General features: G+C 43.5%; 7 protein-coding genes across 7 annotated transcripts in view; 3 read left to right on the top strand and 4 right to left on the bottom strand.

The window, feature by feature from the left end:
* Positions 1-5,641, bottom strand: part of LOC123424472 (receptor-like serine/threonine-protein kinase SD1-8) — a 12,090-nt gene extending 6,449 nt beyond the window's left edge. The window contains exon 1 of the mRNA XM_045108091.1: positions 4,315-5,641. Within this exon, the coding sequence (XP_044964026.1) occupies positions 4,315-5,602 (1,288 nt within the window). The 5' untranslated portion in view covers positions 5,603-5,641. The remainder of the gene's footprint in view (positions 1-4,314) is intronic.
* Positions 5,642-14,280: 8,639 nt separating this feature from the next.
* On the bottom strand, positions 14,281-17,591 carry LOC123424474 (putative receptor-like protein kinase At4g00960). The gene is made up of 6 exons (XM_045108093.1): positions 17,464-17,591; positions 17,244-17,371; positions 15,645-15,858; positions 15,301-15,547; positions 15,057-15,189; positions 14,281-14,914 (listed from the first exon to the last, which is right to left on the bottom strand). The coding sequence occupies exons 2-6, from the start codon at positions 17,364-17,366 to the stop codon at positions 14,603-14,605; spliced, it is 1,029 nt and encodes a 342-aa protein (XP_044964028.1). The 5' UTR covers positions 17,367-17,371; positions 17,464-17,591; the 3' UTR covers positions 14,281-14,602.
* Positions 17,592-27,143: 9,552 nt separating this feature from the next.
* Positions 27,144-28,564, bottom strand: LOC123424473 (receptor-like serine/threonine-protein kinase SD1-8). Its single transcript, XM_045108092.1, has one exon. The coding sequence runs from the start codon at positions 28,504-28,506 to the stop codon at positions 27,166-27,168; it is 1,341 nt and encodes a 446-aa protein (XP_044964027.1). The 5' UTR covers positions 28,507-28,564; the 3' UTR covers positions 27,144-27,165.
* A 6,315-nt stretch (positions 28,565-34,879) lies between these two features.
* LOC123429205 (receptor-like serine/threonine-protein kinase SD1-8) lies at positions 34,880-40,876 on the top strand. Its single transcript, XM_045113259.1, has 7 exons — positions 34,880-36,321; positions 38,649-38,768; positions 38,848-38,975; positions 39,376-39,589; positions 39,668-39,917; positions 40,025-40,157; positions 40,360-40,876. The coding sequence occupies exons 1-7, from the start codon at positions 35,037-35,039 to the stop codon at positions 40,666-40,668; spliced, it is 2,439 nt and encodes an 812-aa protein (XP_044969194.1). The 5' UTR covers positions 34,880-35,036; the 3' UTR covers positions 40,669-40,876.
* A 2,587-nt stretch (positions 40,877-43,463) lies between these two features.
* Positions 43,464-44,369, bottom strand: LOC123429206 (dirigent protein 5-like). The gene has a single exon (XM_045113260.1). It carries the CDS (start codon positions 44,260-44,262, stop codon positions 43,663-43,665), a length of 600 nt encoding a protein of 199 aa, XP_044969195.1. The 5' UTR covers positions 44,263-44,369; the 3' UTR covers positions 43,464-43,662.
* Positions 44,370-48,358: 3,989 nt separating this feature from the next.
* LOC123424993 lies at positions 48,359-50,595 on the top strand. Its single transcript, XM_045108671.1, has 3 exons — positions 48,359-48,539; positions 48,844-49,360; positions 50,049-50,595. Exons 1-3 carry the CDS (start codon positions 48,359-48,361, stop codon positions 50,593-50,595), a joined length of 1,245 nt encoding a protein of 414 aa, XP_044964606.1.
* A 4,732-nt stretch (positions 50,596-55,327) lies between these two features.
* LOC123429207 (amino acid transporter AVT1C-like) lies at positions 55,328-60,565 on the top strand. The gene is made up of 11 exons (XM_045113261.1): positions 55,328-55,686; positions 56,555-56,904; positions 58,032-58,246; positions 58,366-58,389; positions 58,625-58,805; positions 58,889-59,111; positions 59,195-59,330; positions 59,567-59,729; positions 59,843-59,886; positions 60,021-60,083; positions 60,159-60,565. Exons 1-11 carry the CDS (start codon positions 55,493-55,495, stop codon positions 60,252-60,254), a joined length of 1,689 nt encoding a protein of 562 aa, XP_044969196.1. The 5' UTR covers positions 55,328-55,492; the 3' UTR covers positions 60,255-60,565.
* Positions 60,566-63,939: the final 3,374 nt, after the last annotated feature.

Raw genomic sequence — 63,939 nt, forward strand, 5'->3', positions numbered from 1 at the left:
CCATGGGAGGTGGTCGCGAGGTGCAGAGGTGGGAGACAGTGGAGGAGGGGAGTGTGGGCGCCATTGGAAGGGGGAGTCGGGGAGATTGGGGATCCTGTGGGGCTCTCTCCCCTAGCGGCGCGAGGTGGAGGAGAGGAGGGGGGGAGGGGGGGGCTAGGGATCGGGCTAGGTTAGGGGATTTAGGAGTGTGTAAGGCTGGGCCTTGACACGCCTAATGGACTGTGCACTACTACTCTCTCTCTTTCCTTTAATTTTTTTCTCTAAATTCTTTAATTAAAAATGTGTGGTACATGGATACTATCAGACATTGATCCTTTTAAACAACTGAGCGAGAGAGGCTGCGTTACATCGCTACTATCACCTAGTTGAGAAGTTGCATGCTTTTCTTTGGATGCGCATGTCGACCGGGTGAGTCATGGACCTGAAAATTCCAGGTCTTCCATATGTCTTTTTCCCCTTACGAATACAAAAAAGGATGTAGACACTAGTGGTCACATCACACGATAAACAAATCAAGACCAGGAATAAATTCATGAATAGCCACATTAATATTCTTTTTGAGGGAATAGTCACACTATTTTGTTTTTAGGGAATAGCCACACTGAATTCTCAGTGTGCTTAATAAGCTGCATATTTCCATGTCGGGATTGATTGGAAGGGATAAGAAACAAAGTCAAACAAGAGCATCGAACAAGACTAGTACTTCAATTCTTGTCTACTTTAATTAATATGACACTACGCATATAGACAGAGAAAAATAGAATGTACGCTGTGACGTCGTCGACCAAATTTATTTGGGAAAATTCCTATTACTTGGTCAAACTGATTTGGTTCAATTCATATTTACTGTTTAAAACAATCTTAACTTTGTCGAGTCCTAAAGTTATCCTTGTTATTTACTTTGTGTGGTTTAATTTTATGTCATATGCAAGTCGTAGAATGTTTTATGTACGTTCGGCATTTTGAGTTGTACCTGTGTGCGTCTATTCTAGAGAAATATGTGTTTCTCAAAAAATAATGTCCATTGCAATGTCTTAGACAAATTTGAATGGAGTTAGACTTGGGGCCGGACGAAAAGCTACGAGCATAATGAGTGCTCGGTTGTTCGGCTCGTTTCGGCCCGTGCTCGTTAGTTAATGAACTAAGCTGACCAAGGTTTTTTGCTCGTTAAGATTAACAAGCTTAATGATCGAGCAAACGAGTTTCGTGAGCTAACTCGTTTAGCTCAATAATTTCCAATAGTTTTACTTTTTTCTTTCTTTTAGTAAATCGAATAGTTTTTTACTTAAGCCTCCTTTAGAGCAACTTTAATGAAGCAACTCATTTTGTCCGTTGGGTTGGCGCGGACACAAAAGGCAGCCCAACGCGTCGATCCAACGGACGCGCGTTCGCTTGGCGACCCATTCCCGGCCCAATTTTGGACCGGATTTGCGTCGCCACGGATACGAGACGGACGCGCGCGCGCCTACTCCTTTCCTCGGGCCCGCCGATCGGTGACATCCACCACCATCCCCCCCCCCCCCCCATTTCGCCCCAAAAACCCTCCCGCCCGTGCGCGCTCCCGCCCCACGCCCGCCATGGACGACGACCTCGACCTTGACGCCGGCGGCGGCCTCGCCTCGTCCGACAAAGGCAAGCCTCGCGCCTCCCGAAAGGCCGTCGTGCCGAAGCCGAAGAAGGTGCTGACGCCCGAACAGCGAGCAAAGGAGTCGGCCAAGAGGAAGGACCGGAGCCACGCGATGGGCGCGAGAGATGAAGCCATCGCGGCGGCCGCCGCGCAGCAGCAGGTCACCAACGCCCGCATCGCGACGACAACGAGGGAGGCGCTCTGCACGTTGGGGTTAAACCCTAGCCAGCACGGCCTCGTCAACGCCGTCGTGGCCGCCGCGGTCAGCACAGGCTCATCCGCCTTCCCTCGGACGCTGCTGCCCGACTCGCCCGACACGTCGGCTTGCAACCCGGTGCCCGGCTTACATGTCTACCCGCAGGCCTCCCGCCTCTCGGGGGAGTGCTCGCCCGAGGTGAGCGTGGTCGTGCCTTCCACGCCCGCGCTCGCGACCATCGACCTCAATGCCACACCGGTGGCCGCTGGCTCGTCAGCCGGAGGCGCGAGGAAACACGCGCGGCAGACGCCAGCCGACCAGCTGCTGGGCGCGCAACCTGTTCGATGGAATGCCGACCGCGGGCGACGACGACTACATGCAGAACATGATCTTCGAGGGTGGTGCACAGGCCGCTGTCTTCGATCCCGACGAGACACAAAGCCAGGATGGCCGAGGCTACAATGAAGATCAGGCCGCCTTCATGCGTGATCAGGTCGGCCTGGACCTGGACGACTTCCTTCTCGACCATGAGTTCCCGGAGGACTACGGGCTAGAGAAAGAGGACGAGTGCGACATCGAAGCAGAGCCTTTGTTTGACGAGGAGTGATCCATGGCGGCGAGCGCCATCTTTTTGGGATGTCGGCAGGTGTGCTGCATTGACCACGGAGGCCGCGATGGCGTGGTCGAACTCAAGTCCCACCCTTTTTGTGTGCCGGCATGTATGCTAGACGGCTGATGAGTGCGCCAGCATGAACTGTGGTGCTATTTTTACAAGTCGGCATTGTATGCCGACGCTGGCATGGTGTGAACATGAAACATGACCGCTGACATGATCGACCGCGAGCCTTTTTTTTAGATGTTGACTGTGGACATGAAATGGATCGGCGCGTTGAGGGCATTGCCGTTCCAAACTTAAAACTGGACGGACGGTCGACCCAAACGAACAAAGAACGAACAAATTCATCATCTGTTTGGATCCGTCCATTGAAGTTGTTCATAGTGGCTAGTTCAGCCGACAAAATAATCGTGGTGTCTAGGGTCCAGGCGCCCAGCACCCCAGCCCACAAAATAATCGTGGTGTCTAGGGCCTAGGCTAGCACTGGAGCCACCAACCGCCAGGAGACCTAGAGTCAACCATGAGCCAGGCTCCAGCAGCCGCCAGGAACCAATCGAAACGAGGAGGTCAGGAGGGATTTGGCAACCTGTGACGACGACGGCCGGCCGGCGACCATCCCATACGTCCGGCGTCCGGGAATCCGAGGTATCCCCGCCCCCGTTCACCTCTCACCGTCGATATCTAAAATCCCCAATCTCGACCTCCTGCCTACTACTCAAGTGGGACCCAACTACTAGTCTCAATCGGGACCATACTTGTGTATTGCTGCTGCTGCGTACTAGACCACTAGTGTTGTTACATGTTCTATTTGAATTTGAATGTAATTGTTCAATTTTTGACATTATCATTTTTTTATGGGATCATGTCATTCTTGTGTGTATTGTGTGGATTATTACCTTACCGTACTTGTTTAATTGATGTCAATGTGAATATTTTATGGGATCATGGGATTCTTTTGTGTAATATATGGCATCGTGAAATTTTTAATGGGATCATGGGATTTTTCTATGCTGCTTATTACCTTAACGAGCACTCGTGAACTCTCCCGAACATAACGAGCTCTTAATGAACCAGAGCCGAACAAAGGTTTTATGGACGCACTTACACTTGTCATACTAACGAGCTTAATGATAATGAGCCGAGCAGCTCTTTAATCCAGCCCTAGTCAGACTAATAAGGGTCTACTAGGTGATGTATATGGTGCACTAATGTTTGAAAAAAATCCAAAAACAATTTATTGCATTAATTGACAAAATATCAATGTATGTTGGCATAAAAATTCAAATCAGCATCCCGACAAGTGGCCTGGTTGGGGCCTCGGGTCTTAGATGTCCGGACTATCAGCATCTCTTCATCAGATGGATAGGAGTAGCGACAGTTATCGCCTAGACGGTGGCTTTAGACTTTTGTTATATTTCTTTGTAAGGTCTTTTATAAATAATTAATAAAATGGCTGCATGCATCATCCAGATGCAAAGGCAAGGGCGATCCTCCTTTTCTGAAAAATAAAAATTCAAAAACATTGCTCGAGATACAAAAATGATAAATTTGACACTGAATAGTAAATAAAGCAAGTTGGGCTTGCATTTTGGCCCATTATATTGGCACATCGATGTTAAATTTGTCATTTTTGTAACTTGAACAATGTTATAAATTTTGATTTTAATTTATGAGAACATATATAGATATTGTGTCAATGCATTAATTTTTGTCGAACATTTTTGAACGTGCAAACCAATTATCATGTGTTCCAACTAACAAGCAACAATCATTGGAGTTTCAAAAAACAAAAAACAAGCAACAACCATTGATTTACTGAAAATCAACACTTGGAGAAGGAGAAGCGGAGAGGAGCACAAGGAGTCAAGGATTTACCTAGGTCGGACATTGCCAGCCGGACGAAGAGATCCTGCCCGCCGTTGAGGAACCGCGTGTCCATCAGCTCGCCGAACCACTGAATGCACCCGCTCCCTCCACCACGGATGTCCGACGCGGCGTACGCCGTGCAGGAGCAGTTGGCCAGGCACCGCCGGCGGCACTCCTCGAGCGAGGTGCCGTTGTCCACGCTGCTCCCGTGCGTCTCTGGCAGCTTCACGCCGCGCAGGGCGTAGAAACCGTCCTCGCCGCCGCGCTCGCACTGCAGCGGCGTGCTGCGGACGCACCCGCCGGAGGGGTTCCGCATGCGCCACTCCGCCGGCGACCTCTGCCGGAACCCCCTGATGCAGTCGCACACCACGGCGTCCACCACGTTGCAGACGCCGAACGCGCCGCACATGCCGTAGGTGTCGCACTGGTCCCTAGGCCCCGACCAGAAGACGCTCCACTTGCCCAGCGTGCGGTCCCAGACCATGCGATGTACCACGCCGGACTCGTCCAGGACCACGCGGGATGGCGGCGAGCCGGGGTAGGCGTGGTACATGTAGGAGACCTCGTGGGCGGTGTCGGTGAACTGGAACTCGAACATGCCCTTGTAGGTTCCCATCTCCGGTATGCCGCTGAACCGCACCCCGTTCCACGGCCCCGTTCGGTACGTCTTGCGTCCCTGCTTCCTACTCCAGGCGTGGAACTCCGGCGAGCCCTGCGTGTCCATTACGAAGCGGAAGTCGCCAGCTGACGGATCGTCGCCGTCGCGCCACGAGGAGAGGGACCACTCGTCCCCGGTCTTGATGCTCTTGCCGATCCGCATATCGGGGACGAACGTGTTGGTCGGATGCTCGAAGCTTTGCCACAGCACGGAGCCGGCATCATCCGCGAGGACGAGGTTACCGGTGTCGTCGAGCTGCGCGACCGCCGTGGCCGAGGAAGAGGAGTTGGATGACCAGACTGTTTCGTTGTTGCTGGCCGCGTCGAGGAGGACGAGGTCTCCTTGGCCGCTGAGCGAGAGAAAGCCGGAGGACGAGGCGTTCAGCGGGCGGTCGCGGTTGGCGACCCAGATGACGGCTTCCGTGGAGACGGTGAACCATATGCCGAGGAACCACTTGGTGTTGTTGGCGACGGAGAAGAGACCGAGCTGAAAGATGTTCCCCGGCGAGACCAGCGTCTGGTCGCCGCCGATTGCACTCCGCCGCTTCAACGTGTTGTTTGCGGCGACGGCCGAGGCTGTGAGAAGCAGCATGGCCACGGATGGCAAGGCGAGGAAGAGATGGTGGCGGCTCTGGCTCATGATCTCCCTCTTGAATGAGTAGTGTGACCAGAGCTTCACCAAGAGTCGTCAGTGCATTTATTCCCACCTCTCGGTCCCATAATCCTACTAGACCACGGAATTCCAAGAATTTTCCGACAGATGAGACGAATCAATTACCAAGTTATTCCAGATGCAGCAATCAGGAAGATTTGGTCAGAGAACTCTTGCTGACTCAACACGTGGTTCATTTGAACTATCTACAACTTGCTGAATGTATTATTATTTATCTCTATTATTAAAAGAGAGTTCAAATAAAACCTTACCAAATAAACCAAATCAAATGAAATTTCACCAAAATATCAACAAAATCTAAATCTGACGTCTTCCCCTGCCCATACCGGAATCAAATAAAACCTTACCAAAACCTCAACTGAATCAATTCCTTGCCTTCCTATACCCATACCCAAACCAAATTAAATCTTACCAAAATCTAGAATATGGTGGGTTAAAGTATATGTCGGACAAGATTAATGCTAGAATATGTTTTTCCAGTTGCAACACACATGCAATTAGCTAGTAAGTGTCAATTGTCACTATCAACCCATGTGGCTTGATTTGAACCTATTGTGGAGAACTCTTGTTGACTGACACATGATTAATTTGACCATTCTACACTAGCTACAACTTGCTGAAATTATTATTATTTATGTAACTAGCAAACTGGCCCTCTCAAATGGATGGCTAGCATTTAACAAAACTAAGTTACAAAGGTAATATATTAGCCTTTCCTCATGGGAACATATTACTTGATTTGTAAAAGGAGAACTTGTAAAAAAAGTGGTAACCATTATTTTGCATGCGTAATATATGTAGTATGTATGTTATGATGTGTACCTCCATTGTATGCATAGATGGACTTACAACACTCTTGAAAAGATTGGGCAATTGTTTGAGTAAAGTTTTCTTACGCAATGGGAAAAGTCAGCAAGCCAGGCAGCTCGACACGTTGTCTTCATCCTTCATAACAACACCCAGGATTTCAACGTCGTATTTCCTTCTAGTTGCAAGACCTTCCTTTTATTTTTTCCGGTCTCTCTTCGTTGTTTACTTTATTTGGATTTTTCAATGTTTAGATCTTACTGTCTTTTTAGTTCAAACTTGTTCTTATGTTAGCCACCATATTTCGGTTTGAGGAAATTTATTATAGAAAAACAATTTTTTGCATATTATTTTTACGTTAATGATTACCTAATGTATCTAGAGATGGTAAGAATTACTGAACTATTAGACATTTCCATCTTGGAAAATATAACCAATGTAATGTAACTAATGTATTGCGTGATAGTCACAAAGGTTTATTTTTTATGCCCCTCCAGTTTGGGCTTGGTACCAACATTGGGTGTCTTAGCCCCCTACCTCCATTCATGTCCTGAAAAAATAAGAAATGGTAATTATATTTGTGTTTGGATTTAATTTTAATATTCCCAAAAGGAAAATCCAAAGTTTATTAGTTGAATAGGAAAAAAGTCTGACTGCATTCTACGTATAGTACTTAATGATGTGCAAATGCTCCAACTACCGGTCTGTACTAGATAATAAACATCAAATATGAGATAATATATTGTAGCAATTTTAAATGGTATAAAAAAATGTTAGTCTGTAATTTCCATCCAATAAAATTATAAAGCACTATAAGCATGCATGGACGTTTCTAAAGCTTTTACCCCTTTGTTGAAGTATTTCCATAGAGTTGATGCTTGCTTCCAATACTTCTGCAAAGTGGTAGACTATATACTTCCTGCCATAGAATATGTAACAATCGTGTTAATATAGAAAAGTCATCTTTGGTAGAAACAAAATGAAGTCCTCCTAGGAGGTTTGGATGTATGTGAGAAAGATGCGAAAACTCTCAAGGTGAGAGTGGAAAATGCGTTATACCAAATAGGCTAGTATATATGGATGGTCAGGTCCATGGGTACTTTTGTCATACCATTTCCCCATATTTGGGCACAATTATGTCTCATTTCTAGCGGAGACCAAATATACGATGCAGTGCCAGCTACCGAACTGGCGCTCATGCAGGCAGATCAATGGGCTGGCCAAACAAAACTACGAGCGGTTGAGCTAGGGTAAAAAAAGAACTAAACACATTACCACTTACTCATTGACTTGCTTACTATTACCAAATGGACCATTCGAAAGTTCACTGGTGACCCAGTTGACCCTTAACTTGAAATAGTTCATAAATTTGAAGCAAATGTTCATAAATTTGCAAAAAGTTGATATAAATATATTTTTTGTGACTTTGAAAAATTTAACAAATTTGAAATAAGTTCATAAATTCTAAAAAACTTCATGAAGTTGATTAAAGTTAATGAATTTGAAAAAAAAAATAACATATGTTTTTTTAAGTTCATAAACCTAAAAAAATCATGATTTTTTTTATAAAGAATGAAAAAAATAAAAAAATATCAGAAAGAACAAGAAAGGTAAAACTTACAAAAACCGTATAAAAACCGTTTAATAGAACGATAGATTAAAGGACGGTGCATTTCTTTAATTTTTTGGTCTGTCCATCTATTCCAAGTTGTCGATTAGGTTGGATTAAATTGCCCGTTATGCCACTCAAAGTTTAAAAAAACCCTGTTAATTGTTTCTCTGATTTTCTACATCAGTCATTGAAATTGCCCCTAAAGTTGGAGTAAATTATTCACCCCAACACCCGTAAGTGAAAAACAACTCTCATCAATTTTGCCTCTGAACGTTTCGTCTCTCATCGAAACCACCCCTAAAGTAGAAATAAATTACCCATCTCACCACCCGTTAAAATAAAATAAAAAAGCATTCTCCGAATTATTCGTACTTCATAGGACCCACCAGTTTTTCATACACCGTGAGACCGAACTTTTATATTCCTTCTCATGCACGCATCAAGGATGTAATTAAAAATAATACGCACATCACGGATCAAGTCCATCATAGATCCATAGTAAGTACTCCCTCCGTCCCTTAATACAAAACCATTTAGAGATTTCACTATAGACTAGATACGAAGCAAAATGAGTGAATCTACATTTTAAAATATGACTAAATCAATAGTGGGGACAGGGCCTATAGTCCCGGCCCGTAAGGGGCTTTAGTCCCGGTTCACCAACCGGGACCAAAGAGGCGGGACTAAAGGCCTAACCTTTAGTCTCGGCCCTGTTCCAAGCCGGGACCAAAGGTGCTCCACGTGGGCGCCTCGGAGCGCCCTCATGGGCAGATCCTTTAGTCCCGGGTCTTAACACGGACCGGGACTAAAGGATCCGTTTGTTTATTTTGTTTGTTTGACCCAAAAAGGTACCTTATTTATTTATTTTTCAAATTTTATTTTTGAATATTCTTTGATTTGTTTTTATGTTTTATTTCAATTTTTAAATCTTTGATTTATTTGACAATTTAATCTCTAATCACCCATCCTCACTGCTCTAGCGTAGATTACTCATTTCAAATCGTCTAACTTCTCGGCCGGTCACTCATCCTTTCACTGCTTCAGCCCGAGCACGCTTAACTTCTTGGTTCTATCGCCCCTAGTTGCCAAGTCTGCACTTGTTGTTCTACTGACAATAGTAAGCTATCAATCCTAAACAACCTAGGGTTTGATGTCATGTCACATGATTTAATTTTTTGAATTCAAACAATTATTAAAATAAACAAAATAACTAATAGTAATAGCAAATTTCAATGAAAACAACCTAAAGATTTTAAATAAAATTATTTTTTGGAAAAAATTTCTTTTTGCCATAACTTTTTTTACATACGGAATTTTGAGCATCTGAGAAATCTTCACCGGGCAAGCCCCGGTGAAATCGATTCCCAATTTTCTCTAGTTTTTTTTGATATATTAAACTTTTTTTGACGTCATATGCAAAAGTTATGGCCGTTTTACATTTTCCCCTTTTCTGAAAAAACGGTCAAAATTCATATCTCAAAATTTGTATACCAACTAGGCACTAAAACCTAACTACATCCCAAAGGATTTTATTTTTTGAAGATTTTAGCATTTTTATTTATTTTCTACAAAACTAAAAAAGACGGTCCAGGAAGGGTAGAGTTTGAAAATTTCAGAATCCCCCTTTAGCCAAGAGTCCAATCATACCCGTCGACTACATTTGCTAGCACCGTCCCCGCCAAAATCACAACTAAGGTTAACCAAGCCAGAGTTAACCCTTTCTAACTTTATTTGCTATGTTGAGCTAAATGACCCCTGAAATTGAAAAGAACCATAATGAACTCTGAAAATGTTGAAACTTGGTATGGTGTCATCATTTCATCCACATAGCTTGGGCTAAAAAGTTGAGAGGGTTATGACAAAAACTGGATGCACTTCGTGTACAAACTGGACCATCTCCTTCGAAGTATCACGATTTCGGACGAAAACCCATCTGCTAGAAAGATATTTTATTTTTTTACTTATTTCAACTTCAGACATTTTATGCATTTTGTGCATTCAATATAAACCATTCAAAACCACATCCTAAATTTCGACCCTTTATAACTTCATTTGCTATTTTTCATGCATTTAATGATTTTTTGACCTAAATGACCTTGAAATTGAAAAGCCTGACAAATGAACTCTGAAAAGGTTGAAACTTGACATCGTATCATCATTTCTCCCACATAGCATGTGCTAAAAAGTTGAGAGGGTTGCGTCAAAAACTGGATGCACTTCGTGTACAAAATGAACAATCTCTTTCGAAGTATCAGGGTTTCGAACGAAAACTCATCTATTGCAAAGGAATTTCATTTTTTTGAACTTATTTGAACTCCATACTTTTTGTGTGTTTAAAATACACCATTTAAAGCCACATCATAAATTTTCAATATTTTCTAACTTCATTTGGTATTTTTCATTGAATATACCTTGAGCTTTTTCCTTTTAATCTTAGTACTCTTGGAGGCTGGTGACTCTTAGGTTGTAGGAGTACTCCAGTGAGAATATACTTCCTATTTACCCTTGAAAGTTTGTGAAAGTCTGAAGGCCATCCCAGGGTCTACCACTAGTGGTTGAGAATAATAGGGCGAGCCTTCATGGTATTGGCATGACTTTGTGGTAGCACTCATCCCCCTAACGGTGAATAACTTCCCTTCAAAGAAGTGAAAATCGAGATATATCCTTGTTTTCGTCACGTTGTTTATCCAGAACCCTAACTTCCTACTTGTGCTTTACTTTAGTCACCTTGTGATTTTTTTGGAAAAGGAGGAACGGAGCCCTGACCTCTGCATTAATCGATGCATGCAGCCATATTATTAAATTATTTCAAGAATAAAGTCTTAGAATCATAATGTGCTCACGGTTTGAGCATAAAACCAAGTGCGTAAATAAATAAAAGCTGCCATATCTGGCGAAACCAAAAGTAGGCTACGATGTCTATACACCTATCCTATTATTAGCTCGTCATCCAAATCGGCAGAAGATAGCCCATGCAACCGTCTTCGACCGGTTGCATCCAATATCCATAAGCTCCCTGGAGTCCGCAGGAGTGAGTAACGACCACGTACAGATCCAAGCCGTAGTTCTGTAAATATACTGCAAAAAATTGTTGAAGTTCTTGCCATTAAAAATAATATCGTTTCTAGTGTCCCATATAGCCCAACCTAATGCACTTATTGTAATCCGGATATGATTCGCTATAGTTACGTCTACTCCACCGAGTCACGCCCCAAATAACGTTTCGATGCTTGTAGGTGGATTAATGTTGAAAGCTATATGAATAGTGTGCCATAAAAGTTTTTGCTAGAGGACATTCGAGAAAGAGGTGTCTTAATGTTTCATTTTGATCACAATAGCAACATTTGGAACTGCATACCCATCTTCGTTTTATCAAATTATCTTTGGCTAGTACAACTCCCTTGTGTATAAACCACATGAAAATTTTAATTCTAAGTGGCACTTTAATCTTCCAAATATGTAATGATCTCGATAGAGGCCCATAGTTAATAAGATCCATGTACATCGAGTTTACTGAAAAAATAGCTTTCGTAGCTAATTTCCAGTGAATATTATCTGACTGGTCAGAGAGTTAAACGTCCATCAATCGTTTGACCAAATGCAACCAGGAATTCCAGCGCTCTCCCACTAGAGATCTCCTCAATTGTATATTAAGAGGTATCGACTGGAATATTGCAGCAACATAATATTCCTTACGTTGTGCAATATTATATAGGGTAGGATATTGTAGAGCTAAATGCGTTTCTGACCTCAAGCCATGTGTCCTTCCAGAATCTGGTCGTGGTACCATTGCCAACTAAAATCTTCACCCGTTGTAAGAAGGTTACATTCGTCTTCATTAGCCCCTTCCAAAAGGATGAGTCATTAGGTCTAGATGTAACCTGGGCCAAAGTCTTTGATTGTAAGTACTTATTCCATAAGATTTGTACCCATAACCCGTCTATCGCAGTAGATAACCTGTATAACCATTTGCTAAGCAGACATCTATTCTTTACTTCTAACTTCTCAATGCCTAGACCTCCTTGGTCTTTGGGTCTCAAATAATATCCCACCTTGCCAATCTGTATTTCTTCTTAGCCTCATCACATTGCGAGAAGAAATGAGATTGATAAAAGTATAGTATTTTTTGTGCACCTACCGATACTTCAAAGAAAGATAGAAGAAACATAGACAGGCTTGTCAAAACCGAGTTTATTAACACAAGCTGGCCTTCAAAAGACATAAGCTTGCCCTTCCAGCAACTTGGTCTTTTTTTCGAATCTATCTTCAATACATTTCTATTCCCTATTCGTCAATCTTCTATAATGAATGGGAATCCCTAGGTAACTAAACGGCAAAGATACCATATCACATCCGAATAGTTGCCTGTAAGCATCTTGTTCCTCTTTTGCTCTCCCAAAACAAAACAATTCGCTTTTGTTAAAATTTATTTTTAGTCGAGACAATTGTTCAAATAGGCAAAGCACAAGCTTCATATTCCTAGCTTTTGCGATATCGTGTTCCATATATACGATTGTGTCATCCGCGTATTGTAGTATGGACACTCCCCCCTCTACAAGGTGTGGTACAATTCCTCCTACTTGATCGTTCTCTTTAGCCCGACTAATAAGGACTGCCAACATATCCGCTACTATGTTGAACAACACTTGAGACATGGAATCTGCTCAGTCCCTTATGCGTCTGAAAATAATGACCTATGTCCTCATTAACTTTAATCCCAACACTACCTTTCTGAATGAAAGCATCCACCTAATCCCTCCATGATTCGTTGAACCCCTTCATACGCACAACCTGTTGAAGGAATGGCCATTTGACCTTATCATATGCCTTCTCGAAATCCACTTTAAAGATAACACCATCAAGTTTCTTTGTGTGGATTTCGTGCAACATTTCATGCAAGATAATGACCCTTTCTAGGATATGTTTTCGAGGCATGAAAGTTGTCTGAGTTGGTTGGACTACTGAATGGGCTATCCACATCAGCCTATTCGTGCCAACCTTTGTAAAAAAATTGAAACTGACATTAAGCAGGCATATCGGTCTGAACTGCTCAATGCGAATAACCTCCACCTTCTTTGGCAACAACGTTATTGTTCCAAAGTTAAGGTGAAATAGCTATAACTCACCATTAAACAAATCATGGAACATAGGCAAAAGATCACCCTTTATAATGTGCCAACACTTCTATAAAATTCCCCCAGAAACCCATCTGATCCCGATGCCTTATTTTGCTTCATTTGTCCTATTGCGTCAAACACTTCTTTCTGTGTAAACAGAGCTGACAATACCTCATTCTCATCTGGACTGAGCTGAGAAATGTTACATGTTGCGCTCTCATCCAGAGAAACAAAATTATATTTGGGTTCACCAAAAAGTTTCTTATAATACCCGGAGATGTACAACTTTAGGTTTTCATGTTCTACAATTGTACCCTCATCCTGTTCAAGTTGAATTATTTTCTTCTTCCTATGCTTGCCATTTGCAATCATGTGCATGAATTGTGTGTTATCATCCCCATGGACCACCTTCGTCACCTTTGCTCGAAGGGCCCATTTCATCTCCTCCTCTCTCAGAAGAGTTCTCAATTTATTCTCAGCCTCAATCTTGATATTCCTATCTGGCATATTAAGAAGTGTAGACTCTGCTTTCACATCTAACTCATTAATGAGCTGAATAAGCCTCTCTTTTTTCACTTTGTGGCCTTGTGAATTGTGTTTGATAGATCATGTTAGTCACTCGATTTTATATCGTGCATCTTTTAAAACTTGGCAATAATCAATTAAAATTTGTAATTATAGTATTCACCCCCTCTCTCCTCTAGGTCCATTCGTTCCTTTCAACCTTGGTCTGGCCATCACTGCTTTAGCTGACAATATAGATTGGGTCAACCTCCCCTATGTCCATTTTGTTTGGAGTAGACAATAAAATATCTGAAACTTAGATGGTCAAGAAGAAAATATGCTTTGCAATTTAGCTGATTACCTCCAAAACTAGGTTTTTGACTTAGATTAGTTCTGTAAATTATAGGACAGTTTCAAACTTCATCTACAACTGGGTAAATGACGTGTGTCACTCGTAAATGATTCTTCATGCTTACACAGACCAATACAATTGCAGGACATCGGCGGTCCATATCTTAGGCATAGGCGTCTCTTAAACCAAAATGACGGGACATGACTTAACCCATAATCCACCATTATCAAATTTGTAGTTCATTTAAAATTTATCAAAATTTTAATATGTTATCAGTCTCCTTGAATAACATAGGTATTATTTTACAGATTAAGAGGTCACTTCTTGTGTAGATCCATTCCATTCCACCGAGTGCATGCACCTGTTCTACCCGATTACATTTAGGAAGTCATGAGGCCTCCTTCGGTTACATGACAAATGGGAGGGATTGATAGGTATTGGCAGGGATTAAATCCCATCTATGTCAAATTCTTTCGAAATCCCCTTCAATCCACTCTAATCCACCTGGGGAGTGGCTTAACCGAACAAGGCGGCCTCAGTAATATGTCTTCCATTCGTCCATCCATGCCTTCTACCTACCGGCCTTCAAGGTCCGTAATGATCATCTGGAAGTTGCTAGACGTGTCCTCCTGCCTATTGAGATGATCGTCCCGAGTGCTCACTGGCATGCAGACCACCGGTCGAAGTGGCCGCCTTGGCACCTGTTGCTGCGACAACATGGGGATCACAACAGCCATTTGCGGCCGTTGGCTCGGGCTCTCTTGAACGCACAATAACCCTACCTGGATGCACGTCGCCGCCTGCTCTAGCTCCTCATGGGAGCAGTCATCGCGCACAGTTGGGTCAAGGAGCTTGAGGCTTTTGTTTTCTTCAAATAGCTTCCACGCCTGCAAAATTTTATTCTATTTTGTCAAGGTCAACAAGTTTCAGACTTGGCCGTGTAGGCACAACATTACAAATTAGAATAAATGTTATAGAATCACATAAATCTCATTTTTTCGGTTGCATGAAAGGTAATTGATTGATTACATGAGCTATGAGGTTGAAATTTCGTTGGTTCCTCCTCCCACTGACGATCTCGAGCAACAACACACCAAAACTGTACACATCCTGCATGAATGATACCATGCCGTCCATGGCGTACTCCGGTGCCATGTAACCACTGTCACCGCACGACAACCATACAAAAACCGTCAGAAAATCCAGATAAAATTTTTGATGGAAATTTTAGTACTCCTACTTGACCATTGGTATGCAAAGTTGTAGTCCTTACAATGTCCCAACAATCCTTTCCGTGACGGTGGAATCCTGGTTGTCGTCGATGTTGCTGAACAACTTCGCGATTCCGAAATCCGATATCTTGGCGACCATCTCTCCATTAAGGAGAACGTTGGCTGCCTTGAGATCTCGGTGGATCATAGTGTGCCTCGAATCCTGATGAAGGTAGAGAAGCCCTCTAGCAACGCCAAGGATGATGTCCATCCTAGTCTTCCAGCTCAAAGTGGCACGCCTCCTCAGATCTGTTGGCGATTTTGCATAATTAATTTTTCTGAGTTAAGTTCCGACGGTACAAATGGTGGTGATTGTTTTGCTAACTGGGGGTAAAAAGAAACGCACCAAAGATGAAGTTGTCCAAGCTCTTGTTACTCATGTACTCGTAGACGAGTATCCTATCAGAGTAGTGGATGCAACAGCCAAGCAGGCGTACAAGGTTGCGATGCTGCAGCCTGGCAATGAGGTCCACGTCGTTCTTGAACTCTTTCATGCCTTGCACTCTGTTGTTAGTTGACAACTTCTTCACAGCAATTTTCTGGCCATCTTGCATTTGACCCTGGTAAATTTAGTTCAGTTATACTCTGAACAGGCAACCTCCATCTCACCATGTCATGCATGTCATAAAGATTACATAGAATTGATTGGAGTTGGCGCTCCACATTAATTGTTGGGATCTGGATTAAAGAGTGAAAGTAGGAACTAAGGCCGGCAAGAGATGATATAACTATTAGCTGAAGGGTCCTCTGTTGTCAAATATTAAAGGAAATTTTATTGGCAAACTCTACATTGCTACAAGAATTTGTGGAGATGGGTCTAAGAAAATGAAACAGATGGAATGACATATATTAATCTGACTTGTGATGATTTTTCATTACTGTATTATCTTTTGTTTATTGCTAAAATTTCTCTAACTATTAAGTGTTAACATAACATAATTTTTGTTTAGTGCAATAACTATATGTCCTAGTTACATGTCTCTTAACATATACTATAATACTAATCTTCCTGGAATTTAAGAGCCCACATTCAATTGAGGTCCTCAATTGACATTGTGACCCCCAATTTTGACTGGGTCAACAATTTTTCAAAACTCTCTCATTTAATTATTTTATTTATACCTCTATAATACTATACTCCTTAGTTTTAAAGTGTCCACATTCAATTGAGGTCTTCAAAACTCCAATTAAAATTGGGTCACCCGATTTTGACTCGGTCAACAATTTCTCAAAACTCACTCGTTCATTTCTATAGACAAATACACTACTCTTTCTAATGGGTTTAGTTTACGATTTTGACCGAACTAACAGTTCTTCAAATCAATCAACAATAACCGGCCTATAAGAACATATCAATCACACTCATGCTGCCGTCGACTTCAAAATTTTCCCATGTATATAAGGTTGGTTGGCATATAATATAAAATCATACCACGAGAGGCCCATCAAATTACCAAATTATATATAAAAAAACTATGTCATCTCCCCCACACGTCAAACAAAATATTTCATTAGTTTCAAAATATAAGGGGTATTAGTTTTTTGTAAAGTCAAATTCTTCAACTTTGACCAAACAAGTATCATCATCCACAACATTAAATAAAAAATATGAAAATCCATTAACGATGAATCTGATCACAACAATTTGATATTATGAATTTATATTTTTCTACAAATTTTATCAAATTTAAAAGGTTTGACATTAAAAAAAGCAATACACATTGTATCTTAAAACAAAATGATTAGATTTTTTTAATCTAACAGCGCAACAAAGCGCGCCCAGCCTTCTAGTCTAGATACCAAAGCACTCGGAATCATCTAGCTTGTCATAAAAGTACTACATGAGTAGTTGTACTATCTTACTATTGTTTATACAACCACGAGAAATTTCATTTATGATTGACATAGATTGATTGTAATATTGCAATGTGTCAAGCATTATCACCTTGTAAACAATGCCAAAGCCACCGCGCCCAATTTCGTTCTCGGGATGAAATCCACCGGTGGCGGCTCTGATGGTTTCGAAATCGTACATGGGACATTTGCCTCTGATGATGCCATCAAACATGGTAGCTGTAAAAATAAAGAAGGAAGCTACAAGACGTGAACAATAGAGCAAGCAACAGTTTGAGATTATCCTGCTGAAACACACCAAGGACTATCACCTTCCTTGTTGCGTCGGACCTTCCTCCAAATCAGGAAGCCAGGCAATAGCAGAAGAACCACAAATCCTATTATCACTGTTGTGATGATCGCGGCAAACTTCTTAGTGTTGGCTGGCTTTGGCGCAGTGTGTGCATCAAGTTAAATGCATGAAAATTGTGGGATCCATGAGTAAGATTAAGATGCACCGGTCGTAATGTGTGAGCTTGATTTGTTTGTCCTGGTAGGTGATTGACAAGGACACAAGTGACTGGAAATATCATTGTGTGCACCTACACTAGGTAGCATAATACTATTTCATTAGGTAAACGTGAAATGTTACGTTTGATTAGCTATATGTTCAAGGTAAATTTTTTTCCTTCAACTATGTCCTATTTAGAGCAAAATAAAAAATGTTATACCCTCATTCAAAGTCCTACTTAGAATATGGTTATTTTGTAACTATGTGAAATTTTATGATTTTCAGTAGTATTGTTGGCTGGAGACTATATCTTCTTTTAGCAACTTATACTATACTTCTCGAATTTTCTGTTTAGCACTTATTTATGAATAAAAATAATAATGATATCTATGGCTCAATTGGACATGATTCCTCTCTTGTATCAACATTCTAGTGTTAAAAGAATTTTCTTAACAAAATCTAATAAGAATTGGTTTTGGTGACTTATTCACCATATAGTATAGGTTAATCTGACACGTATCTACCTAAACAGACATATAAGAATGGATACTTTCAGACATTGATCAATGCAAACAACTGAGAGAGAGGCTGCGTTACATTGATACTATCACCTAGTTCAAACGTTGCATAATTTTTTTTGGTTGTGCATTTCGACCGGGTGAGTCATGGACCTGAAAATTTAAGGTCTTTCCTATGTCTTTTTCCCCTTACGACCACAAAAAATGATGTATTACACTACTGGTCACAACACACGCTAGACAAACCAAGACTGGGGATAAATCCATGAATAGTCACACTGATATTTTGTTTTTGAGGGAATAGTCACACTGATTGTTTTTTTAGGGTATAGTCACACTGAGTTCTCAGTGTGCTGAATACGCTGCATATTTACATGTCGGAATTGATTGGCATGGATTACAAACAAGGTCCAACAAGAGCATTGAACAAGACTAATACTTCAATTTTTAGTGTACTTCAATTAGTGTGACACTACGCCTAGTAGATAGAGAATAATAGAATGGTACTGTGACGATATCCACCCAATTTATCTCAGAAAAAATCCTACTTGGTCAAAATGATTTGGTTCAATTCATATTTACTGTTAAAAATAATCTTAACTTTGTCGATTCCTAGAGTTATACATGTTATTTTCTTGGCCAGCATTATCAATCAACCGGATGACAATCATATACTCCCTCCGTTCCTAAATATAAGTCTTTATAGAGGTTTCACTAGTGGACTACATACGGATGTATATAGATATATTTTAGAGTGTACATTTAATCATTTTGCTTCGTATGTAGACCACTAATGAAATTGCTTAAAAGACTTATATTTAGGAACGGAGGGAGTATATTTTAAACCGCCTTGCGAGCCGTGCTATTGGACCGAGTCAACCGTCTGATTTTCTGGGGCGTTTGGCTATACAAAACCGCGTTCACACACACATAGGCATGCAAGGCGTGGCAGTGCATTTGGCCTTACACTCTGGCGTGAAGATTTTCAGCCGTATACTTGTGATGGCATGGCATAAAAAAATAAGGTATTCTAGCAAGTGTATGGTAGTAGCGTCATGGTAGCAATGTATAACAATGGAAGCCAAATGATAGTCTCTATTATAACGAAAGTGTTGCTGCAAAGACAAGCACGAGAGTGGCTGCTACGAATGAGGCACACTACAAGTCAAGACGATCGATGTTGCTGCTGCTGCAGGCGTTAGTGTGAGGCCGCAAGCAGGTCAACGCTGGATGGCCGATTCTGCGATGGTGACCCGCTTCCTACGACGACCACGACAATGCTACGAGGAGTGTTGGGACGGCATGCTTCGACAGCCACGACGATGGCGCGAGCCATTATGTCCTTCGACGGACTCAATGATGCTGCAACGGCATGCCGGCTGCTTTTATGATGCTGCGACGGCGTGTGTCGACTACCATGGTGATGCTGCGATGGCTACCCGACTGCATGGATGGTGCCGCGACAATGTGCTTTGATGGCCGCACCAATGCTGCGATGGCAGCTTGGATGCTTCGATGATGCTGCGACGACATGCTTCAACAGGCATGGCGATGTTTTTCAAAAGGCCATGGTATGCTTCGATGACATGCATCGACGGCCGTGGCGATGCTACAACGGCCACGACGATGGCATGAGCCATTGTGTGCTTCAACGACAACGGTGATGCTACAACGGCTGGTTGCTGCCTCGATGATGTTGCAAGGGTGTGTGTCGACGGCCATGGTGATGATGCGATGGCCGCCCGACTGCTTCGATGATGTTGTGACAATGTGCTTTTGATGGCCGCATCAATGCTATGATGACAGCTTGGGTGCTTCGAGGACATGCTTCAACGGGCATGACGATGTTTTTCAAACGGTCGCGGTGTGCTTGGATGACATGTGTCGACGGCCGCGGCGATGCTACAACTGCCACAGCGATGGCACGAGCCATTGTGTGCTTCGACGGCAACGTCGATGCTGCAATGGCTGGTCGGATGCCTCGATGATGCTGCAACGACGTGTGTCCACGATCATGGTGATGCCGCGATGGCTGCACGACTGCTTCAATGATATTGTGACAACGTGCTTTGATAGCCGCATCAATGCTACGATGACAGCTTGGTTGCTTCGGTGTTGATGCGACGGCGATGCTTCAGCAGGCACGACGATGTTCTTCAAACGGCCTTGGTGTGCTTCGATGATATGCGTCGACGGCTGTGGCGATGCTATGATGGCAGCTTGGCTGCTTCGATGATGTTGTGATGCATGCTTCGACGACGACAATGGATGCTTCGGCAGCCGCGGCGGCTTGCTTCGTACGATCACGACGATGTGCTTTGACGACCACGATGCTGCTGCGTCGGATGCCGGCTACTTCGCCGATGCTACAAAGCCGTGCTTCTCGGCCATGGCAGTGTTGCGATAATGATATGGCTGCTTGGACGATGCTACAACAACAGTCTAGCTGCTCCGATGACGAAGCGATGACATGGTTCGACGACGACGACAGCAGACGTGACAAGGACACTACTCAAAGCATGCATTTTACATGCAGCCGCGACGCGCAATGATGTTAGGCACACAAAAAAAAAGGTCAGCGCCAGCCCGTGTACTAATTAAGCTAGCCTGCTCAGAATGATGTAAAAAGCCATGCGCTAAAGGGAAGATGAGAGAGTGGGTAGCAGCAGTAGCGGTGTAGGCACGAGCTACTCCCTCCCTTCCTAAATACAAGACCTTTTAGATATTACACTACATACGGATGTACATAGACATATTTTAGAATGTAGATTCACTCATGTTGCTTTGTATGTAGTCTTCTAGTGTAATCTCTAAAAAGGTCTTATATTTTAAAACGGAGGGAGTACATAGCACACGCAAAGGTAAATAAAAATATTTAGCGATCCCACCTGGACACGTGAAAGTAGCAGCAGTAGAAACGCTGTGAACAAAGCAAGGATCACGTGGGCGGGTGGAGGAGGCGGCTTATGCCCAGGATAAAATTAGTCGGATGATTATAAATGTTTCCCATTGCGTGGTCTAATTTCATGTCATATGCAAGTCGTAGAATGTTTAATGTAAGTTTGCCATTGTGAGTTGTATATGTGTGCGTCTATTGTAGATTAATATGAGTGGCGGCGAGCATGCCCGGAAGCTTTGGTCATTGTCACAGGAGCTCCCCGATCAGACGGCTGCGGGCCAGCGCGCTGATGCCTACATCGCTCCCAATGGAATGAAGGGAGTAAACATTTTTTGAGCTGTCCGGAAACCGGAAACAACCCCCCATTGTTTGCCGCGTGTTCCGTTCAGAAGGGATTTAACAGGGATTGTTGGGATTAAATCCCGTCCAATCATCTGCAAACCCTTCCGAAACTAGGAAGGTTTAACCGAGCATGACCATGGAGAGAGAAAGACAGTAATTACCTTCCTTGAACCAGAAGTTCCAACATGAATTGCTTTTGACTAATATGTAGTTAGAGTCAGTGTATTCGGTATTGTTAGGGCAATCATTTGACAGACAATTACTCTATTAATATATACTTCATGTGACATAAAATTGATGTAACAAGATTTATCTTTCAAAATATTGTTGTGTGGTTATGATTTGTATTACAAAAATTGCATAGTACTCCCTCCGTATCAAAATATAAGCCATTTTTCTACACTGCCATAATGTCAAAAAAAGTCTTACATTTTGATATAGAGGGAGTAATCTTTTAATTATTTGTCAAAGGATTGCCCTAACAAAAACTAACACGCTAGGTATTTTGAGACAGAGGAATCATTAGCTTTGGCGATTTATTACCACTAGTCGTCAACCCGTGTGTTCACGCGGGCTAGAAAATGTTCTATCTTAAAATTGTTGTTGTCAGTTAGTATTATTTTAATAGTGAATTTTTAATACATTAGTTGATGATATGTACAAATAAACACTGTATAATTTATATTCCGACATAATTACTACATATGTCATATTTTTATATTTAAATGTCATTTATATTGATTAGCAAAGCCTGGATTAATACAATGTATGGAACCCCATTTATGTGAAATGATGTCCAGTTTGTATATAGTATAGAAGATTCCCTTGCAACGAAATGTGCAAGTGCAATTGGTTTTCGACAAATAATATCCCCCGAAAATAGTCGGTACTGCTTAGCATATTTGTGGAAAACTATTCAATTTTTAAAATACAAAAATGATCTGCATCGGCTTGATGAAAACAACTACTCTGAGTACTTCATCACCCTCTCACCCCCAGGGTTGTCTTCTTTTAAATTAATCCCTCGTGTTTCTATTATTATTTGATCATACTCGATGTTTCATGTATGTAATAGATTGAATAAGCGCTCTAACCTCAATCTGGTTATATACTTCCAAATTTGATAAGATTATGGACAGATTAGCATTCATACTCTTACTCTTAGCCAATTCCTTTGTTCACATAATTACATTAATAATATAGAATTTTTGTGTAGTGTTCAGTACAAATAATGTGTGTATCAACATATACTAATCAGTTGTTTCCTCTTTGGAAATCCAAAGAACACATGTGCTATTTATAGTGTGAACATTATATCCTCTTGGTCCACTCGGAAGTGCTTTTTGTCTAACTGTAGAAAACAATGTTATAATTACTTGAGAATTTATCTCTCGGGTATCAAATTAATTAGTTGAATACTTCATTATACTTGAAAAAAAGTTCTACCCAAATTATAGTGGATGAGGTTGTGAAATAACCCTATTTAAAATAACTAAGCAAATTTTAGTATGATTTTTTCCATGCGTCAAAATTATGTGTGTAGTTTCCTGGTAATTTTATAATTATGTAATCTCACATATTAAGTTAGTACATTGGATCATGTTACAGTTACACGATTTCACATCTTAAGCTAATACATTGGGTCATGTTCCAATTAGGTGATTTTGTAAGGTAAGAATTTTTTTCGAGCTGGCAATGAGTCTTCTTTTTGTAACGTGACTCTTGAGAAATATTTATTTGTACATGTCCATTTTTTCATTTTCCAAGTGAACGTGGATGTGATTTTTTTTGGGGTGATTTGGGACATGGATACTCTTTTTAAGGTAAAGTGGACACTTTTTGTAATCATTAAATTGCAACTTGGACTCTTCTTCTAATGCGGGGCTTGAGGACTTCCCTTTCGTACGTGTCTATTTTTTCATTATGAAGGCAGAAAGAAATGTGTTGCTTCCAACTTTAACGCCAGCTTTTTCTAACTTGGAATTTGAGTGTGTGTCTTGGGACTCTTTTTCTGTGATGTATGATGCTTCAGGAGAATTTATTTGTACGTGCCTTTTTTATTTTTATGGGAGCATGTACGTGAATTTTTATAATGTGGTGCATTAGGATGTGGAGTCAACGTGGGGCTTATGGACTTCAATTTATTTGTACATGCCTTTTTTATTTTTTATGGAAGCATGCACGCGAATTTTTCTAATGTGGTGCATTAGGACGTGGAGTCTTCTCAACGTGGGACTTGGGGACTTCTCACTTGTACGTGCCTTTCTTTCCTTCTACACGTACATGCTTTCGTTCACGGGAGAACATTTTATTAACCAAGTCTAAAGGGTAATCAAACAGATCTATTTTTTTTTATCCTGCGGCAAGCATGATAAGCCATTCCAAACCTATCAACAAAAGATAGATCTATTTTTTTTCCTTTCCATCGATGGAGTTTTTATGGAAGTAGGCTATCTTATTTTAAGAAAACGGTCGATGCTATTTTTTTGTTTGTTTCACCAACGTTGAATTTGTCAAATGCCTTTTTTATGTGACCCTTGTTACGTAAAATTTCATTTTATCTCTAGCGTTAATTATTTAATCCAACGATATAATTAATTTTGATGATGTTGATTAATAAGAAGACTTTAAAGGTGCCTCCAATTAGTAAATAAGAGATATGTAGGTCAATCTGACACTGTCCACCTAGACAGACAGAAAAGCATGGATACTATGAGACATTGGTCCGTGTGAGAACGAAAGTAACAGAGAGGATGCGTTGCATATTTATTTACCTTGTTCAGAGACTTTGCATAAGTTTCTTTGCATGTGCATGTCGGGTGATCGACTAGGCATCTTTAAATAGCGCCCATGTGAGACCGAAAGTAACATACTCCCTTCGTTCCTAAATATAAGCTTTTTTTAGAGATTGTACTATAAACTACATACGGATGTACATAGACATATTTTAAAATATAAATTCACTCATTTTGCTTCGTATGTAGTCTTCTAATGAAATCTTTAAAAGGTCTTATATTTTGGAACGGAGGGAGTAGTTTTAATAGCGCGGTAAGCATCTTAGCGGCAGACCTCTTCTAAACGCTATAGCGGAGCTATAAAGCACTATTTTGAATGTTTGTTCATGTGTTTGGATCAAAATCTCTTAGCGCAAGATCTTTTTTAAACTCTATAGTACGCTATTTAAAACCATGCGAGTCGTGGACCTAGAATTTGCAGGTATTTCTTATGTCTTTTTCCCCTTATGACTACGAAAAGGATGCACATGACTAACGAGGCAACCCGCGAGCACTTGTGCAATCACACACTAGACACCGATAAAGACAGGAGATAAATCTGTTAATAGTCACACTAAATTCTTACTGAATAAGCAGCACTTATATATTTCCATGTTGGAATTGATTGGCAGGGAGAAGAAGCCAAGTCAAAGAAACAGCGTCGTAGCAGACTAGTAATTTAGAACATTGACAGCACTGCAGGTTACGTCTTGACGGAGAAGCCAAGATGGGTACTGTGACACCGACCCTATCTATTTGGGACAAATCTTACTTGGTCAAATTGATTTGGTTCAGTTCCTATATATTGTTCAAAATTCCAAACTTTTGTGGAGTCCTGTATTTATTTTCTTTGCATGGCTTAAATTCCTGAGATACGCGAGTCATAGAATGTTTTAAGTACGTTCGGCGGTGTGAGTGTGTACATGTGTGCATCTATTGTAATAGGTGTTTCCCAAAAGAAGAAATATGTTTCTTTTGCAGGGAAAAGAAATATGTCTATTTCCATTTCTTAGATAAGTTTGAACGGAGTCTGGCTAACACAGGTCTGCTAGCTAGTTATCCTACATATAACTAAGTACTTTCTCGGTCCTAAAACAAGTGTCACAGATTTAGTATTAATTTAGATGAAGGGGTAGTTGATTCTCATCAACATATTTATCTAAGCATGCACATATGCCCCAAACATGCATGGTAAAAGGTCCACGTCAACATGCACACGCTATCTTAGGTTCGTCTTGGTCTTATATATTCATATATATTATTCTTGCTTTTTATGAAGATTGTGACCTTTGGATTTTAGAAAAGAACAAATGGAAAAGGCGAATATAATATGAAACGTTATCTAAAGTTCTTCTCGAGTGCATGCGTTCGTGATATTTTTTATGTTATTGTTTGGTGGAGAAAATCAACATTTATTTGACACTCCAATAACCAGGCACTGGGGCATTGCAAATCAACTCTTGGTGGAGGGCTTCATGTCTTTAAGTTGTATTTGTGCCTTAGGTTCTGAATCTTTGCTTGTTGGTGGTAGGAAGCTTGTTAGCTGCTTGCGTAGCACTATGCATCTTTTTAGTTGTTTCTTTGTTTCGATTGTGTAAGTTGGCCGTTGAGCTTTGTGAATTTTAGTAGGGTTGTATGTCCGTCTTCAACATTCATCCATAAGACTTATTTATTAGATTCATTGTATGTACAGAGGTAAGTCCAGCTTCCTCCTCTTTTCTTTATTTTTTTTTATAGAATTCTCTTTTTAGAAGTCGAATTCTAGACCTGTCAAAAGTCCTATCCTTTCTCGTAGCAAAGCTACGTCCTAACCGATTGTATCATGCTCTTTCGGGTCGAGGCACCTCTAATGTAATCTTTGTCCAGAGGAAGGAGGACTTTCACAGAAAAAAGAAAAGTTCTATCCCAAAAAGAGCCAATGTGTATTTAGGTTCAAAAGGATCAATAGCACATGACGAGGTTCAATTGTCTTCTCTTCAGGAGAATAGAGCATAATTGTAGGATTATATGGATATCAGTGCTTTAATTCAGCTCCCGTGGCACTCCTCTATGATTGAGGAGATTCCCGAGGCAGTCTTAGTGCTATCGTCAGGGTGACAAGCCTACTGTACCCCTTGTTCCGGCTTAGCCTTGCTTAAACAGAAGAGGCTTGGTTAGCATCCTTTCTATCGGGTGTCGTTCTTTGCCACCAACAATTCTTTAAGTATGCGGTGAAGTACATAATAGTGCACTTGGTGACAGTAGAACCCCGAAGAAATATCACAGTATAGGCCGATATCTTTGTGCAATGCCATTTACAAGCTATGCTCCAAAGTCTTGGGAAATAGGCTGAGAGAAGTACGGGATGAGATCGTTTCCGAGGACTTATTAAATAGGGATGCTTTTTCTATGAATATAATCAATTCCATAACGTAATCGGCTTTGACGAAGCAAATCATTTCCCCCTCGAAAGTGAAAGAACATCATTTGCCGCAGTTTTTCAGTCTCGTTTCGGAACCCATTGTCACTTGTTTAGAAAGAAAAATTCAAAGGGTTATGATGAGCATAAGCATTAGTCTGCTTGGTAAGAAGAAGCACTAGTGTTTTCTACAAATGCTCTATGATCACGTCAATCCCATTTGATTGTAAATTAAAAAAAAGTCTAGCGAGTATAAACCTTAGTGCAAGTGAGAGCCAAAGTTTTTCTTTTATTCCGGTTTTCAACCGATAAAGGGATGGACGGAATTTCTCAGAAATCTTGGTTATTTATACTACTCGAAATGATTTGAACAAATTTTGAATTAAAAAAATCTCGAGACATGTATATAAGGTTTTTCAATGTGTGGAGGGCCCCCCGTGCAGTTAATGAAATTTGTGGAACTGTCCGTAATTAAGTATAGAAAAATTATTCATCGTAACTCCGGTGATCGGTGATTTCAAAAAACAAAAACTCCGGTGGCCGGTTACTGGAAATTCAATCCGGGAAAAAGATATTGGAGAGAGCATTTAATTTAATTATAATTACCTAGGTCAGACATTGCCAGCCTGACGAAGATATCCTGCCCGCCGTCGATGAACCGCGTGTCCACCAGCTCGCCGCACCACTGGATGCACCCGCTCCCGCCATCGCCACCACGGATGTCCGACGCGGCGTACGCCGTGCACGAGCAGTTGGCCAGGCACCGCCGGCGGCACTCCTCAAGCGAGGCGCCGGCATCCACGCTGCTGCCGTGCGTCTCCGGCAGCTTCACGCCGCGCAGGCCGTAGAAGCCGCCCCCGCACTGCAGCGGCGTGCTGCGGACGCACCCGCCTGACGCGTTCCGCATGCGCCACTCCGCCGGCGACCTCGGCCGGAAGCCCCGGACGCAGCCGCACACCACGGCATCCACCTCGTTGCAGACGCCGAACGCGCCGCACACGCCGTACTTGTCGCACTCGTCCCTCGGCCCCGACCAGAAGATGCTCCACCCGAGCGCCGCGCTGTTCCAAACCATGCGCTGTATCACACCGGACTCATGGAGCACGACGCGGGACGGCGGCGAGCCGACGGAGGCGTGGTACATGTAGGAGACCTCGTCGGCGGTGTCGGTAAACTGAAACTCGAACATGCCCTTGTAGGTCGCCATCTCCGGTATGCCGCTGAACCGCACCCCGTTCCACGGTCCCGTCCGGTACGTCTTGCTCTTGCGTTCCTTCCTCCAGATGTGCAGCTCCGGCGAGCCCCGCGTGTCCATTACGTACCGGAAGTCGCCGGCTGACGGGTCGTGGTCGTGGCGCCATGACGAGAGGGACCACTCGGCCCCAGTCTCGACGTCCTTTCCGATCCGCATCTCCGACACGTACGTGTTGGTCGGGTGATCGAAACTCTGCCACAGCACGGCGCCGGCCGCATCCGCGAGCATGAGGTTGCCGTTGTCGCCGAGCTGCGCGACCGCCGCGGCCGAGGAGTTGGACGACCAGACGGTCTCGTTGTTGCTGGCCGCGGCCGAGGAGTTGGACGACCAGACGGTCTCGTTGTTGCTGGCGGCGTCGAGGAGGACGAGGTCTCCTCGGCCGCTGAGCGCGAGGATGCCGGAGGACGAGGCGTTGAGCGGGCGGTCGCGGTTGGCGACCCAGATGACGGCTTCCGGGGAGACGGTGAACCATATGCCGAGGAACCATTTGGTGTGGTTGGCGACCGAGAAGAGGCCGAGCTGGAAGATGTCTCCCGGTGAGACAAGCCTTAGCTGGTCGCCGCCGATGGCACTCCGCCGCGTCAACGTGCTGTCAGCGGCGGCCGAGGCTGCTGTGACTGTGAGAAGCAGCACGGACAGAATAGCGAGGAAGAGACGGTGGAGGCTCTGGCTCATCATCTCCCTGTTGAATAATGAGATGAGTAGAGTGACCGAGAAGCGTCACTCGTCAGCGCATTTATCAATTCCCAAGCCTCAGCCACACAGAGCATGCATGGAATTATTGCTTCTGACGTATGGAACGAATCAAAATGAAGAATAATGCATGGAGCGAACGTTCTACTATTGGCGTTTACCAAGTCCATCATTCCCAGACGCAGCAATCAACAAGAGACTTGGTCACACAACTCTTGATGAGTGGCACGTGGTTAACTAATTTGACCATTTTACACTTGTATCCACAACCTGCTCAACTTAGGGCCTGATTGGGACTGATTCAATTCATCAAAATTAGCTTCACTTCATCAAATTCACTTTGAAGCAGTTTTTTCTATTGTTAAATGAGAGTTTTTTCTAACATTATATAATCAAAGTCGCTCACATACACAAGCATACACACATCCTTATGCAAACTCTATCCCTACGAGCATTATCGAGAGACTGAAACGGCATAGTATCTTGAGATACCTCATGTTCAATGAAAACGTCTTCTTTCAGTGAACGGACACCGCCGGAAGCCTCAAGTAAATCATGAATAATGCAAGCACCAATTTCAAGCATAGTACTTGAACCCTAATGAGCTGGGATACCATTGTCCTTCTAGCCATACTTCATGTTATTAAAGGAGAGTTAGAGTGTGTTTAGATGTGAGGCAAGGATAGTATTTTTTTTAAATGATAGCCAATTGGTAAGCAAAATAAAACTAGCTCTAGCGCTCAGCTGCCAAGAAAACCCTGCACATGGAAGATATTATATTAAATCAATCAAATGATATCAAATTTACCAGAAAATCAACTAAATCAAAATCTTGACGTCTTTCCTTGCACATACCCAAATTAAGTAAAATGTTATCAAAACCTCAACTGAATCAATTCCTTGACTTCCATACCCATATTCAAATCAAATACAATCTTATCAAAAAAACACCGAAAACTAGACCAGGAAAGCGGTGGGGACCTTCTAGAAGGTAACCAAAACTGGTAGAGGGGTTTATAATGGGCCGGAGGTCCACCTAGAGTACCGACGAGTGGGGGGCGTGCGCCCCGTACAATCTGCACCGCCAAATAGGATTTAGGCTTCTGAGACCTCTTATGCGGTGCTCATGGCGCCAACTGCCCAACTGGCGCAAGAGCATGCCGGGGCGCCACGCCGCCAACCACACGCTTCATCGTCCAGAACATCCGCCGCCGCACTGTTGCACCCCGCGCTAGGGTCAGCGTCTCTGTGCGCCCTAGCTGTCCCGCTCCAGCCGGGGGAGGGCGAGGGCAGGGGGAACGAGGCCCCACCGCCGTTGAGGACAGCCGGGCTTTGCCCGCTGGCCCTTGTCACCAACGGCGAAGGGAGGAGGAGGGAGGAAGGGTGCGGAGAAGCGGCGCCTAGGGTTTCCCTCCGTCGCTCGCGGGAGTGAGAACAAGAAATGATTTGGTGAAGAACTGAGCAAAAGATACTACGTAGTACAGTACTATCTCCGTCCAAGTCTATAGGGCACGCGCATAGTTCTAGGTTGTCAATTTAACTAGCTAAATATATATTATATATAATAAATAATATATCTTTAGATTCATGTGGAAATGTAGTTTTTGAATATGTAATTTTTATCACATATAACATATATTTAGCTAGTTAAATTGGCAACCTAGAACTACGCGTATGTCCTCTACATTTTGACGGAGGTAGTAGTAGTACTCCTCTGCTCGGTTAGGTTCTGGTTATCTTCATTGGCCACACCGGCTTTCAGTGGCTCCTTGAACAAAGCATGCAATTAAAGCCGTATTACCGCTGCTAATAAGCTCTTCGGCTTCCACCCATCCGTTTTATCTCCCCCAAAAACTGACACCCTCTATATACTCTTGTTCATTTTCTCATAGATAAACCTCGCACACCACCTCTGTAATCTACTTTCCGGTAGGAGGTGAGTTTTCTTCTCTTCTTCTTTCTTGAGCACGATATATACATACTAGTGTTCTCGTTCAATGGCTTGCTTTGCTGTCTTTTCAGCTGCCTGACTGATCAGGCATCCGGCAATCGATCACTCAATCACACCATGCCGGACAGCAGTGGCGCGACCGTCCTCGACGACCTGCCGGAGGCGATCATCATCTGGGAGATCCTTGTCCGGCTGCCTCCCAAGGACACGATCCGCTGCGGCGCCGTGCCACCTCTACACGCAAGTTCCTTCTCGCCCACCACGACCACCAGCCGTCGCTCCCGGTCAGCAAACACTCGCCGGACGTCGATGCATTATTTGATGACCCTCGCCTCTCGGACTTAGCTGCAACTGGTAACACCTATCTCTTGGACGAACCTGCATTGTATGATGACCCTCACCTCATCGTCTTTGGCGATGACGGTGCCGGCAAGCTGAAGCTCTGGCCGGTCCACCGTTATGCTACGCCTTGTAGGGAGTTTAAAGGGCTCGACCTCCATGCTGCATTGGGACATCGGACGGTACCACCGGCACTGCACGGACAAGCACGACATAATGGTGTTTGACACCGCGGTTGAGACGTTTCGGTGGATGCGCCGCCCCGCCGAGGCCCCACTGGGACTCTGGACATCGTTGTTGGAGATGGATGGCGCACTTGCTTTGTTCAGCGTCACAGACGGTGTCATCATGGATGTCTTTGTGATGCAGGACTACAAGGATGAGGTCTGGGTTTTACGACACCGGATTAACTTGTCGGTTGCCATGACGACATTGCCTCAATTTGACTTGACGATAGCCGTGGTCAACGAGCGTGAGCTCCTTATCGAGGTTCCCGGGCGTCTACTTCACTATGATATTGATGGTAAGGTCCTAGGAGTCGTCGAACAAGATTTTTTTCGAAAAGGAGGCCTCGCCCCGGCCTCTGCATCGAGTGATGCATACAGCCTAGGAGTCGTCGAACAAGATGGCCGCCGGATACATATCACTACGTATTCGCTCCAAGAGAGCATTGTGCCGCTTGCTTGGTTTGAGGAGCAGATTGCACATGGTGCCAGTGATGAGCCTCCTCCATTCTTCCTCGGGATTTAGTTACTAGCATCGATGCACTGTGATTATCAGTGCCGTACTTCTGCATGTTCATTGTACTTTGGTGTGTGCTGCACTAATGTTCTCGACTTTGAATTATGATGCTATGGAATTATTTTACATTATGCCCTACTGCTCGATGCAGAAGGAGGTTGATCATGGATAGTGGTCGAGAATATGGAAGTAGTGGTGGAGCATGAATTTACCAAAATAGATAGAGTCAAATCTGAACTGAATTCGACCGCCGCGGTGCGTAATGAAGCTTGTTATTTGTGCACCCGTCGCTTTTGCCAAAAAATCCAGATTAACTTGCACTTGGATTCACTGGCTGCAATACTTCCTGGATGAGGACGTAGTGGAGGTGCATCTGCGTGTTTTTGTTTTGAAAATTACATATGCGAGTGTTTGTGTTGGGAAACTTGTGTTGTGTCTTTGGAGTGGAGGAGCGTGCAAATGATTGTATTGTGTTTGTGTTGTTACTGCACGAATCACGCACTGACGTCGGGCGCGCAGCCAGCGATCAAGCGGAGCGGCAAAGGATTGGGGAAAGGACACATTTCAAACAAAACTTATGTGACATTTCAGAATAGTTGCTTAGCCAATGTAAATCAATGTTTGCATAATTTCAAAAAGATGTGCATATTATATAAAAAATGTTTCAACGCCAACAGACGAGTATCTAATTTGTCAAAACTTGGCAGTCGTTTCTGTTTTAATACTACTACGTACTCCCTGGTTCGTTCCTCTAATAAAGCTAGTGATATTTTTATTACTTACGTCCCTCGTTCGTGTATTACTTGTATTACTTACGTCCCTCGTTCGTGTAATAAAGCTAGTGATAAGTTGGCAACCTTTGCTAGAACTTGTGATAGAACTATGACCTGGTTGGGGTCAGTGCCGCCGGAGGTCCTCGAGATTATTAGTGATGATTGTAAGGATACTTTGATTGAGTAATACAAACTTTATTCCAAAAAATCACCTGTCACGGCAATCTGGTGCTGGCGGACGCGGCCGGCGCCGTGGTGTGGCAGAGCCTCGAGCACCGGCAAAATGGATAAATTTAACCTCTTTATTGAATGAATTTTTTTTAAACTAGATTCAGTCTGTGAATTTATTCAGCAAAGAGGTTCAATCTGTAAATTCATTCGAGCACCCGACCAACACGTTTGTGGCGGAGATGTGGTCCGGGAAGGACCTGCAGACCTGCGCAAGATCATGAGGCCTAGAATATAGCTTGGGAAATATTCTCCCGGAAACTAGCCTGAGTCTGAGTTTAAAATTTTCTTTTTTCACAAAATTGTATTTAAGAATACAATTATACCAAGGACAACGTACCCCAGCTGCATAATCACTGGCACTAGACATAATTTGGAAAGACAAATTCTAGTCAGGTGGTTGTATCACAGTTGCAGTCACTAAGGTTTTGTTTAAGTTTTCAAATATATATGTATTGACGAGATTTCTCTTGATCCTTGCATGCGATGATTGAATGCACCTTGTAATTTGGACATGTGATGATAACAACTCCATCCTTTCCGGTTTATTGTGATCGTCTAAAAAGAAATTCATGTAGATATTTGGCAACATAAGGTCAGATGTTCCAGGAAAATAGCTAGACGCTGGAGTAGAAATATCAAGGATTTGCTTAGAAAAAAAAAAGAGAGAGTCGATGGCTAGATATAAAAGCTCAGAGTAATGACCTCCGTGAGGAAGATAAAGCACACATAGGTGTAGTTAGGGCTGGGCGTTCGGTTAATGTGGTTAATACGGTTCGGTTTATTCAGTGTTTTATAATTTCGGTTTTGTTGAAATGGCCACCGAAATAATCATACATAAATTAGCAACCGAACCATATTAACCAAAATATATCGGTTCGGTTTATTCGGTTAACCGGAAAACCGAAATACATGAACCTATCAAAGCTGGGACGTATAACAAATAGTGAACAAAGTCTCACGTAGGAACGTATAAAAAATAGTCTCGCTTATGTAGCAGCAAAAGAAAATAGCATAATTCTTATTTTCTCACACACAAGTGAAGGGAAATCAAATGAAAGGTTGTGAAATATATGTCTGGTGATAGAAACGTGAATAAATGGGACTTCATCACACGAACATGGCTTCAAGCTCTCGGATCTACAGTACTACTTCCATGGCTCCATACGATAAGCTTGCCGGAAACAAACATCTGAGGATTTTGAACAATAAATTTGTCAGCACACCTCAGTTGCAACTACATGAAAAAGATGTATATTTTTGAACCTCATAAGTTGTAACTAGTAGGTAGTAAAGTTAGTAAGGAACCGCACCATATTTAGGAAGTAGAATCCTTGACGATGGTCGAATTAACCTTATTGGCTTGTATTCAGGTTTGGGAGATTAGAGCTTGAAGAAGTCAGCGTAGTCTTGTGCGCGGATGGCTTACCATGTGTGCTGACTGTCAAGCGCCGACTTGCCGGAGCCAGCTCGCCGAGAGTTGATCGCGCACCTAGGGTTGGAAAGAGACGGCGCCGCCTGATGAAAGGATGGAGGGATGGGACTGGGAGATGGCTAGGTACGGGCATGTGAACGCGGTATACCGTATACATCAGGTAAATCAACAGAGGTGTTGGGCCGACAAATGGGCTGTAGAACTGACAACACCTAATCACATACGCAGAACCGTGTACGTCCGACGGCACGCTATGGTTAGACTTCAGATTGACGGCCTACAAATCACCGACGCCTGACTGTACAAATAATATGGTTTATTCGGTGATTACGGTTTCTGGCCGAAGCAAACCGATGTTGCACCGAAACACCGAATAGTAATAGAAATAGCCACCGAACCGAAAAACAATACACCGAATAAACATGCAAATCGGTTAAATCGGTTCGGTTCGGTTTGGTTTTTCGGTTTTCGGTTTCACAGTGCCCACCCCTAGGTGTAGTCGTGTAGAGAGAGAGATATTGTTTATTTTCACAAAGTAGCTAATCAGAGGAGAAGGAAGAAAAATATTCATGTTTTAGAGGGGCCTGAAGGACCTGTTAGTGATGGTATAGGTATCAGGAAAATTGTTAAGTTGCAGACTACGATAAAAAAAACTACTAATAAAATGTTTTGTTAAAACACATCTAAAAGTCAATGCAACGATCAGTTCAAATCAAGCCACGCACTGAAACCGACAAGTGACAATTACATGCTTTTAAAAAAGATTACTCTATAGAAATTACTACTGCGCGCTTCCCCCAAGTCGTAGTGTAGAATGATCAAATCACCTGTCACCGCGCATGCTTCAGTGTTGAGCAAGAATTCTTGATTATATTGCTGTGCTGCAGACGAATTATTTCAATTTTAATACTGGTTTCCAACGGAATTATACTACTCCTACAGAAGTTGTGAAGAACTCCACAGACTCCACACCTACATTCCCCTGCCCCCGGTGAAGCTACGGTCTTCCGCACTACTGTATCATATCATACTCGACCGGCGCAAGATCATGAGTCAGAGCCACCGTCGACTCTTCGTGGCATTTCTCTCAGTGCTGCTCCTCACGGCCGCGGCCGTCGCCGCCGACAGCACCTTGACGCAGCGGAGTGCCATCGGCGGCGACCAGCTGAGGCTTGTCTCACCGGGAGACATCTTCCAGCTCGGTCTTTTCTCGGTCGCCAACAACACCAAGTGGTACCTCGGCATATGGTTCACCGTCTCCCCGTCCGCCGTCGTCTGGGTCGCCAACCGCGACCGCCCGCTCAACGCCTCATCCTCCGGCATCCTCGCGCTCAGCGGCCGAGGAGACCTCGTCCTCCTCGACGCCGCGAGGAATAACGAGACCGTCTGGTCGTCTAACTCCTCTGCCGCGGCGGCGGTCGCGCAGCTCCGCGACAACGGCAACCTGGTGCTCGCGGACGCGGCCGGCGCCGTGGTGTGGCAGAGCTTCGAGCACCCGACCAACACGTTCGTGGCGGAGATGCGGTCCGGGAAGGACCTGAAGACCGGCACGCTTTGGGCCCTCTCGTCGTGGCGCGGCGCCGACGACCCGTCGCCCGGCGACTTCCGGTACGTGATGGACACCAGCAGCGGCTCGCCGGAGCTGCACGTGTGGAGCAAGGGGCGCAAGGCGTACCGGACGGGGCCGTGGAACGGGGTGCGGTTCAGCGGCATCCCGGAGATGACGGCCTTCGAGGACATGTTCGAGTTCCGGTTCACCAACACCCCCGACGAGGTCTCCTACGTGTACCGCGACCGCGCCGGCACGCCGGCGTCCCGCGTGGTGCTGAACGAGACCGGCGTGATGCAGCGCATGGTGTGGAACCAAGCGGCGGGCACGTGGAGCGTCTTCTGGTCCGGGCCGCGCGACCAGTGCGACCGCTACGGCGCGTGCGGCGCGTTCGGCGTCTGCAACGTGGTGGACGCCGTGGTGTGCGGCTGCGTCCCGGGGTTCCGGCCGAGCTCGCCGCCGGAGTGGCGCATGCGGAACGCGTCCGGCGGGTGCGCACGCAGTACGGCGCTGCAGTGCGAGGGCGGCGGCGAGGACGGTTTCTACGCCCTGCGCGGCGTGAAGCTGCCGGAGACGCACGGCAGCAGCGTGGACGCCGGGGTGTCGCTTGACGAGTGCCGCCGGAGGTGCCTGTCCAACTGCTCGTGCACGGCGTACGCCGCGTCGGACATCCGTGGTGGCGGTGGCGGGAGCGGGTGCATCCAGTGGTTCGGCGAGCTGATGGACACGCGATTCGTCGACGGCGGACAGGATCTCTTCGTCAGGCTGGCATTGTCGGACCTAGGTAAGTCTCACCTACTCTCTAGGCACGAATATTCATTTCCTCATCCACTCTGGAAGAACAGTAATGTTTTTAAAACATACACTAAAAAGGAAATTTTCAATCTGGACATTCAAACGCGTGTCCGGGCATCTGAGAAGCCCGTGGGCAAAAAAGACAAAACCAATTCAAACAGCATCTCTAAGTCTAACAGTGAACAATAAACTTTGGCTCATGCCTATTTTTTGTTTTCTGAAAGCTACTACTCTTATGTCAAAACATGATCGATTTGGTATGGACACCACGCACTCCAACATCTTGCAAGTGAAATTTTTTTGGACCTTCTTAAAATTATTTACTACTCCCTCCGTCCGGAAATACTTGTCCTAAAAATGCATATAATGGGTGTATCTATAATTAAAATAAGTCTAGATACATTCATCTCTAGGACAAGTATTTCCGGACGGAGGTAGTACTTTTTTGAATTTACTGTTAACGTGATGGAGCAGATTTTTTTTTTAGCGGTACGCGATGGAGTAGATAAGCTCGGAAACCCATTCATCTGGTCCCTCTAGGCAACATTACTTCGCATGGATCAACACTTGCCGGTTCCAGAGATAATTTTGAATGCCCAATAAGAAATGAATCTCCTTGTGCCCTAGAACCAAACAATTTGACCAAGATATGATTTGTCTCAAGTAAATTGTGCATACATTAGTTTTTGAAAAGACGCGTGAAATTTTTGCCGCATCGATCGAATCCGGAGAGAAGAGGAAGCGCATGCCCGAGATGTAGAAGGGGAGCGCCTCAGTGAGGCCCCGGACAGGAACGATCCAAAGTCAGGTGGAGGAAAATCGAAGATTTAAGAGGTACTTGTTGGGGAGAGGGGGTGGTTCGATCGATAGAGGGGTGCGCGGTAGCGCCGCTGGTTGCAGATGGCTAGGGCTGGCGGTTAGGATGGTGTTGAGGGATGGAGGGGGTCAGGACCATGAATAAATCCCCTCAACCGTCTGATCTAGATCAAACAATGTTGATTGATTTGATTTGAATGAAGAAGAAAATTAGGCGCAGGTGCAATGGTCGCCCCAATTGTGTAAGTGTCACATACTCACGGTACCCATGGTATTTTGTCTGCATGTCTAGTACTTCCTCCGTTTCTAAATATAAGTTTTTTAGAGTATAAATTCATTATAGGACTACATACGGATGTATATAGACATACTTTAGAATATAAATTCATTCATTTTGCTTTATATGTAGTCTTTTAGTGAAATCTTTTAAAAGACTTATATTTAGAATCGGAAGGAGTAGATTGTAGTGACGCACGTTCTAAAATACTTCTATTCGATGAGCTTGTTTGACTTTGCTTCCTCTCCCTGCCAATCAGTTCCAACCATGGAATAGCAAATAGGCAGATGGAGGTTGATATTTCGTCACTCCACACAAAATAATTTGATTCAAAGAGAGAGAAAACATATGAATGATCTCAAAATTTCAGGTCCACGACTCATTGGACATATGCAATTCTTTCTTATTCTAATCACCCAGTTGCATGCATAAAACAAACCTGTCCTCACATTCCAGCTCACCAAGCTAGACTTCAACGACCTTCCAGACAATAACAATTCATGTTCAAACTCCCGGCTGAAGTCTGACTTTTCTGTCCATGCACAGAATGTATTTTCAATCAGTCACTTGTGTGTCCCTTGTCGATCGCCTACCAGGACAAACATGTCAAGCTCACACATTATGATGCACCTACTTACTCCCTCCGTTTTAAATATAAGACCTTTTACAGATTCCACTAGAAGACTCGAAGCAAAATAAATAAATCTATACTTTAAAATATATTTATGTACATCCGTATGTACTTCATAGTGTAATCTCTAAAAGTTCTTATATTTAAAAACGAAAGATTACTAGCTACATAAGTACGTATCTCGCGTTTTGGCTCCCCGGAACACATGCATCCGGGCAAACAGTAAAGCGAAAAAACATATTAAATATTTTTTTAAATCTAATTTGTTTATAGATGTTTGGGTTAGTATGGCAAGTATGCATGATAATTTTCATGCAAAACAGAATGGCGGTGTTTCGTTAGCAAAAAATAAAACAAATTTGATATTTTGGAATAACTTTTGGTATTTCATTTTTTTAATGCACAAGCAAAAATGCTTATCCTTTTTACCTCAAAAACTGAATGTGACTAAGTACACATAAATTTTTTGTCTTGTTTTTGTTTTTCATTTTAAAAAAATGGGCCTAGGAGCGAAATTGACTTTCCCCATACCTACATTATAAATCCTACAATTTTTGGACGATGCTAACGCTGCATCTGTATCTAAATTCAGAGACAACCAAGAACAAGAAGTTTCTCACGGTCATCGCAGCGGTGATAGCAGGGTTTGCATTGCTTCTGTTGTCACTTAGCTTCCTGATCTGGAGAAAGGTCCAGCGCCGCAGGATGGAAGGTCAGACAGGGTCCTTGGTGCATGTGTTTCAGGAAAATAATCTGATACTACCATCTGATTGGTCATGCCATTTTTGCAGTCGCCATGTTTGATGACATCACGAGAGGCGAATGCCCTACGTACCACCTCGAAACCATTAGGGCAGCCACCGACGGTTTTCGCCCCGAGAACGAGATCGGACGCGGTGGCTTTGGCATCGTCTACAAGGTGATACAGTAGTGCTTTGCATATTGCAATCATATTACAATCTGTGTACCATGTCAGTCAGAACTTTCGTCGACTGGTCGTAAAATATAAGCAGCAGAGGGTTTTTTTATTTCAGAACAAAATAATTTCGGTCATGATTGAAATATGCAAAAATTCGTAAATTTTGCATATTTCTTTGGATTTTGAAATTCAAAATTTCACTTAATTTTAATGAATTATAACTTAATTTAAATTTATTTTGAAATCACTTTGGATCTACCTTGAAATCTTGGGGTTAAAAATTATTTCGGGCCCCACAGAAATATGCAAAATTACAGAAATTTTATTGAAATTTCGTTGAAATTTTTAACCTAACTTGTGTGGAAAGTTAGTGTCTGAGAAACTGAGCTGAATTTCTCAGGGTCAAATGCTAGACGGCCAGGAAGTTGCAGTGAAGAGGCTGTCGGCGGAGAACCGAGTGCAAGGACTGAAAGAGTTCAAGAACGAGGTGGACCTCATCGCCAAGCTGCAGCACCGTAACCTCGTACGCTTGCTCGGCTGCTGCATCCACTGCTCCGACAGGATACTCGTCTACGAGTACATGAGCAACAAGAGCCTGGACACCTTCATCTTCGGTACCTACTTAGTGCAGTAAAATTGTTACCATTTCTAACTGAGAAATTGCCACACTCAATTCTGTGAATTGCCAACAGATCCGAGGAGGCGCGCCACTTTGAGCTGGAAGACAAGGATGGACATCATCCTCGGGGTTGCCAGAGGGCTTGTCTACCTTCACCAGGACTCGAGGCACACGATGATCCACCGAGATCTCAAGGCGGCCAACGTTCTACTTAACGAGGAGATGGTCGCCAAGATATCAGATTTCGGAATTGCAAAGTTGTTCAGCAGCAGCGGCGACAACAGCCAGGACTCCACCGTCACAGAAAGAATTGTTGGGACATAGTAAGAACTGGAACTCTTCATAAAACATCAATGGTCAAGTAATATAATTTACCTTGACTTTTTATTCAGATAGCGAGATTTTCAGACTATTTTCTGTACGATGGCAGTGGCTACATGTCACCGGAGTACGCCATGGACGGCATGGTATCATTCATGCAGGACGTATACAGCTTCGGTGTGCTGTTGCTGGAGATCGTCAGTGGAAGGAGGAACCAACGAAGTTTCAACCTTATAGCTCATGTAAGCAATCAATTACCTTTCGTGCAGCCGAAAGCAAAATAATCAAAATGAGATTTGTGTGGTTTATAAAATTCTTTCTAATTTGAAATTTCATGCCTACATGGCCCAAGTCTCAACCCCGTTTGCTTCAACAGAAACACATTTTGAAGGAACCACATTGAATTCCAAGATGACCTTGACAAAACAGAATAAATGTTTGCAGGCATGGAATCTGTTTGAAGAAAACAGGAGCCTCGAGCTCCTTGATCCAGCCGTGCGTGGCGGATGCTCACCGGCGGAGCTAGAGCATGTTACGACGTGCATCCAAATAGGGCTACTGTGCGTTCAGGAGAGCCCGAGCCAACGACCACAAATGGCTGCCGTAATCCCCATGTTGTCGCACCAACAGGCGCCAGGGCGGCCACTTCGTCCAGTGGTCTGCACGCAGGTGAGAACTCCGGCGGGCCTTCTCAACGTCGAGGAAGACACGTCCAGCAATGAATTGACCATCACGAACCTCGAAGGCCGGTAACAACTAGCAAGAATGCATGGGTGGAGGGATGCAAGGCAATTATGGACGACCTTCTGTATGTAATTGGGCAGGACAGGTGCGCGCACGGCATCGCATGCATCTACAAAAGTGTGATCGCTGGATTAACACACCTCTGTAGGAAAAAAAACACCTATGTAATTCATGGAGACTGAGAACAAATTCAAGATCTGACAACAATTCAAATGAACTCATTTTGCCTCAGGGTGTGTTATATTATGATAACATATTATGTTATCATAAACCACTCTTTACTCATTAACTATTTGCTACATAAGCAAACTTGCCTTGAGAGCCTAATGTTGAGTGAATTTCAGTTTTTACCCCTTACTTTAACATTTTTTTACAATAATTATCCCATTTAACAAATTTTCATCCAGATAACCACATTTAGCGAAAGTTTTGCCAGTTTTTACCCCAGTAATTCTTTTCTGGGCGATCTGCCAGCTAACTCCCTGCCATCAGATTCCTCTTGGCATTTTTTCAATGCCCGAACCGGTAACAACTAGCAAGAATGCATGGATGGACGGATGCGACGCAATTACCGACGGCTTTCGGGCTAATTTTTTTAAAATATTACATTTTCTTAATTAAATTTGACAAATAATATGCTGTTTAAATTATTAACAAGAATAATATAGCCTCGGCCGCGTTGTAGCCGATAGGAACCTGTCGGCCACGCCGTAGCCGATAAGCACCTGTCGGCCGCGGCGTAGCCGACTCGACCTCTCGGCCGCAGGGAAGCCGACGGATGCATGGCCCTCCATATTTCCCGCCATGGTTGCATCTGTTAGCACTCTCTGGTAGCTCTCGGCTAGGGAACGGACACTTTCTGACCACTATTTGCTAGCTTACTGATTATGTGTGTTTTGTTTGTAGCTAAGCAGGGTCGTATGATCGCCCCATCATGCATCCGTCGGCCTCGCTGCGGCCGATAAGGTCCTGTCAGGCATGCAACCGTCGATAGAGGCTAATCGGCTACGCCCTATCGGCTACGGCGCGGCCGACAGGTTCATATCGGCTACGGCGCAGCCGAGGCTATAATATTCCTGTTAATAATTCAAACTGCATATTATTTGTCGAATTTAATTAAGAAAATTTAATATTAAAAAAATAGCCGACTTTCTGTATCTAATTGGGCAGGACAGTGCGCACACGCCATCGCATGCATCTACAAAAGTGTGACCGCTTAATTAACACACCTATGGAGGAAAAATACCTATGTAATTCATGGAGACTGAGAACAAATTCAAGATATGACGAAAATTCAAATGAAGCCCATTTGCATGTGTACAAATGTTAGGCAATGATTTGATGCATTGTGGGTTCTATTATGTAGTTGATTCTTCGAAACATCACACAACTTTTCCGGCCAATCTTGGTTTCCTCATCGTGCTACCCACTTTCTAAGTTCTCCGTTGCAAGACCACTTCGATGGGTTAGAACAGGAAACTACCAAGAAACACTTACCTGCGTGCTAAGGAGAATCGGGACCCCGTTCGTCGAAACACTATGTTATGGACATGACTAAATCAGATGAGCATGTGCAACTGTATCTCTTATTTATCTATTTTGAAGGGCAATCGTCTCGCTTATTTGTTGTATTATACTCCCTCCGTTTCTAAAGACAGTTAGGATTAAAGGATTAGGGGAAGGAAGGGGCCCACCCCGTGAATAACAGGGGGAGAAAGATTTCGTTTGGAAGCTTACGTAACTTTTTGTAGTGTGTTTGCTAGACGTAGCATTATTGGTTTCTAAATATAAGTCTTTTTATAGATTTTACTATGAATTACATACGGATGTATATAGACATATTGTATATTATATATTCATCCATTTTGATCTGTATATAGTTCATAGTGAAATCTTTAAATATACTTATACTTAGGAACGAAGGAAGTATCTAGTTCAACATTCAGAAAATAGGAATTTTAGAAGCGAAAAAAAATTACAGTTTACATGGCACAAAATGAAATCTCAAAGCGTGAAGGATCAGTTCTCCTTCATGTTTAGGAAAAATGTATGTTGAATAAGGCTCTCGTTGAGCCTATAAGGAAGTACCTTCGCCCACCAATCCCCTTTCTCGTGGAAGCGCCTAATATCCATCACCGACAGATTTATCCGGTACACAGCAAGCTTGCCACCCATGTCAAATAAGTGCATAACATGGCGGGGTTCACAGCCGGCTGCCGCCTTGTCGAACGCCAGTATATTATTGCAGCAGACACCGAACGATTTTCTCTAGTGTAGATGTCTGTTTGGTATTAGGTTCGGACTGTCAGCACTGGAATATCGACAGTTCATGTTAAGATGATGGCTTCAGACTACATGATGCATTACTATGTAAGGTTTTTATGAATAATTAATAAAATATATGCATGCATCCATTCAGATGCATAGGCCGGGGTAATTCTGAATTTCTAAAAAAAAATATGTTGCCCAGACAATGTGCACCGGCATTTGCGCTATTTTATTTACTAAGTGAAAAATAACTTAAAATAGTAACATACCATAATAGATAGTAACATATGTGCGATATGATGCAAGACTTTATTTATTTAGCTTTAAACTCATTTTGCCTCAGAGTGTGTTATATTATGATAACATATTATGTTATCATAAAGCACTCTTTACTCATTAACTATTTGCTACATAAGCAAATTTGCCTTGAGAGCGTAATGTTACTGAACAGTATGTTGGCCTTTGTAGGGCTTTTCCTCGCCAATCCAGAAACAAAATAGGATGGAACTATATATGGATTGAAATACCAACAAGACTTAAAAATCTTCTTTTAGACAATATATAGAAGAGATACCTCTCCTGAACTAACACTTACAAACCAACACAGTAAAGACAAACGACACACAAACCTGCCCTCTTACACCAAGATAAATCGAAAAGCACACCCAACAGCACCATCCTTACCGCACCATGCAGCAGAGCAAATGGGTGTGTCACCCTAGCTAATATAATTCCTCACACGTAGCACTCGTAGAGCTTGATGTCCATCTGCAGACGGAAGTAGACGGTTCCCTCGGAGGCATCGAGCCGGAGCGTGGCGACGCCGCGCGCCATGAAGAAGTCGCCGGTGCCGCCGACGACGGAGAGGTCCCGCGTCCTGTCGTCCATGAGGTCGGCGCCGACGAGGTTGATGGTGCCCTTGTGCGCCGTGGAGTTGAAGACGATGGAGAAGCCGAACCACGAGGTGTAGGACTCCTGCTTGTCGTAGAAGTAGAACCCCTGGGCGCGCGCCGCGGGCTCCTCCCCCGCCACGGGTAGCGCCTTCCCCACCGTCATCGGGTCGTTGAACACCACCAGCGTGCCGAAGTAGGTGCCGTTCTTCCAGTGGGTGGTGCTCAGCGCCGTGGGCTTGGTGGCCGCCGCGGACGTCGCGTTCCGCGTGTTGTTGACGCCGTTGTAGAGGATGTCGTGGTAGTAGAGCGTCATCTCGATGCACGGCTCGTCGGAGCTGCTGGAGACGACCCTCCTCAGGCCGTGGGCGGCCGCCGAGCCCAGCAGAAACGCCGCGACCACGACGGCCAGTGACAGCTTGGATGATGATGCGAGGCCTTGCATTGTTGACAACGCAACTGATTACTGAGCGTAAGCTGCGAAAGATCGATCGACTAGTTGTGTGATGTCGTAGCTAGAGCACTGCTAAGTGAGGATGTAGCTAGCTCTTGTTGTTGTTGTGTGTTAAGAGCTTGACTTGTGCATGCTATTTATAGAGGTTCATGCATATGCATGCAGATAGAAAGTATGAGTTTAATTAGCAACTTTAGCTTACATCATATATAATCTCTCTTGTACTCCAAGTCACCAACAAGTGACTAATCTTGTTTAGAGTTGATGATTCGGTTGCGGTGGGTAACTCCTACACAAAGTACGTAGCATACCTGAAAAGCAATTATTCATTTTGTGCTATTGGGCAGTCATGAATATGTAAGCATACACCAGCAGCTCATGTTAGGTGGGCTTCCAAAAGCCACACACATGCACTGATGTTTCTTAATTTGGAGAAGAACATTCTTGGGATTAATTAGTTTGTTCACTCAAATGGACGCAACGATGGTATCGTTGGTACGTCAGAGTAATGTACTAGTAGATGGATACTTTTCGTTCCCCTCCAACCAGTTAAGGCTATGCATGGCATCGCTTTTGCCTTTTTTCGCTAGCACGTCCACATGCCAACCATGGCGGGAGCTCCAGCATTTTACAAGGGGGCAAAGAACAATTCAGACGACAGAGCATATGTAAACTATTTCACTCAAAATGACAAAAACGATAAATACATCAAAACAAAATGTGTTTGGACGATGGTATCCCAATTCATCAGGTTCAAATCCTGTTGCTTGCATTATTCCTAAATTTATTTTGAGATTTCCGGTGATAGGCTCTCAGTGGGAGTAGACGTTACCGTCGACGACGAGTCGTCTACGATGACTTCATAAATTTCAAGATGATATGCCGACTGGAATAGGATACACTAGTAGAAAATAAGGCTTTCGGCTGGAGCCCCAAATCCCATTTGCCTCGGCTCCAAGTAAAACCGAGACCAATGCCAAGCATTGGTCCCGGTTCGAGCTGTCAGGGCCTCGCATGGCAATAGTCCTGGTTCGGTTCGATGCATTAGTCCCGGTTCGTGCCAAAAACCGGGACTAAAGACCCAGCGACTCACACGTGGCGTGTCGCAGAGCATTAGTCCCGGTTGGGCGCTGGAACCGGGACTAATGATTGTTGGAAATATGCCCTAGAGGCAATAATAAATTAGTTATTATTTATTTTTTTTATTCATGGTAATCGTTTATTATCCATGCTATAATTGTATTGATTGGAAACACAAATACATATGTGGATACATAGACAAAACACCGTTCCTAGTAAGCCGCTAGTTGACTAGCTCGTTGATCAAAGATGGTTAAGGTTTCCTAACCATGGACAAGTGTTGTCACTTGATAACGGGATCACATTATTAGGAGAATGATGTGATGGACAAGACCCAAACTATAAACGTAGTATATGATCGTGTCAGTTTATTACTACTGTTTTCTGCATGTCAATGTTTCTGTTCCTATGACCATGAGATCATGCAACTCCCGGACCCCGGAGAAATACTTTGTGGGTTATCAAACATCGCAACGTAACTGGGTGACTATAAAGATGCTTTACAGGTATCTCCAAAGGTGTCTGTTGGGTTGACATGGATCAAGACTGGGATTTGTCACTCCGTGTGACGGAGAGGTATCTCGGGGCCCACTCGGTAATACAACATCACAACAAGCCTTGCAAGCAATGTGACTAAGGAGTTAGTTACGGGATCTTGTATTACGGAACGAGTAAAGAGACTTGCCGGAAAAGAGATATTTTATTGTCTACTCCAAACAAAATGGGCACAGGGGAGGGGAACCTTAACCATCTTTGATCAACGTGTTAGTCTAGTAGAGGCTTACTAGAGACTTTGTGTTGTCTGTGTACCTGCACATGTATCTGAGTTTTCAACCAATACAATTATAGCATGGAAAATAAACGATTATCATAAACAAAAAAATATGATAATAACCAAATTATTATTGCCTATGGGCATATTTCCAACAAAATCTTCGTCGGTGGATTCTTAAATACATAAGGCCCAATTCTCAAATATTAATAATCTAAGTTTGGTTACCACAAGTTTCAAGCCACTCTTAAATACAGAAAAAGTTTTGATCATCAAATACACAACTTAAATACATAACAAGTTCTCATAATCAAATACATAACTTAATATCCTCACATAACTAATAATGCATAAAACTGAAGAATCTTCTTATCTTCAGGTGCATGAGCTTCAGCAACACATCGATACTCCCACCTTTAGCATATAAAGAATGGAAAAATAAAGATGCAATAAATATAAAGAATGATATTTGGATAGAAAAATTCATAAAATATACTAAAATGCAAGCATTATGTAGCCCACAAAAAACTGATCAAACTTCATATAATGCATAATGTATAGATTAAATTATGTGTTAATTTGATAGTGTGCATATGACTCTGTCAACATGGCAGAAGCGGTATAACAGGTACTTTTACCTGTTTTCTTTATATGGCATATAAAGAATGGTAAATTTCAGATTGAATACATAAAAAGATAATGACATTTGTTGTTTGAAAACTCACAGTATGCTAATTTCAAAATCACAAGGCAATTTGTCACAAGCACACACACATACCAATCTGAATACCAAGTTCACATGCAATACCAAGTTAACATGGAACACATGGATCAACCACCCTCATATTATCAAACACCACTCTATTTCTACGTTCCATAAAATCCACAAAATAGCAGAGATGCCTACTGTCATAAGACTCATATCACTTTTATCAAATTTACCAATACACATAGCAAATATATTTTTTATGTTGTCACGGATGTAAATGACATGTACATGCAGTACACAAAGATTAACAAAACACGTACAAGACATGTAACCAAAAGAGCCATGGATAAATTACTTGCACTAAAGCAAAAGGTTAAACAACACTGCAACATGACTAAGCTAACACCTCGAGTGGAAGCATGAGCAGATGGAAAATCAGGTCGAGTGCGAAACTAACCCTAACCCTCACCGCCGCCATTGAGACAGATGAGTGGCGAGGGAACTGTGGAGAACGGCGGCGAAGTGCCATCGCGCCAACCGATTGCCTCCTATTGCAGCTGGAGGACAAAGACTCCGATGGATCTGGCTGGCACAACACCGTCACGAACAACACCTCTTATTTGATCGAGGCGTCATCCTATAGACAATGACAAAGCTTTGTGTTGATACCAGGGGCACCTACTACTACATGACTAGGTTGCAAATATAGTTGTCGACGATGACATGTCGTCACATGAGGCATGGATATTAAACTTACCAAAAGACTTCATAGGACCCAAAGATTAGCGAGGATCGATCCCCAAATGTCTAGACATAACTTGGCGCCCCGGAGATGGACAACTCGAACATAGGATATGTGGCCTTCAATGCCGTCGGTTGTTTGGTACGACCTAATTAAGATGACCTTCGATTATGCTGGTGTCGATAATGGTCGAGGAGGAACGCGGGGTTAAAGGCGAGTAGGCACGAGGACACCGATACCGCGGTAGTAGAGCACAAACTTGGATGAGAGACGGGCCAATAGGTTTGTTGTTATCTAGATCTTTGTTCCTCTCAAAAAGAAAAAGGAAATAGACGGTTCCCTCGAAGGCGTTGAGGAGTCGACGCACCAAGTGCGAGGGACGGTGTTGCTGCATGCATGGTCGTGAACCATGAAACCGTCCACCAGATGCTGCAATCATCTATGGTCGAAGCACAACCAACAGTGGCCATGTTGGGACTGTCGGCGGCGAAGCTGCAACCATTAACGGCCGAGCTGCGACTATGGACAACGGAACTTCAAACCAATTGACATGGATGTCCGCGAGATGCGGCCATAAAAAACAAAGCTACAATCGTGAAAGACGGTGATGCAAGGAGTGACAACCATGTTTCAAGGCCACAGGACGACGAGACTGCGAGCCGGTGAAGTGAGAGGGAAGGGGCGCCTTGTGTGTTTTTCGCTCTCTCTTTCGTATGCATGTTTGGACGGACACGACTCAATGTAATGGCTGCACGTGGATATCGGACGGCACCGCATGTGACCGATGGGAGTCGACAAACGGCTAAGCGTCGCCCTAGATGAAATGAAATGGGCGAGAGAGACCAAAAAAAAGAAAAACGCTCTCCCGACCTCTTCTCGGGGCGGCGGCGATACCTTCCCTAGTCGACGGACCACGCCGACGGCCGCCTCCGGGAAGCCACCACGCCGCGGCCTCCGCATCGCGGGTTCATCCCTCCCTCGATTTTCTCTCAGATCGAGCAAATCAGAGAAACCTGTGGGCCGGGAGGGAGGGATGGCTGTGATTCAGAGAGTGCTTGCTGCTGCTGCTGCTATGTGTGCTCGCTGGTTATAGCATTGGTGTATCATCTAAATTGTTGAAAAAGATAATACCCAAAATGTGCGTCTCAAGGAAACACGATCGGACTTTGGTGGAATTTTTGCATTTAAGTGTTTTACTCTTTGTGAGGTGGCTTGTTGCCTATTGTTCTACTAATATAATACTACCTACTAACGTTTGCATCTTTGTAGTTGATCATCAGATGGAGCAGCGGCAATCAATCACCATGTCGAAGCTAGACAGTAGCTGTGTGACCGTCCTCGATGACTTGCCAGAGTCGATCATTGCCGGGGAGATACTCATCAGGTTGCCAGCAGAGGACATCCTTCGCTGCCGTGCTGTGTGCAAGTTGTGGTGCCATGCCACCTCCGCCCGCGACTTCCTTCTCGCTCACCACCGTCGCCAGCCCTCGCTCCTTCTCATCGATTGCCTCAACCGTGACAACAGATTCTATGACGGCCATCTCTGCGTCTTCTGCGGTGACCATGCCGGGGCTACCAGCTGCAAGCTCCGACCCATCCTCTGGTATGCTGACCACAAGCAGGATGTAGACAGCCTCACTATCCATGCTTCCTGTGATGGCCTCCTCGTCATCTCTTACAAAGATCGTGGCAGACGCTTCGATATCTGCAATCCAACGACCCGCCAACTTGCTCCCCTGTTGCTGCTTCCTGGACCAAAATGTTGGCAAAGGCCCGATCAAGCGTTGTACGTCGGCTCCTTGACGAGTACTTTCCGTCGACCGAACTCGTACGTACAATACCACGATCGATCGATTCTTCCTGAGACAAGGTGCACGTACAAAGCTAGCTAGCAGGCAGGCATGCAGCTGGATGGATTCTCACGTAGCAGATGTGAACTAGCTTGCACAACCTCAAGGCTGATCGAACCAGCACCAGTTCAAGCAACGGAACACGCACACGAAACATTGAAGACGCCGAGATGATTGCCAGAGGCTCGTATCGAGCCTTTGATTGTATTGCTTTGATCTGATCCAATATTACAGGGGTACTTGTACGTATATATAGTAGCTAACCAAGACAACTACTAATCCTATACCTACATGGTGATGGTTCCAAGTCCAAGCCGGACTAGGACTCGTGGTTAATTCCAACACAAAATGTCGTGCTTCAGTTACAAGCATTCGCATAGCAGGATTCTACCAGCATTGCCTCTGCAGAGAATACCGTGTGCTCTACTCAATTTGCACAAGGAATGAGAACGGTTTCGCTTTCACGACTTATTTCTACGTCCTCTCGGTGGGATCTGATGAGCCTAGTTCCATAGGACAACCACCTATGGAACAAGACCTACTGGATGGACACCCACCTATGGAACAAGACCTACTAGATGGACTGACCTGTTCGTCTAATGTATCTATTCTCCACCGTGGCAGCCTGCATTGGGATCTAAAAGAACGGTACCACTCTGACACCAGCAAAATTCTACTGTTCAACACTGCTGATGAGACGTTTAGGTGGATGAGCCGTCCCACCGGAATGAGCTTTTGGACATTGTTGTTGGAGATTGACAGTGTGGTTGCTATGTGCACCAGTTCCGATGGCATTGTTGTAGATATCCACATGATGCAGGACTATGAGGCTGAGGTCTGGGCCTTCAAGTATCGGATTGACCTATCTGGGCTGAAGGCGTCCCTACCACCTGATCTAAGGGTGAGATGTTTACGCAAGATTGCTGTGCTCGGCAAGCACGAGTTGCTCATCGAGCTTGATGCTGGGCATATTGTGCGCTGTGACATTGATGGTAAGTTTCTGGGACACGTGAAATGCAGTGAGTGTGAGGAAAGCCGTGTGCACATTACACCATATAGCTTCCAGGAGAATATCATTCCACTTCCGTTCTTGGAGATGCAAGAAGATTATGGGATGCCAGAAGCAGAAGATGATGATGAGACCCACTATTTCATCTGGCCATATCCATAGACCGCATTTATATAATATCCTCAAATCCTGATCCAGGTTTACTGTGCCCTTGCAGTACTTATGCTATGCTATCTAACAGGTTCCGTTTAACTGGGCATTTTGACTGGTAACCGTAGCATCTTTGCTATGAGCTATCTGAATTACTGTTTTTACCTGATCTTTGCTATGGGCTATGCTATCTCACCGTCAGGTAGCTTTGTTGATGTGCGTGGTTTGGTTTTTGAGATCAAGTAATGTTCTGAAATTGAGTTGTTAAGTTTGTTTGTTGTAGCATCCTGAATATTAGATGCTAGATTGTTATTATAAATCCACAATTGAAAACTGCCATGATCTTCCCATGTTACAGGGGTGGCAACATAAATTCTTGATTCTATGGATTATTTGAATTACTGTTTTATCTGAACATTCTTTCTCTTTAGTTTCCGTATATACATCCTGCTGAAATGGTGAACTGCCACACATAAGGACCAAGCTCTTGTGGCAGCAGAGCTTCAGCTCAAAAGTTGGAATAAGTTGGAAGAACTGTGTGATTTTTAAACAGAGCAGATCACCATGATATACTTTTGTTTCTCCAAGCAGTCTTCTTTCTAACTTTCCTCGTGTACCTTTGATCGTTTTGTTTCATGATCTTGAGTGAGAATTCTGATAGTTGTGTGGACTATTGTTGCTGATAAAGGCACCATGAGCTGGACCAGTGAATGTTTTCGCCCATGCATCGACCACATCAAAATAAAGTGGACACATGCACACAAAAACTCGTGGCCGTGCCTCATATCTTTTGCTTATTTCTTTTTGATGCTCATGGTATCTGCAACTCCATAATCATGAATAAGGTATCTGCACCTCCATAATCATGTATGACCACTAGCGCGTTGCCGACGACTCTCTGTCTGCACCATGTTTCTGCTTGTCGGTTCATCGAACAACGATCACCTGCCATGCAAAATACATTGCAGATCCATAAACACTACAATACACATACATATTGCTTGAGGTCCATTAGAAATGATGACTCATTGAATCCAAAAAAAAAAGAATGTAAGAGGGAACTGAGACAGAACATATTATCAGTATCACATCACAGGTGCTCTGAATATTAACATAACAATACCATAATAAATCATTGCAGACAAAAAATACAATGGCAGCATTATTTATGCTCTCCTCCAGGTTCAGTTTTCGATATACATTTTTCTGTAAATGGATCAAGTAGTTCGCCAGTGTAGGGTCGTTAAGCTCTCACTATGAAGCATTTTAAACAGAGGTAAGAAGATATAATCTGAGTAAAAAGAAAACAGACCAACAGCATGGGATGAGAAACGCCATCATGCACAGAAATTGAACCTGGAGGCATTTTAAGCAGATAAAGGCTCGAGCGACTACTTTTTCTTCATGCTCGTTTAGTCATGAATTTAGGACCTTCAATGTGGAAGCCCATAATCTCGTAAAGTATGCTCTATCTTTAGGGTTTGGCCGCCATACTTGGTTAGGCCAGCCCGGTGATTTTGTCTTTGTATGTCAAAACATTGTGATGCAGTTATAAACTTTGTGAGATTCTCAAAAAAAAAAAAAAAACAGGTCAGACAAATAGTTGTAGGCCATCCATAGGTTGGAGCTGTCGTCGTCGCCGTTGAGATCATCGTCAAATTATTCCAGGTTGTGATCATAAACAGCAGCAGGAGATCACCCGCAAAAATAAAAAATAAAAGCAGCAGGAGATGATTTTCCCCCGAGATCAGGTATAACTTTTGTCTCGTTTGAAGCGCGCCTATAAAGGTCCGGCCCATTACCTCAGCTGGCTCGTTAGCTGCATGACGTTCGCTTCAGGTCGCTCCATGCAATGATTTTGGTTTTTTTTTTTCGTTTTTTTCTTTTATTTTTTTTCGGCTTTCTTTCGTTTCTTCCCCTAGAAAATTCTTCGGTTTTCCGCTTTTCTCTGTTTTCTCACTGATCTTCACTGTTTCTTTCACGGGTTTTTTATTTTCTTTTTATTCTTCTTTTTTCTTTGTATTTTTCTGGTTTTATTTGTTTTGTTCTTGGGTTTCACTGTTTTCTTTTTTTCATTGGTTTCCTTCGGTTTTTATTGTCTTTTTGCGTAAAAAAAAAATTTCAGTTTTCTTTGGTCTTCCAAATATGATATTGACATTTTTTATACATGTTTAGCATTTTCTGACTACATTATTATTATTATTTTCAACTATATGTGTCTGATGACAACTTTTTCTCATACATATTCTACTGTTGTTATATAAATCATGAAAATTTCTTTGTACACGTTTAACATATTTCAAATAAATGATTAACATTTTTAGAAAAATATGTTTGATGACTACTTTGTTCATATATTGTTCATAGACATTATACATTGGGAACATCTTTCTATACAAGTTCAACATTTTTAATATATATGGTTATCATTTTTGTTGCTTTTGTTGCTTTATTTAAAGAGATGATTGAGAACCTTTTGGTCCTTGGCTACAGTAGCGGATGCAGAAATTTTTTATTGGTGTGGCAGAGGTTACTAGTATACATAGCTTGGCTCAAATCTTCAATTAAGTACTGCATAAACCTAGTATACATGGCATATGTTAGGTGTGGCAGTAGCCAAACCTTGCCAGATTGCTGGCTTCGCCACTGCTTGGCTATATGAGTGGTTCGGGGTACCATTGCACTGAGTGGTAGTGCTGGTAGAGTGGTAGATATAATATGCTAATACTTTTTGAAATGACTTATTTTCCTTGGTTCTTACTCACTTTCATGTACTTGCACATGTTACCATCAATGTGCAATACAATTACCACACCAACTAACATCACATGGATTACTCGATAGTGATTTTCTTGTGGAAACATCTATATATAAATACCTTATTCCTTACTGTTTTCTCATCCATTTTCTCATGGTTATAATGTAGATGTTGAATTCTGATGGAAACACCAACAAAGTAGATGTGTGAAAAGATCACCATATGAGCTCTTTGGCAATGAAAAAGCTTTCGATATTTGTGCCGGTGTGTTTCCAAATCTGGCTTTTTGTTTATATTGAAATGAGCATGAGAGGTGTTGGGAGTTTTATATCCTGATTAAGGATATTTTCTAGTGCTGAGCTATTGGGTCAAACTATAAGAACGTTGGTTCAATTTACCAGCTCCCATATCTGAAGTTATCATATAGCCTTCATGACAGCAGGTTCAAGATTATCTCTTCTTATGCTAGTTATGCCGCGGGCAATTGAAGCTCCTTCTGCTAGTTGGAGTTTGTCATGTAGGCTTTCATTCAGTTTTCTCTAATTAACCGGACAACTCAAATTTCCTATGCGGCAATGAAGAACCTTCCGCCTTAATTAGCTAGTTACGCAGAGAGAAATTGACAATTCAAGGGATTTTGTTGGTCCAAGATAATTTGGAAATAAAAAAGTTAGACAAGCCAATAAAGTCTACATCATTTTTCACATATTCCTTTCCAGTAACCCCAATGCATAACCACCTTCCACAGCTAATAATTCCTCACTCTTAAAGCGAATAGAAAAGTCTTTCCAGCATTCCTTGAAAACGCAACATTAAGCTCAACAAATGCAAGTTTTACCAATAAACAAATCAGCATCACTATAAAATGTGACATTATTGGTCTAGTGCTCCGAAACAAGAGTCCTCGCCCGCCATGGCATCCACGCATCCTAGCTAGTACTCCCTCCGTTTCTTTTTAGTCTGCATATAAAGTTTGGTCAAAGCCAAGCTTTGTAAAGCTTGACTAACTTTATATTAAAAAATATCAACATTCACAACATGAAATCAATATTATCAGATGCACCACGAGATGTATTTTCATACTATATAATTTTAATATAATAGATATTCATATATACTATGGACGATCGTGCCCACTGTTTTAGTACATCCATGCATGCATGCATGTCTAATCAAGCAGCAATGGCATGTGGCTAGTGCTGGCGTGTCAATCATGCATCAAGTCCTAAAAAATGTACTAGTGTTTTTGTCCACTCCCCAGCGGTGGAATTGAAAAAAAAACAAAAAATAGCTAGGACAACGAGGCATATATACATGTGACGGTGCTATACAATTAGCGAAGTATCACGTGAAGCCATGTGGCAGGAATCGATCCTTATGAGCTAGGCAGATGCGACCGATTTGGGCATATAATCTGCAGGGATCGATAGGATTATTAGCTAGGCAGCTAGCCGTGTGAGCCAGCAAATATATATGTGCTTGGATCCATGGAAGATGGGTGTAAGTACATGCACTATCCACACCTAAAAGGCTGGCATCAACATCTTATCCAGATGCAAATTCTTCTTCTTCTTCTTGTGGCCAAGAGAACCTGGATATAGCTAGATGGATACCTGAATGAATGAATGAATGAATGAAGAAGGCTGAAGATCCGGCCGACCTTTCGGCGACAGAGAAGGTTGCCGTGCATGCCATGTGGTTCATATATATGGTTCAGATATGCACTGATCGTAATGCCTGGTGCACGACGACCACCATCCGGCCGTAACAGTCACCGTACGTAGCAAGACCTCAGACCTCTCATTTGGAACCTGCAGGATCCAAGACAAAAAACCCATCGTAGCCGCAAAGGCCACTTGTTGATTCCTGGCAGGCGTCCTTTCCTCTCATACCAAACTGACGCTGACATCGAGGAACCCGCCGAATGTTCAACCTCGCGCTTCTGAAAATATGTACACCACCACGGAATCTGCCAAGAGAGGAGAGCATCCACATTGCCATTGTCTATAAAGTATAAACACCCACGTCCCCCTCTCGCTCCTCCATTCTTCTCCTCACACTCTACCATCACCCTCCCGTCTCCCTCGTTCCCTCTCTGTTTTCCTCGGTCCATCGTCGGCCATTGCCGGTAAGCAAAGCTTGAGTGCAGCGATGAGGAACTCGGTGTCGGACCAGAGCTTCGTCATGGAGAGCGACGACGAGGAGCACCAGCTGGGCGGCAGCGAGGAGGAGGAGGAGGAGGAGTCGGACGGGTCGTCGTCGTGCGGCAGCCCGCGTGTGGCCGAGCCCGCCGGCGGTGGCCACCCCGGCTCCTACGCCAGCCACCAGTGGCCGCAGAGCTACAGGTGCGTACGCCGCGGTGACTCGCATCGCGGCAGGATGCAGGCCACATCCAGCCGCTTCATGCATGCAGATCTTCTTCTTCTTCTTCTTTATCCTTCCAATTACATTTCCTTGTCAATCATGCATGCAGATCCAATTACATTTCCTTGTCAATCACTAGTGCTATTTTTTTTCATGCATCTCAAACATTCCTGACCATTTACAAAAAAATGTGTACTTATAAAATCTCACCAATCAGCATTGTGGTAGTAACATTTTCCGTTAAGCAGTTTTTACCCACTGTGCTGTTGCGACAGACATATGAGTTTAACTCGTCAGAATAACAAGATGTTTGAAATTTTAGCCTAAACCTTTTTTTAGGATCAGCCTTAACCTTAATTAGGATTGTAACAAGCATAACTCTATGCACATTAGTTTCTAATAACTAGGGAGGGGGGCATTGACATGCGGGTCCCATAGCCGCTGGTGGGCCACGTTTTGTTACGTTTACCAGCTGTGTCTCTGCACGTGGGTCCATGGCCGATAGGCCTGCCGACGTGGCAATTTCAGTTGGTCTCATCATCTGGCCACGTACGCATCCGTCCATCTCTTCTACTAATGCTCATGTATAATAACCAGAACAGCTAAGGGATAATCCAGCAAAAGATCAGAACGAAGAGATAATAGCAGCACTTTTGTTTGCTCATTTTTACCAGAAATTAACTGATCGGGTTGCTGCGGTACTCAGATTTTTATGTGGACGACCCATATAAAATTTACTACACAACTTAGTTGTGGATCTCGCTGTACAATTGTAACTGGAGCCATGGAGATGTTGTGCTGCATTCAGTAACAACGACAGTTGCGGTCTCCATTGGTTTGGTGTTGCAGGCAGTCGATGGACATATACAGCAGCGTGCAGTCGCCGAGCCTGAGCGGGTTCCTCGGCACGCCCACGCTCAGCAGGCTCTCCAGCTCCTTCCTCGCCGCCTCCTTCCGCGGGAAGCCGCCGCCGGAGATCGTCAAGCCGCTACTGCCCACCGCCGTCCCTGCCGCCGACAGTGACGACGACCGTGTCGATGATGCCCGGAAGAGCTCCCACCAGTACCTGCCGCCGGTGAGGAAGGCGTCGTCCCTGTTCAAGATCCCCGAGGACAAGAAGCCGCTTGTTGTTGGTGGTGGTGGCGGCCATGAGGTGGGGCCCTACCGTCAGTGCTCCTACACCCAGGGCGTCATGAATGGTACGTACCCATCTTCTTTTACACACAAAAATAAACCTCACACAAGCCGTCAGATTGCATATTGTGAGATTCAGAGTTGCAGAGAAATGCAGGTTGCAAATTGATGAAACTATGGTTCTACGTGGTTTTTTATGATTTGTATGATTGTATCTAGCCAGGTTCCGTCGGATGGAAACGAAAGTTTGAGATCGTCCTTTTTTTGCCAATGTGAGAAAAATATATACTCGCAAGAGAAATACAAATTTATGTAAATGTCAATTATAAAAGAGAAAAATGGCTTGGAACTTAGTTAGGGAGAGCCAGTAATAAAACAAATCAAAAACTGTCACTGTCTGAAAATGCATCAAAAAATATATATATGATTGAACACCAGATCGTCATGTGTTAACATGGAAGGATACAGTACATAAGTCAACTTAAGAGATCCCATCTGCAACCTAGGTCCTAGGATGCTCACATTGGATAAAAAAGATGCCATATTTGCTGAACCTGGACGCACACCGGCCCACATGCTGACACCAATCAAGGTGCAACGTATAGATTCTGTCCAGAGCCATTTCCACGGCTGTGGTTCTAATATAACACCAGATTCTAGTCATCTCCCTGTGGTCACATGGCTGATGGCCCAGGACAGCAGTGTCATGTGAGACGGGAACATGGTCATGATCAATAAAATGATTAACTGGACCATGATTGCAGCCCGGGCATGTTGATTAAGATCTGTCAGGAGAAAGAGGAACCTTGTCGTGATCAATCATGCAATTTACTAATGCCATTCTTAAACATCAGATCTTGAGCATCTATCTGGTCATGTGGACATCGAACTGTCAGTGTCACCATCATTATTTACAACAGGTCTCTGTCTGCCATTTGTCTGAGACTTGTTTCTGTCCATTTGTCTGGGACAGTTACTCGTAAGTAGTCTGAACATTCGAATTACTTTGTTTATTATGAATATTCCAACTGAAACCGTTTCAAACTGATTTAAAGATTGAATTGATTTTCAAGTTGAAAGTTTTCACTTGTAAGTAGTCTGAAGATTAAATTATTTTTTTCGTTTATTATGAATATTCCAACTGAAATCGTTTGGAACTCCTGAAACTCAAGTCAGTGTCTGTCATTTGCAGGAGTGAATGTCCTGTGTGGCGTGGGGATCCTGTCAACACCTTATGCCGTCAGGCAGGGTGGCTGGCTTGGGCTGGTGATACTGGCCGTGCTCGCCGTGCTGGCGTGGTACACCGGGGTGCTCCTCCGGCGCTGCCTGGACAGCAAGGAAGGCCTCGAGACCTACCCGGACATCGGCCACGCCGCGTTCGGCACGCCTGGCCGCATCGTCATCTCGGTATAGTTTCTGCCAGAATCTGATGACCAGCTCACATTTGTCAACATTTCAGTATTACAGAGTACAGTGGAGGATGGTCTTGTGCTAACTCTTGACTCATTTGTCTTTGCCACCTGCAGATAATCCTGTACATGGAACTATATGTAAGTACTTCTCATGAAACATTGGCTTGCTTGTTTAGAAATGGTATTACTTCGACAGAGTACATTACTGGATGCTCTGTTTTATGGTGTGCATAAATCAGTGAAATGAGTCTAACACTCTAACCAGCATACAAAACTTCTCTAGAAGTATAATATTTTTCACAAGGCATGTTTTTTTTCTTCAACAATGTTGCTGTTTATAAGCATATCAACGGCTCTTGATCTTTCCCTGCAGGCCTGTTGCGTTGAGTATCTGATACTGGAGAGTGACAATCTATCAAAGTTGTTCCCCGATGCTCACCTGACTGTAGGGGGCTTCAACTTGGATGCCCATGTGTTATTCGCAATCCTTACGACGCTCGTTGTCATGCCGACAACTTGGCTTCGTGACCTCAGTTGTCTAAGCTTCATTTCAGGTATTATTTCATTAACCTGAAGCTCGTGTGTTTCATCATCTGACCAAATATGTGATCTCATCTTGTGACTGTGAATTCTGTAGCTGGAGGAGTCGTCGCATCCATTGTCATCGTCGCCTGCCTCTTTTGGGCAGGGCTTGTTGATCATGTTGGTGTCAACAAGAGCGAAGGGACGGCACTGAATCTCCCTGGGATCCCCATCGCCATTGGCTTGTATGGGTACTGCTACTCAGGGCATGGGGTGTTCCCGAACATCTACTCTTCTCTGAAGAAAAGCAATCAATTCAATGCCGTTCTTTTCACTTGGTAACTACACCAAAACCACTGTATTTAAGCCGCAATTTTTGGGGGCAATCCATGATCTCAGGAGGGGTTTTGTTTATTGTCAGCATCGCGCTATCTACTGTTCTGTTCGCGGGTGCCGCGGTCATGGGGTACATAATGTTTGGCGAAACCACGGAGTCTCAGTTCACATTGAACATGCCCCCAAATCTTATGTCTTCCAAGATTGCAGTCTGGACTACGGTACATTTTCTTGTCTACATTCGCAAATTATGTTCATATGGCGCATTTCTTGATAGCTTACACTTTTGTTCTGTTATGAAATGGCTCTGTATTTCGGAGTAACGTTAGGTTTCTCTCTCTAGCATGATTTACAGGTCATATTAAATAGACAGGGTTCATTATTATTATTATTATTTTGCGGGAAAGGGTTCATTTTTATTAGGCACTATGCACATCATGCTGACAGTATCTTTCAGGTGACAAATCCAATAACCAAATATGCACTTACCATGACTCCCCTTGCCCTGAGTTTGGAAGAGCTGCTGCCTCCGAATAGACAGACGTACCGGAACATAATTATGCTCAGATCAGCACTGGTGTTGTCTTCCCTTGTTGTTGCTCTATCTGTTCCATTCTTTGGTAGATGTTTTCATCACTAGTAATCATTTCAAATAAAAAATGATTTTTTGAGTTACAACTTGCTGGGTTTTTCTAATTTTCTGATTTGATTTTATTTTGCCGCGCCTTTATAGGACTTGTGATGTCCCTAGTTGGGTCTCTTCTCACCATGTTTGTGGTAAGTTTTTCTTCTGAATCTTAGTGTCGTTTGTTTGTTGTTGGTCTTCAGATAGCTAACTGCTGTTGCCAAGCAGTACTGGGGTAGTGCCATTTATTTGTTGATTGTTGTGGCTAACACATGGTGTTTTTTAGGCGTATATTCTACCTTGTGCATGCTTTTTGGCCATCCTAAGGAGTAAAGTGACTTGGTATCAGGTAAAAAAAAGTTCCTTAGTTTGAACATTTATCAAGAAATGTTTCTTAATAAACAAATGCATTATTTCTTTGCAGATAGTACTATGTGTGTTCATCATTGTCGTCGGCCTCTGTTGTGCGGGTGTTGGCACATACTCCTCCCTTTCCAAGATCATCCAGAATTATCAGTAAATCCTTATGAAGCACTGTGATTTCTTTGTACTAAAAGATGAATCTTTTACTTGTTTCTAGCGTTCTTTTTGCAAGACTTTGACAAAAACATGTCATGATAGATAGGATGTACCATGAAAGTAGAATCAGTTTGAGGTTGCTCTCCTGGCCGGAGCATCCCGAAGTGACTTCACCTCCTTCTTCTTAGTGCATCATTTTTTGTTAGTAATGATGAAGTTTGCATCTTCAATTGTGATCCTCATTTTCCAATCTCTTTAATTTGCGGCCTTCGATGCAACATTCAGTAATTGTGAAGTTGATATACGCAGTTGTGATCATGTCTACCAGATTTACTACTCCCTCCGATCCTAAATATAAGTCTTTTAAGCGATTTCATTAGATGTCTACATACGAAGCAAAATGATTGAATGTACACTCTAAAGTATGTCTATATACATCCGTGTATAGTCCACTAGTGAAATCTCTACAAAGACTTATATTTAGGAACGGAGGGAGTACATGTCAATTTTTCTAGGTTGCATGTTTTTTCAGAAGGTACTAGGTAACTTGTATGATGTAATATCCATGTGTGTTTATTCTATTGTGCATAAAAAGTTGTATCCAAGGCCAAGAAGATCTCATCCATCAAGCCTTTGAAAATGCAAGCAAACCTCACCCTTCCCCTTTCCATTTATGAAACAACGCACCCGTGACACCCCCTAGTGCACCACTAACACCTTACCCTCCGTGACAATGCCCAACGTCTTTGTATTGACATGCTATGACATGCCAACATGCCACCCACCATCACACGACCTCTCATAGATCTTGGCCACAAATCCACCAAGTGAACGAAAATAAGGCACCATAACCAATATTTGTTGGCGAACGTTGCATGGGAAACAAAACAAAAAATCCTACGCACGCGAAGACCCATCATGCTGATGTCCATCTACGAGAGGAGATTAGATCCACATACCCTTGTAGATCGCTAAGCGGGAAGCGTTAAGAAACGCGGTTGATGTAGTGGTACAGCTTCGTGATTCAAATCACCGTCGTCCCACGATGCATTCCGATCTAGCGCCGAACGGACGGCACCTCCGCGTTCAGCACACGTACAGCTCGATGACGATCTCAACCTTCTTGATCCAGCAAGAGAGACGGAGAAGTAGATGAGTTCTCCGGCAGCGTGACGGCGCTCCGGTGGTGGTGATGATCTACTCCTGCAGGGCTCCATCCGAGCTCCGCAGAAATCCGATCTAGAGGAAGACCTACGTGGTATAGGTTTGAGTTGCACGTGGCAAAGTTGTTCAAAACCCTTAGTATATATAGGAGGAGAGGAGGGAGAGGGATGCGCCCTAGGGCAGCCTTCTCTTCCCTTGCGCAAGGGAGAGGAGGAGGAGTCCTACTCCAATCCTATGTGTAGTAGGATTCCTACTTCCCACTTGGAAACTCTTTCCACCTTGTTTTTTTCCTTCTCAAACCTTATGGGCCTTAGTGGGAACTTATTTCAGCCCACTAGGGGTTGGTTTATCTCTTCCCACAGCCCATGAGACCCCTTGGGGCGTGACACCCCTCCCGATGGTCCCCGGCACACCTCCCGGCACTCCCAGTACACTACCGATGAGCCCAAAACTTTTCCGGTGACCAAAACAGGACTTCATATATATCAATCTTTGTTTTCGGACCATTCCGGAAACCCTCGTGACGTCCGGGATCTCATCCGGGACTCCAAACAACCTTCGGTCACCAACACATATAACTCAACTATACTGAAACATCACCGAACCTTAAGTGTGCAGACCCTGCGGGTTTGAGAACTATGCAGACATGACCTGAGACACTCTCTGGGATCAATAACCAACAGCGGGACCTGGATGTCCATATTGTCTCCTACATATTCTACGAAGATCTCTATCGTTTGAACCTCTATGTCAAGGATTCATATAATCCCGTATATTGTTCCCTTTGTCCTTCGGTATGTTACTTGCCCGAGATACGATCGTCGGTATACCCATACCTAGTTCAATTTGTTTACCGGCAAGTCTCTTTACTCGTTCCGTAATACAAGAGCTTGTAACTAAGTACTTAGTCACATTGCTTGCAAGGCTTGTTGTGATGTTGTATTACCGAATGGGCCCCGAGACACCTTTCCGTTACACGGAGTGACAAATCCCAGTCTTGATCCATGCCAACCCAACAGACACCTTTGGAGATACCTGTAGAGCACCTTTATAGTCACCCAGTTACGTTGCGACGTTTCATAACCCACAAGGTATTCCTCCGGTGTCCGGGAGTTGCATGATCTCATGGTCATAGGAACAGATACATTGACATGCAAAAAACAGTAGCAATAAACTGACGCGGTCATACGCTACGTTTATAGTTTGGGTCTAGTCCATCGCATGATTCTCCTAATGATGTGATCCAGTTATCAAGTGACAACACTTGCGTATGGTCAGAAAATCTCAACCATCCTTGATCAACTGGCTAGCCAACTAGAGGCTTGCTAGGGACATTGTTTTGTCTATATATCCACACATGTATATATGCTTTCATTCAATACAATTATAGCATGGATAATAAACGATTATCTTGAAACATGAAATATAATAATAACTATTTTATCATTGCCTCTAGGGCATATTTCCAACAGTCTCCCACTTGCACTAGAGTCAATAATCGAGTCCTCACAATGCTATACGATTTACATTGTAATGAATCTAACACCCATACAGTTCTGGTGTTGATCATGTTTTGCCCGTGGAAGAGGTTTAGTCAGCAGATTTGCTACATTCAGATCCGTGTGCACTTTGCAAATATTTACGTCCTCTCCTTCGACGTAGTCGCGGATGAGCTTGAAGCGTCGTTTGATGTGTCTGGTCTTCTTGTGAAACCTTTGAAAGGATCGATATGGTTGGCTAGAGGGGGGGTGAATAGACAACGACCACTTTTTAAATAATCTTAGCAAGTTAAGGTAAACACCCTACGGGTTCACAAATAATACGACAATGAGGTGAACCCTATAGAAGCTAACAACGAGAGCTATTAAGACAAGTAAGATATAGTCACAAGCATAAGCAAATACAAAGTAAAGGATAGAGATAACCACAAGTGGAACCGATGGAGACGAGGATGTGTTACCGAAGTTCCTTCCCTTTGACAGGAAGTACGTCTCCGTTGGAGCGGTGTGGAGGCACAATGCTCTCCAAAAAGCCACTAGGGCCACCGTATTCTCCTCACGCCCTCGCACGATGCAAGGTACCGTGATTCCACTATAGGTGCCCTTGAAGGCGGCGACCGAACCTTTACAAACAAGGTTGGGGCAACTCCACACAAAGATTGGAGGCTCCCAACTAAACCACGAAGCTTCACCACAATGGAATATGGCTTCGAGGTGACCTCAACCGTCTAGGATGCTCAAACACCCAAGAGTAACAATATCCGCAAGGGATTGGTGGGGGAATCAACTTTTCTCTTGGTGGAAGTGTGGATCTAGACCTTCTCAACCAATCCCTAAAGAATCAACAAGTTTGATTGGCTAGGGAGAGAGATCGGGCACTTTTGATCTTGGGGCGCAACAATGGAGGTTAGAGAGGTAAGAGATGGGGTTCCTCAGCTAGAAGAACCCTTTATATAGTGGGGGGAAAATCAGACCGTTTTCCCACTCTCTGCCCGAGCTCCAGCGGTACTACCGCTGGCACTC

This window comes from Hordeum vulgare, chromosome 2H (genome assembly GCF_904849725.1).
Source record: "Hordeum vulgare subsp. vulgare chromosome 2H, MorexV3_pseudomolecules_assembly, whole genome shotgun sequence".
Classification (NCBI taxonomy): Eukaryota; Viridiplantae; Streptophyta; class Magnoliopsida; order Poales; family Poaceae; genus Hordeum; species Hordeum vulgare.

Bases quoted from the DNA above. Each gene is read 5' to 3' on its own strand.
- LOC123429206 (XM_045113260.1), bottom strand. From the start codon at position 44,262: ATGCAAGGCCTCGCATCATCATCCAAGCTGTCACTGGCCGTCGTGGTC.
- LOC123429205 (XM_045113259.1), top strand. From the start codon at position 35,037: ATGAGTCAGAGCCACCGTCGACTCTTCGTGGCATTTCTCTCAGTGCTG. The intron at 39,590-39,667 runs GTACCTACTTAG...AATTGCCAACAG, and splicing joins CCTGGACACCTTCATCTTCG to ATCCGAGGAGGCGCGCCACT. The intron at 39,918-40,024 runs GTAAGAACTGGA...GTACGATGGCAG, and splicing joins GAAAGAATTGTTGGGACATA to TGGCTACATGTCACCGGAGT.
- LOC123429207 (XM_045113261.1), top strand. From the start codon at position 55,493: ATGAGGAACTCGGTGTCGGACCAGAGCTTCGTCATGGAGAGCGACGAC. The intron at 58,390-58,624 runs GTAAGTACTTCT...CTTTCCCTGCAG, and splicing joins TCCTGTACATGGAACTATAT to GCCTGTTGCGTTGAGTATCT. The intron at 58,806-58,888 runs GTATTATTTCAT...TGAATTCTGTAG, and splicing joins TTGTCTAAGCTTCATTTCAG to CTGGAGGAGTCGTCGCATCC.
- LOC123424993 (XM_045108671.1), top strand. From the start codon at position 48,359: ATGGGAGTCGACAAACGGCTAAGCGTCGCCCTAGATGAAATGAAATGG. The intron at 48,540-48,843 runs GTTCATCCCTCC...GCATCTTTGTAG, and splicing joins CCGCGGCCTCCGCATCGCGG to TTGATCATCAGATGGAGCAG. The intron at 49,361-50,048 runs GTACGTCGGCTC...CCACCGTGGCAG, and splicing joins CAAAGGCCCGATCAAGCGTT to CCTGCATTGGGATCTAAAAG.
- LOC123424473 (XM_045108092.1), bottom strand. From the start codon at position 28,506: ATGATGAGCCAGAGCCTCCACCGTCTCTTCCTCGCTATTCTGTCCGTG.
- LOC123424474 (XM_045108093.1), bottom strand. From the start codon at position 17,366: ATGTTTGATGGCATCATCAGAGGCAAATGTCCCATGTACGATTTCGAA. The intron at 15,859-17,243 runs GTGATAATGCTT...TAAATTTACCAG, and splicing joins GCTTTGGCATTGTTTACAAG to GGTCAAATGCAAGATGGCCA. The intron at 15,190-15,300 runs GTAAGGACTACA...GTGCGGTGACAG, and splicing joins GAAAGGATTGTTGGGACATT to TGGTTACATGGCACCGGAGT.